Here is a 72,089-nt window from a genome sequence, read left to right on the forward strand (position 1 = left end):
ATCAATCCATTAATCTCATTATTTTTGGGATTTTCAAACCCTTGAAAAGAACCATTGCTAAACATTGTAAAAGATTTATGAGGAAAATTTGATAACAATAAATGTGTATTTTTTTTTCAAAGTAGAATATCATAAATTTTGTCATAATATTTTAAACTTTCAATACATATGTATACACCATCTTCTACTATAGGAGGTGTATTTTGAAGCCAAACCTTCTGTAATAGAGGACCCAAAACTCAAAAGTGGTAAAATTTGCAAAAGTTTCAGTTAAAAAGTTCACACTATTAATGCACCATGATCCAAAACTTGTTTCTCATTTACACGCTGCTACTACATTTCTCAATCCTCATTTCCAAATATTGCTGGGTATCTTTCTACCCCTTTTTTTTTTTTTTTTTTTTTTTTTTTTTTTTTTTTTTTTTTTTTTTTTTTTTTCATGTTGATGGTGCAAGCTAAAGAGCCATCTTTCAACAAACTCATCCGCTAACTATAAAACTAAAATCATCAAATTTGGTGAATACTAAATTACTAATACCGCATGAAACTAATAAAACAGTTAAAGAAGTGAAAAGAAAAAAGGTTAAAAAAATAAAAATACCAAAACTCATTAGGATTTTGGAGCCAAACATGGGAAAATCATCTTTATTTTAGTGGGCGCACCATTTTTTTTTTTATTTTTTATTTTTTATGCATGGTAGCACCTTTTGTTTTACTGCTACGTGCTTTTATTATTATTTTTTATAATGAATAGTACCGAAGAAAATGAGTAGAGAGTCACATTGATGTATTATGCATTTGTGGGTGAAATAATTTTTTTATCATACCCCTTGGTTTTTTTTTTTTGTACTTAAAAAATATACTAATATCAAAATTTAATGGATATGATTTTTAACTACCACATATTTTACATCTAAATAAAAGTTAAAAGAAATTGGATTATTCAATAGAAAGAGATCTAATCTCTTCTCATCTATCATGTGTTTAAACCATTAAAGTGGTATTTTTTTTAATTAAAAGAAAAAGGTAAATGAATCTATAAGCCTATAGGCACTTTTTGTAATGTAAAGTGGGAAACCTGGGTCTTTTTTTTTTATAGGTTTTTCACTATAATAAAAAACTCAAAATTTTATTTATTTATTTATTATTATTATTATTTTTTTGTAATTGAAAAAAGTAGTAATCCCAATTTATAATGGATGCAAAGAATTAGCCAGAATTAAGGAATATTTTTTAGAGCATATGACAGAACAAAACCGATGCATATTTGGGACTTTCAATAAATAAATGGATACAGCACCCCCCCCCCCCCCCCCAAAAAAAAAAAAAAAAAAAAAAAAGATCGATTGGATCAAAAGTTTTGCACCATTTTTTTTTTTTTGGTTCTGTTTGGTTGCAGAGAATCTAGCTATAATGAGATTCAAAAGAAAAAAAAAAATTAAAAAACAAAAAGAACTCACTTAAAGGTTATTTTCTACAATTTCCTCACCAATAACAAATTAGAACATTGTCACTGTGATGTGTAAATATAGAATTGTGCTAGGAACCAAAAAAAATGTGGGAAATTATAAGACTCACAAATGGAGGCTCGGCAAATTGGCATATATCGGTTTCTTTGGAGTTGCCAGTCGTTGGACCCAGAAGAAAATGGTGTTTCTGTTCTCCAGTGTGAAAATTTTTCTTTAGAATCGTAGCCTCTAAGGTTTAGAGTTTAGAGGATTATAATTTTATATGTTAGTAAATATCAGATCAAAACACGAAACATAATTCAACAACGTAAAATGAGAAGGAAAAAAAAAAGTACCAACCATTCATATGAGGATTCTCTCATTGAATTGTCTGGTTCTTAAATTCCTTTGCATTTATTTCAACTTCACCATCTCATTGCTATATAGAAAATAAAGAATCAATTGTTTTAGAATATAGTTGCAAAATACAAAATAAAATGTGAAGGAAAAAAAAAATGTCAACTGTTCATGAGGATTTTGTAAGGAATTATATGCCAATTTTGAAAAAAAAAAATGATACTTGGAGGAAGTTATCTTTAAAGATAAAATTATAAAGTTATAGAGAAAACTGCTTCGAAATAGTAGGCTAACTTTTAGGAGAAAAACCCAAACCGTGGGTTTTTCTTCTTCTTCTTTTTTAACAATAAAATTATAAAATCATGGAGATAATTGCTTCTAAATACTAATAGGTAGTTCCAAAATAATAATAATAATAATAATAATAATATTAATATTAATATTAATAGGCTAACTTTTAAGGGGGGGGGGAATCTAAAACATATATATATATATATATATATATATTTTTTTTTTAAAAAAAAAAATTGAAAAACGTGCTAGTTAGTAGTCTATCATAGCATAGGATTCTAAAATCCTAAAATTTAGGATTTTTTTTTTTTTTTTGTTTGAAATTGTAAAAAAGAAAAAAATTTTGAAGTTCAGTTTGAATTTGAAAACTAAGAGGGAGTTGTCCAATTTTATAGGCAATGTTTTTGTAAGAGTTAAAATACGTAGTTTGGCCAAATTACATGTTTTCTTATTAATATTAGGCCTTTAGAATTTATAAATGGATAAAGAAATTTGAAAATCAACAAGAGAGTGACCCTATTTTTTAGGCAATATTTTAGTGGTAGTTAGAATTGTATTTTTACTAGATTGTCCTTTAGTTTTGTCTCTACTTAAATATAGGGGTGTAGGGGTATTTTAGAACAAAAAAATGTGAATTCCAAACAAGGAAAGCCTCTTAAATGGTAATATATATATATATATATATATATATATATATATGTATATAACGGGTTGGGTTCAAGTTATACTTGGTGTAACTCTAAATAATGTTACATCACCTAATAACTTGTTATTGAATTAATATTTTGAAAATCAAACCATTGAATTAAATATTCTATATGTTCTTAACATATATGCCAATTTTCATATCAATCGGATGTTACTTACGATTTGATCCATAAACTCATATTTTATACATTATTTTAAATTACAAAAACTTAAATTTTAACAGTTGATTGATGACATAGCTATTAATTTTTTATTACCTTGAAATTTTGCAAGCATGAAGAATATATGAAGATAATGTAATCTAACGGTAGATTTATTAATATTCACATCCAATTAAAAAATATTGAATAATGTAACATTACTTAAAGTTATACCAGATGTAACTTGAACCCAGCCACACACAAACACACACACATATATATATATATACACACACTAACAATAAGAAGAATCAAACTGAAGGCGTCATTGTGATGATGTCATCTGTGACTATCTGACACCCTAGTTATGTTCTCATGTTAAGATCAAAGGAACATGGAGCCCTAAATATAATTGTTTCACCTTAAAAATGTAATTGTTAATGCCTTATGCCTGATAATTTAAATAAAAAAAAAGTAATTGTTTTTATTAAAAACAACCACTTGAAGGCATGCTGCTTTCTGACTTTGTCATTTCAAAATTTGATTGCTTATTTATTCTTTTTTAGTTTCTTTTATTTATTAAATATGTGCATTTAGAGCATGCACTGTACACATATGAGGTAGGGCTGGGGAGTTTCTTTTCAGCCCTCAATCCGACATTATCAAATTGAGAAATTCTTATGTTGGGCTTTGTGGAGCCTAGTTGTGTTTGATCCAGATTATGATCCGACCCGAAATAATATTGGCCCTTTTTTGTAGCCCATTGTGAATCCTGTGCGCAGGATATAAAAATTGTTATTTTGCAGATTAGGGTTTTGATGTCATTTTGATAGAGAAAAACTGTACTGCTGCACTCTGTATTTTTTTCCTGAGAATAGTAAAATTCTTGCAACTCCGTAGACGTAGGCAAATTGCCGAACCACGTAAATGTTGTCTTGTGTGTGATTATTTTTTCTTTGGCATATATTGTCTCTCTATTTTTGCATCTCACAGATCTAGGAATTTCATACATATTCCCATCACTTTAATCATTATCCAACCCTGCCCTTCACATATGTAGTCACATAGAAGCACATGCAAATGGGTCAAGTCAGTTAAATGGGTTGGTCTTAAATATTTCATGCCTGGTTTAAAAAAAAAAATGTTTTTACCAACTTTTTAAAATAAATCATTACAATCATAGCAGGTTTGCAACGGTGGACCCTAATAAAATAATGTCATTACAAATTTTCAATCACAACAGGATAGTAGTCAGGAAAAATACTACTTCCTCCATCCCATATTGTTATGCTTGGTTAAAAAAAAATCATGTTGACACCCTATTTTGCAACCCGCATTTAACCTCACATGGAGGGTAAAAGGGTAATTTCCCCTTGGAAATATGCATCTTGATTCTAGTGACTAGATCCTTAATCTCATTTCACCAAAATGATCTTGATATTATAACGATCAAATCGACTGGTCATAAGCCCTAATCAGACCATCAAATTGAAAGTTATCTTCAAATCAAGTTCTAATGGCCGAGATGCACTATCACAAATTGAGTCCAACTATATATGATTATGAACAATTGATTTCAATTGGTTATAAGTATAATCAATTTGAGAACGATGATGTGTCATAATTTGATTTGTTAGAACTACATTTTATGGTAGAGTTGCACACACCTAATTAACTAGATAGTTAAACATTAATCATTCAATGGGAGTGATTGGAGCCAATTAATTCTGAAATGGGAGTGATTGGAGCCATTTAATGTTCACTGGGAGCTAATTTGGGACCTATTAATGTTAATTGTGCTGAAATCATTTTTTAACAAATGACCTCTGCTCACTATTTCATCGATATCTCTTAGAATATTTTGAATCTGTTAATGAGGTTAATTTTCCCAAAAATTATACATTTGTGGCTTCAATTTGAGCACAAGAACGAGACAATTCCAATCAGAATTGAGTCAGATATGATTATTCGAAATTGGCTCTACAAGCTGTTACAGCAGCTATGGGAAAACTGAATTTTGGCTTGCTCCTCACTCCCACCAATCTTTCCATATAATGCACCAGATTTCCTCCAAGGCTAAAATGAGGTCTAGGTTCATGATTCTTTGTCAACTCTCATTAAATGACATTCCATTCATATTTCCTCTACCACTACTATATAAACCTCCCCCCTCCTACATTCCAAGACACAAAAAAAACCCCTCCCTTCCCATCTCTTGAGTTCTAATGAAGTTGAGTAGTCTTGTCATATTTTGGTCTTCCTGAGACTCAAGGTATTGAGTGAGACTTACTCTTTTTCTCCTAACTCTTCTTTTCCTTCACCCTAAGGACCTTTACCAAGAGTCTTCTCCTTCACCACATGGATCTTGCGTGAAGGTATAATCCATTTCCCTAACTTGTTTTTTGTGTTGCCATGATGAGAATTTAAGATTAAAGCAAGATAGTAATTATTTAATTTCCCTTGAATATGTTTGAATGTTTTTAAATGTTCTTATGTGTTATTCACATGTTTTTAGTTATTCATTACATGTTCATGCATAACACTAGTTTTAATCTTAAATCCACATTAAAAATATGAAAAACATGTTTGTTTCATAATTTTTTCAAATCCTTGAATCTAAGATATCACCATCCACACACATTCACTAGAATTTATTTTTCAATCCAAATGAAATGCTTAATAAATTGAATTAGGGTTTATCACATGCACACATTTTAAATTCAACATGCAAATTGATTGATAACATATTGGTTGATGTGATATGAATGTTGGCCACCATAGTCTAGAAGACCGGTTTTACTGGGTAAGGTAGGTGTCTAACACCTTCCCACCTTGTAATATAGCCTTCGAGCTTAGATCAAGGGTTAGTAGATCAAATGTTTATCCATGTAATTTTTGAGTTTTAGATTGTAACTAGGAAACAAAATCATGTACTTTATCTTAGATTGTATCTAGGACTTAAGCCATGTAATTTTCCTATGATCAATGTAAATTCAATTACAAATTAATAACATGAGGAATTTTTCAATTTTGGTTTTCTTATTTATCCCAATAATTAAATAAATGGCGACTCCATTGTAAAACCCTTAATCTTAAAGGGAAAATATAATCAGTCAAACCTTCATTTTGAGAGGCAATAACGTGACTCCACCCATTTGCATGGGTTTGGGCAACACTCTATAAAATGGGTTGGGGGCGTGGTCTCTCTCAAATCCAAATGTCGAATGTAACATCGTCTAACACTTTTATATATATATATATATATATATATATATATAAATGCACAAATTTTCAAAAATATTTTTCTTAATTTAGACTTATGTGAAAGAAAGGTATTGAATTCTTAAATAAAGTAAAAGGTATATTAGAAAATTCATTTATTGAATTTTCAAATGGTACCTCATTTTGGGGACATTACAAAATAAAATAGAGGATTAAAATTTAGGACGAATGAAGTATATTTATAACATTACTCAAACTAAATATTACTCTAGAATCGGGTTTTGATAAGTGACACATTAGTAATGTAAGGTCGTAATTTGGGGCCCAAGCCCAAATTGTATGAGGTCTTGGTCCAAGGGGCCCAATACAATGAATTTGTAGAGAGTAGGTTGAAGAACTAAGGCCTGATGAGTTGTACAACGGCAAGTGTTGAGTTAAACGTCAATCAAGCACAAATAAGAGGTATTGGTGTCAATGGACTTTCAGTCCGAGGAGGCAATCATTATATATGTTGATCACAGTTATATATTAAGATAGTTTAGATTGCTACAGTGTTCTTTCTCTCATTTTTCTGATCCCCCTCTCATGGAGGGTCTCTCACATTATATAGCTCCCTTTAGATCATCTTGATCCTACACTTGTTGATCATCTGAGCGGTGGCAGCAACTTTCCCTTAGATATTTTTGGGCTTCCTTCCTTCTCGTTTGTTCATGAGGCACGTCCTCATCATTGGAGCTTCCTGGAGGGTTATTCTAATTGCTGGAATACATACGTGAGCTACATATGTCATATCCGAGGAGGAATTCCTCCTCAAACCACCTTCCATTCGTCCTTTGCTCATGAGACTTTAAATGGGAACCCTCGATAACTATTTGCACCTCCTCAGACCATTTTGCGTTCTCGGACAAAACCAAGGCCCAATATATGATCTTGGGCCTTTGCCCCTACAATAGCCCCTCAAAATTTCGGTTTTTCTCTCTTATTTACGAAGAAAAGGTGGGATTTTGATATTTAAGGGATAAGACCCCCTAATCCTTGATTTACACGTATGGGAGCATGGTTTTACGTGCCTCATAAATGTTACTGATGCTTCATAGCCCACGAGGTGCCATTAATTACTCCAGGCGGCTTTACGTCCCTCGCATCCAACAGTGAGGCGTTGATCCAACAGTTAGCATTTTTTCCCTAGAATTCTGAGCGGGAGTTTTCCCACTCACTTTCCCCCTCTATATAAAGCCTTGAGGGAAGCCGTTTTTTCTCCTTTCTTCAAAAATCTTCAAGTGCTCCAAAGAATTCTTGTGTTCCGTCTCATAGAATACTCTACATTACTAAGTCCACATAACTGTTTCCTATAAGAAATCTTCACAAATTTTCCTAACAGTTTCAGAGATTAGCATACGTGTTCCTGTAAGTCTTTTATTTCTTCATATTCTTCCTTTTCTTCTCAGCCTTCTTCTTTGGCCTTTTTCTTTCCTCGTGTCATTTCTGTTCACTTAGATGGGTAGGTTCAAGCACCTGGTAGACTCGCCAGCCAGTATGGAGGGCTTTAGGGCCAGATACCATATCTTACAAGGAGTGGGTTTAGAATATTGTCCTTCGGACTGAATACTCACTGATAGAAGGATGGGTCAAGTCGTCATTCCTATGATTACTTTCATAGAGGGAGGAATAACGCTTCCCATGGGTAGGATAACCAGAGATTATTTGCTTAATCATAGGCTGGCCCCCTACTATTGTGCCCCCAATATGTTTCGGGTTTTAGGATATGTAGATGCCTTAAACGACCAGATGAACCTCGGCCTCACATGGCACGATGTTGCTCACTTGTATGAGTGACATTCCCTTTCCGGGGGATACTACCTCAAATCTCGGTTCGACGAGGTGAGGCTGATATCTTGCTTTCCAAAGTCCAACAAAGGCTTGAAGGACGATTATCTTATCGTTTCCGGGGAATGGCATAACGGTCTTCCTTGCCCAGTTAGGGTAAGAACACCAGGTGGGGTATTCTAGGATTAGGTCCCTCGGCCGAGATCTTAGTCTTCGTAGCTCTTCCTTCACTTGTTCTAGTTATTTGTCTTTTTGGACTAACCATAATTCTCCTTTTGTATGTTTCGCAGACAAAGATCACGTCACCTTCAAGCTCAGTCTGGTCCACGTTCAAGCTCTCAATTACCTCCTTATGTCGGAGATTTTAGTGAGTGAAGACAGACAGTTGCGGACTGCTCATCTTATTTTGGACTACGAGTCATTGTCCCGCATCTTCCAGGACGTAGGCCAGGCAATTAGAGCTGGAATTTCTAGATTGGCTTGGATCGGCATTTCCAAGTCAGGATTCTTAACTTGGAGAGACCTTCCACTTGTTCAGCCGCCAGTTCAGCCGCCCGTTCAACGTGTTCTTCAAAGGGCAGCCAGTCCAAGGGAGGAGATTGACTCTACGCACTCATCCCTTGAAGCGGAGATTGACCAATTCCGCTTTAATGATAGTAGAGCTCTCAGACTTTGACGCTGACCTTGACTGATTCTTTGCAAAACATTCTCCGAGGTTGATAGTTGTCTGGATTGATACTAGCCAAGAAATTGAAGAAGAAGGAATGGATCTGAAGCAAAGGTCCAACCTAAAGGGCCTAATGGCCAATAGGAACAAGGGACAATCTTCCAGAGATGTCCCTAAGGTACAAGTTCCTCCCAACCTCCTCCCTCTTCCTCCTCCTCCTTCCACTGACCTCAGGCCACAGGCCAACCCAAATCTGAGGAGGAAAAGGCCAGTTGATGATATGGAGGAGGGAAAGGTCGGAACCAAACAACAAAAGAAGGCCAAAGAGCCCAAAGATAAGAGGACCAAGTCTGTGGACAGTCGAGATGAGGCTACCATACGTAAGGGGCAGCGTACTTGGTCCCCTCAGCTTGAGCTAGATGGCACTCCCATTTCCTGGGATGCCACAATTTGGGAGTCCTAGAGGGGACAAGCGACAAACGTCGTTGAGACTTTGCAGCAGCCCCTGCTCCTGCCTCGGGACATGAATGGGCTTAGGAATACAAGGTAGTCGAACCTCTTCATATTGTTGAAGAGGGACCTCGCAATGGTAAACCAAAAACCCTTCATTGTTCAAATTTTGGATTCTATGTTTATTTACTTGTTGCCCATGTTTTATGATCCTTCCACTACCTTTACACAGGTAACCCAGCAAATCTACATGGCCGAGGAATGGGTTAAGAACTCCCAAGAGAAGGTGAATGTTGAGATTCAGTCCCGCCTCATGGCTGAAAAAATTGCCGGAGTCTTTAGGCAGGAGAAGGAGAGTCTGGCTGAGAAGGTCAAAGAGGCTATCTAGGCCTGAGACAGCGCCAAGGCAGGCCTTAAGACCACGGAGAGGCAGGTCGAGGACATGCACCAGAAGCTGCACGTAATAGAAGTAAACCTGGCCACCGAGAAGCAAGTAGTCCTAGACCTCAAGACGCAGTTGTAGCAAACTAAGGAGGCAGCTCGGGTGGCCAAGGAAGCAACTGAGGCCGCATTGAAGGCCTCTTATAAGCATAGGGTGCGGGATACAGAGACTAGGTTGACTGAGGAGGTGGCCATGGTTTGCAGGGACTACTGCACCGGGTCCTGAGGAGTGGCAATGGATCGGGCGAGAGTCTCTACAGACTTTGAGCTTAGGAGGGCCGAGAATATCTTCTTCCCAGAAAATATTCGAGAGATTCGTGATTCGGATCCTCTTGCAGAGAAGCTCCTTCCTGCCTAGGCTGCTTTTCCTGACACTGACGTTCCTGGGGGGCAGGAGTGGACAAGGAGGCTCAGCCACCGACCAAGGATAAGCCATCCATGGACTCCCTCACAATCAAGGATGTCGTCTCATAGGCCAAGGATGCTGAATCTAAATCCAAAGCTAAAGGTGCTCATTCCGAGGCTGCTGATCCCAAGAAAGATCCCTTTAAGGACAAGGCCTAGAATCGTAGATGTAGGAATTTTCTTTTATTACTCTGTTTTAATTTTCCATTCCTGTGGCTTTTGCCACTACTTATAATGTAAATTTTCCTTGCTCTGTTTAATGAATGAACTTCTTTTCTATTTTTGGGTCTTTATTTTCATTGCTCTCAATTTTATTGTTATTATAAGTGAGCCTGGACAATTGTTGCTCCATTTCTAATAGTAATTCATTACTCGTATTACAAGAAATCTAACTAAGTGTGAATCAAGATAGAGATGTTTTACATTCGTGATACGAGTTAACTCTTACATAGTGAGTGTTGGATTCGAGGGGCGCAAGAAATATGCTTGGATAAATCTCTAAAGTAATTAATTTTCCCTAAGCCTGTGGTCCGAGGAGACATGCAGGACTTAGAATCTGTTTAACACTTGAACAAATGAGAGAAGTAATTAATTTTCCCTAAGCCTGTGGTCCGAGGAGCCATGCACGACTTAGATTCTGTTTAACACTTGAATAAATGAGAGAAGTAATTAATTTCCTCTAAGCCTGTGATCCAAGGAGTCATGCAGGATTTAGGTTCTGTTTAACACTTGAATAAATGAGAGAAGTAATTAATTTCCCCTAAACCTATGGTCCGAGGAGCCATGCAGGACTTAGGTTCTATTTAGCACTTGAATAAACGAGAGAAGTAATTAATTTCCCCTAAGTCTGTGGTCCGAGGAGCCATGCTGGACTTAGGTTCTGTTTAACACTTGAATAAATGAGAGAATAAATGTTTGACAAGAAGCATGAGGGCTTTATGAACTAAAAGAACTTATCGAGAAAGGAAACTTCCATTAATAATAGTACATTTTCAGGTTGTTTACATTCCAAGGGCGTGGTATTACATGCTCATCTAGATCTTCTAGAAAATATACCCTAATGCCAGCTACTGAGGTGATACGATACGGTCCTTCCCAATTTGGCCCCAGCTTCCCCCATGCTGGATTTTTTGCAGTGCCCAAAACTTTTCTCAACACTAAGTCCCCAGGCATTAGTGGTCTTAGCTTTACTTTGGCATCATAACCTTGCTTAAGCTTGTTTTGGTAGTAGGCCAGTTGGACCATTGCCCTTTCCCTTCTTTCTTCGATAAGGTCCAAGCGCTTTTCTAGCAGCTCATTATTGCTGCTCGGGCAGAATGAGCTAGTTTTTAGTGTTGGGAAGCTTGTTTCTAGAGGAATAACTGCCTCGGCTCCGTAAGTCATTGAAAAGGGGGTTTCTCCTGTTGACCTGCGGGGTGTGGTTCAATATGTCTATAGGACACGCGGCAGTTCTTCCACCCACCTTCCCTTTGCGTCATCTAACCTCTTCTTAAGTCCATTCACTATGACCTTGTTAATAGCCTTGGCTTGCCCATTCCCCTAGGGGTAGGCTAGGGTAGAGTATCTATTTGTAATTCCCAATTCGCAACAGTATCTCCTGAAGGCCTTACTATCGAACTGAAGACCATTGTCCGAGATGAGGGTGTGAGGGACCCCGAACCGACTAACAATGTTTTTCTAGATGAACTTTTTGATGTCCACATCTCTGATATTTGCTAGAGGTTCAGCTTCAACCCATTTGGTGAAGTAATCCGTGCCGACGAGCAGATACCTTTTATTCTCTGTTGCCTTAGGAAAGGGCCCAACAATATCCAAGTCCCATTGAGCGAATGGCCAAGGGCTGGAAAATGGATTGAGGATCCCTCCTGGTTGATGTATGTTTGGCACAAATCTTTGACACTGGTCACATTTCTTCATGTATTCATGTGCTTCTTTCTGCATGTTTGGCCACCAGTAGCCTTGGGTGATGGCCCTATGAGATAAGGACCTGCCTCTCGTGTCGCTTCCACAAATCCCTTCGTGTAACTCCTCCAGGATTAGTTCTGAGGCCTCAGGGTGTACATAGAGTAAATATGGTCCAGAAAAGGAGCATTTATACAGCTTTTGGTCCTCGGATAGCCAGAACTGAGGAGCGTTTCTCTGTATTTTGTCAGCTTCGGTCTTCTCTTCGGGCATGACGTCTTCCTTTAGAAACAGTACTAGAGGGTCCATCCAACTAGGTCCCACTCTAACATGGTGGACATGGATCACTTCTCTTTTCGTCACTGAAGGTTTGTATAAATCTTCCACAAGGATGACTCGAGGCAAACTTTGAGTCGAGGAGGAGGCAAGCACGGCTAAGGAGTCGGCATGTGTGTTTCCACTTCTAGAGATGTGCAGTAAACTAAAAGAATCAAAGCGTGACTGTAGGCATTTAGCTTAGTCTAAGTAGTCTTGCATTCTTTCGTCTCTTACTTCTAACTCCCCATTTACTTGGCCAATGACCAGTCTTGAGTCTGAGAATATTTTTATTGCTTTTCTGCCCAGTTTCAGAACCATGGACATTCCCTCTAGGAGGGCTTCATATTCAGCCTCATTATTAGTGGCTGAGAAGCCCAGTCTCAGTGATTTTTCAATAGTAATCCTTTTCAGGGGAAATCAGAACTAACCCCACTCCAAAACCCCTTTGGTTTGCTGCACCATCAACATATATTTTCCAGCATGCGGGCCCTTGTAGGGAGATTGCGCCAACTGATTTTTCATCTGTGCCTTGCGCCCCTGCTTCTTCCTCTAGTGAGGGTTCAGCAAATTCAGTTACCAGATTTGTGAGGACTTGGCCTTTGATGGAGGTACGAGGCATGTACTTGATGTCAAAAGTGTCTAAAAGCGTGCCCTACTTAGCAATTCTCCCTGTGTAATCAGCACTACGAAGTATGGACCTGAAGTTTCCCTGTGTAACTCTCCCTGTGTAAACAGCTAGGTTAGAACGATAACTGTGTGTGCCTGGAAGTAATGGGGAGGCTTTCGTGTAGCTTGAACCACTGCTAAGATGGCTTTTTCTAGTGGTAGGTAGCGGATCTCGGCTTCATGCAATGATTTGCTCACATAATAAACTGGTCGTTGTACGCCATTGTCCATTCGAATTAACACTAGGCTTATTGCATGAGGGGCCACAACGATGTAGGCAAACAAGACTTTATCGACCTTGGAACTGGACATGATTGGTGGTCGAGATAGATATTCTTTAAGTTGTTGGAAGGCCAAAGCACATTCTTCGGCCCATTCAAATCCCTTCCATTTATTCAACAAAAGGAAGAAAGGTCTACACCTGTTTGCCAACTGAGAAATAAAACGGTTTAAGGCGGCGATCATGTCGGTAAGCTTTTAGACCTCCTTGGGATTTCAAGGTGGTTACAAGCTATTTACAGCCCTGATTTGATCAAGACTGACCTCGATCCCCCTGTGGGTCACCATATAGCCCAAGAATTTTCCTAATCCTACCCCAAATGAACATTTGGACATGTTGAGACACAGTTTGTGTCTCTTCAGAACTTCAAAGATGTCCCCAAGGTCTCTCACGTGCTCGGACACTACCTTACTTTTTACCAACATTCATTTATATAGACTTCAATTCTCTTACCCAGCTGTGGCTCGAACATTCTAGTCATCATCTTTTGGTAGATGGACCCTGCGTTTTTCAAACCAAAAGGTATCACCTTGTAATGGTAGTTTCCAATGGGAGTGACAGAAGCTGTCTTTTCTTGGTCGTTTGTGGCTAGCGGTATTTGATGATATCCTTGAAAGGTATCTAGGAAGCTCATCCGAGGATGGCCCCCAGTTGCATCCATCAACTGATCCATCAGAAGCATAGGGAACGGATCTTTTGGGCAGGCTTTATTCAGATCCGTGAAGTCTACGCAAACTCACCATTTTCCGCTCTTTTTCTTTACCACTACAGTATTGGCCAATCACTCAGGATAAAAAACTTCCTTGATAACCCCTGCTTTTTTGAGCTTCATCACCTCGTCCCTAACAGCGTTGGCATGCTCCTTCGGTGGGCGCCGGAGTGGTTGCTTCTTAGGAGTAACGGACGGGTTAACGTTTAGGTAGTGTCAAATGAAGTTCGGGTCAACCCTTGGGGCCTCGTAGGAGTCCCACGCAAACACATCCACGTTTTCTCTAAGAAACCCAATTAGTTCTTCTTTCTCTTGGGGAGGTAGTTCCGAGCCGACTTGAAAGAACTTTTCTAGATCAACACCAACGGCTACCTTTTCTAGATCTTCGCATTTTGCCTCCTCAGTTGACTCATTATCAAGCAATGCTAGGGTGGCTAATTGCTATAAGCCCCTTTCAGTGGAGGTCGAGGATTCAGCATTGGGTCGGCGTGAGATGGCAGCCACCATGCACTGTCTGGCTATAGTCTGATTGCCCACAATTTCTTTAACCTGGCCCTCTGACGGATACTTCACTTTCTAGTGTAGGGTAGAAGAGACAGCTCCTAAGGCATGAAGCCAAAGGATGGCCATAATAGCTGTGTAGGGTGAATAAGCGTCAACTACAATGAAGTCCACCTCCACCACATTCGAATTGGTTTGTATGGGCAGTCTAATCTGGCCCCTTGGAGTAACAGTCTTCCCCTTGAAACTTATTAGAGGGGAATCGTACGACGTTAGGTCCTCGGGTTTTAGGTTCAGCCCCTTGTACAGGTCAAGGTACATTACTTCCACAACACTACCCTGATCTACCAGCACCCTCTTCACATCATATCCCCTTATTCTGAGTGTGACTACCAGGGCATCATCATGGGATTGAATGGTTCCAGTCTTATCTTCGTCCGAGAAGCCCAACACTGGTGAGGCTTCCTTCTTGGCCTTTTTGGTCTCCCAATCGTCATCCTCGGTGGAAAGCCGAGCCACAGACATTACTCTGGAAGGACAAGAACCAGTCCTTCCCAGAGCAGCAAGGATGACATTTATTGTGCCTATAGGAGGTCTCAAGGAGTTGTCTCTCCTAGACTCCAGATTTGCCTGTCCTTGTTGACTACTAGAATGATGCAAGAGGTGCCTTAATTTTCCCTCTCGGACTAGCTGGTCTAAGTGATTCCTTAAGTTCCTATAGTTTTCGGTGGTGTGCCCCAGTTCCTGGTGGTACTAGCAATATAGGTTCTGGTTGCGCTTCATGGGGTCCCCTGCCATCTTATTTGGCCATTTGAAGAATGACTCATTCTTGACCTTCTTCAGAACCTGATGTATTGGATCTCGGAACATAGCATTAACTACCTACGCGTTGGAAGACCCAGATTACCCTGCAAAGTCTCTCCTTGGTCGGTTGTTGTCAAATCGGTCCGACCTGAAGTCCCTCCTCTCCTAAGGAGCGACCTTCACTTTACCTTTTCCTAACTGCTAGTCTTCTTCAACCCTTTTATACTTGTCGATCCGGTCTATGAGTTGGCGCAAGCTAGTGACAGGCTTTCCCATTAGGGACTTTCTTAAACCATGCTCGGTTGGGAGACCACTCTTGAAGGTGCTGATGGTGACGTCATTAAAGTTACCCTCTATCTCATTGTACATCTCCCAATATCTGTCTGAGTATGCTTTCAAAATCTCCCCTTCTCACATGGACAAAGACAGTAGAGAATCCAAGGGTCGAGGAGCTCTGCTACACGTAATGAAGTGAGAGCCAAAAGCCTGTGTGAGCTGCTTAAAGGAATCTATTGAATTTGGCCTCAGGCCATCAAACCACCTCATCGCCACTGTCCCAAAGCTGGACGGAAATACCTTGCACATCAAAGTCTCATCTTTGGAATGGACAGTCATTCTCTGGTTAAACTGGCTTACATGCTCTACGGGGTCCGTTCAACCATTGTACATGGTGAAAGTAGGTTGATGGAATCGTTGAGGGAGCTTAGCCCCTTCTATCTTGCGTGTGAAGGGTGACCTAAAGATCCGGTCTAAGGCCTTGCTCATGGCGTCGTTTACTACACCTTTATGAGATAGACTTTTGTGTCTACGCCTATAGGGGTGCTCTTCCTCATAAGAAAAGGTCTTGCTTGGTGGAGTTCTTGACCTTTGCCTATAATTGTCGTCCCCTTCATCACTAGTATCTAAACTGGAAGGGGAACGCTTCCATTGTGTACGGCGTAGTTTCCTTTTTAAGCCGTTAATCTCCTACTGTAGGGCTTTATTATCGTCCTACTTTTGGGATATGTGACTTCTCACCCTAGAATGGCTTCTGCTTGTATGGGTAGTACGTACGCTACCCTCTCGATGCTTGGCTCGATCTCTTTCCCGTTCAAGGTTAAAAAAGTTGTCCTGTCATTGAGAACCTACAAGCCCTGTTTGGTGTGGACCTGATCCTGCCATGTTTAACCGTTGCACTCGTTAAGGCACAAGTTCTTTCCACAGATGACACAAATTGTAGGGTCGCAATTTGGGGCTCAAGCCCAAATTGTATGGGGTCTTGGTCCAAGGGGCCCAATACAATGAATTTGTAGAGAGTGGGTCGAAGAACTAAGGCCTAATGAGTTGTACAATGGCAAGTGTTGAGCTAAACGTCAATCAAGCACAAATAAGAGGTATTGGTGTCAATGGAATTTCAGTCCGAGGAGGCAATCATTTTATATGTTGATCACAGTTAGATATTAAGACAGTTTAGATTGCTACAGTGTTCTCTCTCTCCTTTTTCCGATCCCCCTCTCATGGAGGGTCTTTCACATTATATAGCTCCCTTTGGATCATCTTGATTCTACACTTGTTGATCATCTAAGCCCTCACTTAAGTATCTGTTCCATCAGACACCCTCTTTGACTTTTTGTGAGTTGCAGTAGCTAAGGTAGCACTGTTCAGAGGTTTTCTCCACATAAATGCGGCCAGAAAAGTAGCTACAATGCATTTAATGCGGTGGCAGCAGCTTTTCCTTAGATATTTTTGGGCTTCCTTCCTTCTCGTTTGTTCATGAGGCACGTCCCCATCATTGGAGCTTCCTGGAGGGTCATTCTAATTGCTGGAATAGATACTTGAGCTGCATATGTCATATCAAGGAGGAATTCCTCCTCGGACCACCTTCCATTCATCCTTTGCTCATGAGACTTTAAATGGGAACCCTCGATGACTATTTGCCCCTCCTTGGACCATTCTGCGTCCTCAGACAAAACCAAGGCCCAATATATGATCTTGGGCCTTTGCCCCTACAATTAACATAATATATTAATTAATAAGATCAATTATTATTGAGTTTGATAAGTGACACATTAATAACAAAATAAATAAATTTCATAATTATTTTCTGTTGTGTTTTAAACATTAAAAAATAATTTTATAAGATTTATATAGTAAAATTTGTAGTAATTATAGTATCATTTTTGTAACTATTGCTTTATTGTAATTGGTGTATAATAGAAAGTTATTATTTATGGACTATTATGAAAATGATGTTATTCCAATTATAACCTACCAACTTATATAACAAGTTATGAAAAATTGGTATTCTTAGCATTGATATGTGCTTAATCAAGCTAGGTCAGGTGTCATGTGATGAGGTTGACATAGCTGCATACAACATCTCCCTCCCATCTAAGCTAAAGCACGAGGGCACCACCTGTTCCAACTTTAGCCATAGGCCCCAAAATGGCAAAATGACTAAAATAAAAAAATCGGTAAGATGTGAGAAATGAGAATCCCCTTATTAAGCTAAAGTGTAGGGAAAAAACCTTATCATTCTGGGGTAGTTAGGTAGACATCTATGTCTAGAATTAAGACTGGAGGAACCTTCGGTAACATAGGGCAGTTAACTATAGACATCTAGGGTAGCAAAATCTTAAGAACATATGTAGGTTGAGTTGGTGTATGATTATCTAACATTTAACCAATCCACTTGGATTTTCACCCTGGTAACTTAGCAGCAAAGAGTAGAATACCTCAGCGGTCGATTATTGACTCCTTCCCCAGGTACGTAGAAGCATTCACTAGAGTCTGGACTCGGGAGAGTATTCAATCACTATAGAACTTAGACAATGGACAATCATTGAAGAGTTTAAAAGGAATCTCAGAAAAAATAAAATAAAATAAAAAGAATACTAATGTTTAATATTAAAAATCTAAAAAGTTAATTCATTTCAAATGGATTGTTAATAAAGTCATTTGAGGCACTAGAGTCAGGGTTGGAGCTTGGCACATTCTATTCTTATTTTTTAAAATTTTCATTAATGTCCTTTTATGATTGAAACAACATTATTTTTACAGTTTTACCTTTATTCATCACTGACATTATTATTATATTTTTAAATGCATCAATCATTAACAGAGTATGTCATCAAGTGTTTTAAAAAATAAAGATTTGTGAAAAATATTTTGTTGATAGACGTACTGGGATTGAAATCAACTTAGAGAGAAAAAGTCCAAGTAGTCAAGCAGGTAGCCCGTTTATCACTGGCCCAAATCATGCCTTGTTATATGTAGCAAAGGCTGAAGCTGGGCTGGCCTTAACTTAACACAATTAACACTAATGATTGTGTAGGGAATTTAACTAAATTCCCAACCTGTGAGAAACAAAAAATTGAGAAAGCACATGCCAAAGAAAACAATCACACGCACAAGACAATATTTACGTGGTTCGGCAATTTGCCTATGTTCACGGAGTTGCAGGGATTTCACTATTATCTATTATCAGGAAAAAGTACAAAGTGCGGCTACAATTTTTCTCTCTCAAAAACACGGCAATAATATCCACAATAAAACCCTAATCACCAAAGTTGGTTTCTATATACAAAACGGGCCCAAAAAATTTTCCTGAGGGCGTTGCCCCTGGACCCCCAAAAGACTTGTCCATGGAGCAGAGGCTTGGGCCGAAGCCTCAGTAAATCTCCCATTAAAAACCACATAATATTATTCGAGTTAGGTCGTCGAACTAGATCAAACAAAACTAGGCTCTACAAAGCCCAACAAATCTCCCACTTGGAGACTAGCTCAATCACCAACATCAACCGCAATCCTCCAAACACACAATCCCCTCATCCCTGCAACTCATCCTCCTATCCTCAAGTTAGAAGGCTAACTGAAGCTGCACACAGCTTCAGCTTCTCAATGGTGACACCCTTAGTCAACATGTCTGCCGGGATCTTAGATCCATAAATCTTCTCAAGTATTACCAGCTTATCTTCAACAAGGTAATGGATAAAGTGGTATTTTTTCTGTATATGCTTCAACTTTGAATGAAAAGTCGAATTTTTGGCAAGAAAGATTGCACTCTGACTGTCACTGTGTAGAATGCCCATCCCCCGCTTCTTACCCAATTCATCTAAGAAACCATGTAGCCAAATTATCTCCTTTCCAGCTTCAGTTGTTGCAACATACTCAGCTTTTGTAGTAGACAAAGTAACAATCTTCTGTAGATTTGAAACCCAAAATATAGCTGTACCACCCAGAGTAAAAACAAACCCAATAGTACTCTTTCTACTATCAATATCACCAACAAAATCAGCATCTACATAACCTTGCAGTTTCAAACTTGCACCTGAGAAGCAAAGACATGTATTTGATGAACCCTTCAGATATCTCAGAATCCACTTGATTGCCCCCCAAAGCTGCTTTCCAGGCCTACTCATGAATCTACTCACAACTCTCACTGCATGTGCGATGTCTAGCCTTGTACACACCATAGCATACATCAAGCTGCCAATAGTTGAGGCATAGGGCACCTTACTCATATGGTCCCTTTCTTCTTCTGTCTTCAATGATTGTTCTTTGCTTAGTTTGAAATGACTACCCAAGGGTGTACTAATTGGTTTAGCTTCATTCATATTTAACCTGCTAAGAACTTTCTTCACATACTCTGACTGTGAAAGCTTTAATGTACCATTAGCCTTGTCTCTAATGATTCTCATACCAAGGATTTGCTTTACAGCTCCCAAATCCTTCATTACAAACTGTTTGGACAATTACTTCTTCAAATTATTAATCTCCTTAATGCTAGACCCTACAATAAGCATATCATCCACATACAACAGTAATATGATATAAGAATTGTCAAAAGATTTAACATAGCAACAGTGATCAGTTTCACATTTCTTGAACCCAATTCTATGCATAAAACTATCAAATTTCTTGTACCACTATCTAAGAGCTTGTTTTAAGCCATACAAGCTCTTTCTCAGTTTGCAGGCTAGATTCTCTTGTCCCTGAACAATGAACCCTTCTGGCTAAATCATGTAAAGGTCTTCCTCCAAGTCACCATGAAGAATGCTGTCTTCACATCTAACTGCTCAAGATGTAAGTTTTCTGCAACCATTATTCCCAGTACTAGTCTGATTGTTGACATCTTCACAACTGGAGAAAATATCTCTGTGTAGTCAATGTTTTCCTTCTGCTGAAACCCTTTAACAACTAATCTGGCCTTGTAACGTTTGCTACCATCATGCTCATTCTTTATTCTGTATACCCACTTGTTGTGCAAAACTTTCTTTCCTACTGGCAATTCAGTCAGTTCCCATGTCTGATTCCCCAACAAGGAATCCATCTCATCCTTCATGGCTAACTTCCACTTGCTTGAATTCTCATGTTGCAAGGCTTCATCATAACACTCTGGCTCACCACCATTAGTCAATAGGAGATAATTTAAAACAAGTGAATAACGCAGTGGAGGTCTAATGTTCTTGGAAGATCTGCGAACTTCAGCTACAGGTGTACTCAGATCTACCTGTGAATTTACATTCTCCTTATCTTCTTCACCCCTTTTCTGGACAGTACTTTCAGTCAATTCATCTATGTTGACAAACTCAGATTTCTTTTGATCTATCTCTGTAACATTTGACACTACAGTTGACCTGTCCTTGTACATAACCTGTTCCTTAAATATCACATTTCTACTTCTGATGATTTTCCTGTTTTGTTCATCCCAAAACCTATAGCCAAATTTCTCATTACCATAGCCAATGAAAAAACATATTTTAGACTTTGCATCAAGTTTACTACAAGCATCAAAATTAATATGAACATAAGAAACACAACCCAAAAACTTTTAAGTATGAAAACTTTACCTCTTTACCGCTCCAAACCTCCTCAGGAAGTTTGAACTCCATGGGAACTGATGGTCCTCGATTTATCAGATAAGCTGCAGTGCTAACAGCATCAGCCCAGAAAGTTTTTAGTAGTCCAGCATGCAACCTTATACTCCTAACACGCTCATTGAGAGTTCTGTTCATGCGCTCAGCCACACCATTTTGCTATGGTGTCCCAGGAATGGTCTTCTCCATCCTAATTCCCTGTGCAGCACAATACTCACTGAACCCTCCATCTATGTACTCTCCTCCATTATTTGACCTCAAACATTTTACTTTCAAACTTATTTCTGTCTCAACCATGGTCTTCCACTTCTTAAAAGTTTCAAATACATCAGATTTATTTTTCAGAAAGTAAACCCATACCTTTCTGCTTGAGTCATCAATAAAAGTGATGTAGTACCTTGAACCTCCAAGGAATGCAACCAGAGAAGGCCCCCACAAATTAGTGTGTACTAATTTCAATTTTTCAACCTTCGGTGTCTTGCCAGTTTTCAAGAAGCTCACATTTTTCTGCTTTTCTAAGATGCAACTTTCAAACATGTCAAAATCAATGGACTTCAATTCTGGTAGTTTTCCTTTTGACAACAGTATCTTCATCCCTTTCTCACTTATGTGACCAAGTCTGTGGTGCCATAGGTTTGTATTAGTACTTGCATCAGCAACTGCAATTATGTCTCTTGGACATGAGGTCATATACAGAGTACTAGTCTTCTTTCCATGAGCCAATACCCTAGCTCCCTTTGTAACCTTCCAAGTACCACCAACAAATAGTATTGCATGTCCTTCATCATCAAGTTGTCCAATAGAAATCAGATTCCTCCTCAGGTTAGGAATATGTCGAACCTTCTCCAGTAACCAAACAGACCCATTAGGCAATAATATCCGGACATGTCCCATACCCATAACATCTAAGGATGAACCATCAGCCAAATACACCTTACCAAAATCACCTGCAACATAATTCTGTATGATTTCTCGGTATGGAGTGGTATGAAATAAAGCTCCTAAATCCAAAACCCAATCATCAAGTGGACTATCTACTGTAAGAAGTAATGCATCCTGTACCTCTTCTGTTACAGCATTAGCAGAATCATCTTCATTTTTCTTCTTAGAACTTTTGCATTGCCTCCTAAAGTGACATGTTTTCCCACAGTTCCAGCATTGTACTTGTTGGCTTAATCTAGATTTGCTTCTGTTCCGATTAGAATTTCTGGATTTTGATCTACCCCGATTTAAATTTCTGTCATTACCTCTGCCTCTTGTCTCAAGGTTTAAGGCAGAACCAGATCCTAAGGTTTCGCTTGCATCTCTTCTGCGAATCTCCTCAGCCAAAATTAAATCTCAGATGTTATTGTACTTCAGCTTTTCCTTTCCTATATAATTGCTTACTACCATCCTTGTTGCCTCCCAACTGTTTGGCAAAGAAGCCAAAATGATCAGTGTATGGATCTCATCATCAAAATCAATTTCTACAGAAGAAAATTGATTTGTGATAGTGTTAAATTCGTTCAGATGTTGTGCTACTGATGCATTCTCTGCTATCTTCAAATTGAACAGTTTCTTCATCAGATGTACCTTGTTGTTCGCTGACGGCTTTTCATACATATTGGACAAAGCCTTCATCAGATCTGCTGTGTTCTTCTCCTTTACAACATTATGTGCAATAGACCTAGACAGAGTTAACCTAATAACTCCCAGTACCTGTCTGTCAAGAAGAGCCCATTTCTCAACCTTCATAGCCTCAGGTTTTGTCCCCAAAAGAGGCAGATGCAATTTCCTCCCATAGAGATAATCTTCAATCTGCATCCTCTAATATGCAAAGTTTGTGCCATCAAATTTTTCTATTCCAGACGCCTTTCCTGCTTCCTCTGCCATTACTCCCACTCAAACCTAACCCTAGGCTCTGATACCAATTGTAGGGAATTTAATCGAATTCCCAACTTGTGAGAAACAAAAAATTGAGAAAACACACACCAAAAAAAACAATCACATGCACAAGACAATATTTACGTGGTTCGGCAATTTGCCTACGTCCACAGAGTTGCAGGGATTTCACTATTATCAGGGAAAAGTACAAAGTGCGGCTACAATTTTTCTCTCTCTTAAAAACATGGCAACAACACCCACAATAAAACCCTAATCACCAAAGTCAGTTTCTATATACAAAACAGGCCCAAAAAATTTTCCCGGGGGCATTACCCCTGGACCCCCAAAAGACTTGTCCATGGAGCGAAGGCTTGGACCAAAACCTCAATAAATCTCCCATTAAAAACCACACAATATTATTCAAGTCGGGTTGGATCATCAAACTGGATCAAATAGAACTAGGCTCCACAAAGCCCAACAGATTATGGACAGTTGGTAATGAGTCTCTGTCTCACTCTTATCCATTTAAAAGTATAGAACTGCTATAGATTGAGCCAAGTGAGTGGTTTGAGTCTCACAATTGATCTAATCTCTTTTCAAAGTAGCTATAATATAAAGGTTAAAAATATCAATTTTGAGAGTTACACGTTAAGTCTCGGGTTTTATAGCTTATATGTCAATTTTAGTCTAATTCTAAAATTAAGCTTAATAGTTAATGTAATTAACCAACTGACATTTACATGGATAGATAAATAAAAACACAACTCCAATCAACAATCAAGGACCCACAACAACACTAAAGTGTTTAAAAAATGAAGAAAAAAAAAAAAAACCAAGAACCCAGTTGAAAAACTTTGGGACTAATAGCGCCAAATGATCCACTAGTCAAGAATAGTTGTAGTACATATTACTTACAAAATCCTCTAAGCTTAGTTAAGTCTAAGTGCTTGAACCTCCAACTCCTACTAATAATCGATTCCTCGAATCCTTTCTTCTTGATTATCATTGGATCTACAAGTTGAGCTGCTAACTGCACAATCAAATCTCTTTGATCATTCCATGGCCTTTAGGAAATCTGAGATTATTCGCTCAAGCCAATGTCGTAAAAGTAAGAGGCAAAATTGCTACCTCAACTATTTTTCAAAAAGTGAATTCGCTTGAAACCAAGGAAATCAATTCCATACCGTACCGGCCGGTATGGCTGGTATATACCATACCGACAAGTAAACCAGTACAAATTACCCCCTTATTTCGTACCGGAAAAAATACCGGCCGTACAGGCGAAGTTCAGCTATTTCGGCCGGTAAATGCATAGCAGATTGAAACAAGAAGAAGAAGAAGAAGAAGAAGAAAAAAAAAAAAAAAAAAAATTCTCACTCTCTCATCTCTCCACTCACCGGCGTCACTCGCAGTTTCTCAAATTCATAGTGCATGGTCTTTCCTCCCTCAAATTCCAGATCTTCTTGACCGACGTTCTCTTTCTCTCTTTCAGATTTACTTTCTCTTTCCTCTTTCTTGGTTGCGTCCAACTTAAGCCTTAGCATGAATTTCAGCTTCTTTAAACACCCAATAAAGTTGACAACTTGCAAAAGTTATGTATAAATTCAAAAGCAACTTTCATGTGTCAGATTTTTTTTCATTTTTTTAATTATTTCCTAGCCCCTAAAACGGACAAAAGTCCTATCACATATCAGTTGTTCTATTTTTTTTTTTTTTTTTTTTAAGCCCTCAGTTAGTTCACGTGTGAAAGCACTGAAAGGTAAGCTTAGTATTTTAAATTTAACTTGATTTTTAATTCTTTTTATAGATATAGATGTATAGACTTGGGCTTGGGCTTGGGCTTGTGTGGGGTTTAAGATTACAAATTAGTCTAATCTATGAATATATATATATATATATGGGCTTTCAACACTATATATATATATATATATAGCGGTAAACTCGAAATGGTACACCGGTATTGACCAGTATTCGAAATATATAGTACCGCTAGCCAAATCGGTACAGCCTCCGGTATGGTATTGACTCCCTTGCTTGAAACCCGACCTTCCAAGTTTGCTCGTGAGAATTCCTTTAGCTTGCCATACTAAATTTCAACCTATAACCTCTTCAACCATTTACAAATTTAAACCCACAACATTACATTAATTACAATGCAAAATTATAATTTAAATCATATAACTAAACTTGTCATGGAATTTGCCAACTGACTAAAGATCTTAACACACTTAGATTATTTTTCCTTTTTTTTTTTTAGTCAAGGAGGAATCCTTTAACTAGCATAGTTTGTTAAAACTTAAATTTGCTTTTTTGGATTTGAATGTAAAGAAGAAATATTATTATAAATCAATTAATATAAAACCTATTTAGGAAGATCCGTTTTTTACCCGAATCCAATTAACTTGACCTAAACGCCCATGACCTCTCCATTACTGTTGCGTATTAAAAGTCCCACTCCACAAGTTGTTGCCGACTTCACGTGATGGATTACTAAATTAAGCTTTATAGGGATCATCCCACTAGGAGGAAGGAATCCATCTAGCTGTTACAGAACTTGTTGGATTTGGATTGGCTTTGCATACTTAAAGAAATTCCAGAGTATACCAAATCCTATTAGCTGGTTGCATTTTCTGCTCAAACAGCCATAAGTTTCGGGAACCCCTTATCATCCAACCCGCCAAAAATACCATTTCAACTTCCGGAGAATCGAGAACCTTCATAGCAGCGCGATAAATTCTTTGAAATCCACTTAAAAAGCCAAAGTAATGGAGTGCCTGAATGGGGCACAAGACCAAACGGTTTGTGCATGGGACATCCCCAAAGGAGACGTGATATATATGATTTCAGCCTCATCTTGACAGAGAAGATAAGAATATATTGGAGAAATTTTTCGCTCAAATAACTTCATTCGAGTTGGTATACTGTTGGAACAAGCTGTCCAAATAAATGTCTTGATTTTTGCTTGGGCTTTGGAAGCCCACACCATCTTCCAAAACAAGCGAATATGCTTAGTAAGACTCTTAGCTAGTTTAACTCAATTCTGATAGCAAAGTAAAAGAACCAAGTTTGAATGTTTGAATATCTTATTACTTAACTTGACTCGACTTGACTCATTTCAACTCAAATAGAGAGAAAGGTCAAAGAGACTACACAACATGTAGGATCTACTAAAAAGCGAGTTTAAAACTATAAAAATCGGGTTTTAACTTAGGTAATTAGCAAGAAATTTAATTATGACCCTAAGATACATAGTTACCGTATTAACCGTAAAACCATAATTACTTGCAGGACAATTTGAGAGTGTGCGCGTCCTTGGTAACGCCTAAAAATGGTGTTACTTATCCCCCAAAAAGGGAAAATAATAATAATAATAATTGTGTTGTATTACTTCTTTTTTTTTTTTTTTTTTAAATAAGAAGATCCCAACTTTATTAAGAAAAAGATAAAAACGTTACATCTTGAGCCAATGAAAACTCAATGATATTAAGATTTTTCTCTATCCAAGTTAAATAAGAATCAACATGCTTGGCATACCAAGCCAAGATATGAGCCGGGCGATTGCCCTGTCTTCTAACATTAGATATCGAAACCTGCCTAAAATCTTTGAAGTAATGCTAAGTGTTTGAAGGCTCAAATGGGCTAGCAATGGATAATGATCATTCTAGGTATTAAGGTATAATCTTGTTAACCAAAGATAGCCTCCTACCCCTAGCAATGCTTGCTTGTAGGCACAATGACTTAAGCTCTTTTAATAAATTCCTCTTAAAAGAAAAGGTATGAATGCTCTATTGGAGACACAAAAGTTTTCAGAAATTTGGAATGAATGCATGAACTATTTGAATATTTTGATGAATAGATTTTCTTTGATTGCCTTTTAAGACCATTTCTTCTTTTATTCAAAGTAATTCAGCAAAAGTGTTTACACAGATCAAATAAAATCAATCCTTTCTCAATACAAGTTGATTGTTCAAGTCTTTAAACATCACAATTTAGAAAAAGTTTTGTCCAAGGGATCCTCATTTACCATTTTGAAAAGAAGACTTTAAAGAATCTTGAAATCTTTGAAAGAAAAAAATGGGCATTTTTGAAAAAGTCACTAGGAAGTCCAATGCCCCTAGTTCAAAGAAATTTCTTTTTAAATGACTCAAGGGCCCAATGCCCCTAGTCCAAAGACTTTTTTCATTTGAAAATTTTCTCTTTTTTAGGGAAAGATTTGGAAATCTTGAATTTTTTAAAAAAAAATTTTGGTTTTTTTTTTTTAATATATATGCACGAACAAAGCACATTAAATGCTACATGAAATTTTTGAATTCAAAGAAACAAAGAAACATGGAATAAACAAACAAACTTTAAGCTTAACCATGATATTGCAAACTTAATGTGGAGTGAGGCAAAGTTGGGCCACTTGCTTCTTCTTGGTCCATTTAGGATGCTTGAGACTTGGTATGCTTGAACCTTGATTATGATAAAATGGCTTGGGCTTGCTCTTGGAAGGCTTGAACCTTGATTATGATCTTTTGGTATTTGCTGGAAATGGCTCGACCTTACACTTGGAAGGCATTAATCTTGTGTGCTTTTGGCCTTTGATGTTGGTCATGCATATACACCTTCGATGGACTCAATTGTTGGGCTTTGACTAATTCAAGAAACAAATTTGGGCTTCCATGCCAAGTAGAGTTCAATGATAGGCTTTTAGGCTTGAGTTCATTCATAGCATACAAGGTTCAAACAATTATGATGGGCTCAAGCATTGGACTTGGGCTCATCATGGTTTAAACAACAACCAAACACATGCATAATGCAATGCAATTTACATGGACCGACATAAAGGTAGGTTCTATGGGTCATTACAACATGGGTAGAAGGTAGGTTAAAGATCCCCACAAGCTAGGATGTTGTACCTCCCAACTTGTGACACCAGGAGCGCCATGTTGGTCCAAACGGTACAGTTTGTCCCTATGAACCACCATGGCATAACCATGATGATCCTTGTTGCGATGGGTGGTAGGTTCACTGCTAGATATGTGAGTCTCAGGAAGACCATAATCCACGGCTAATACTACCGGGCTTCCGGGACTGCACACAAATAAAATAAATTTTATTCAAGCAAATGATGCATGACATGCAATATAATGACATATTAGATATATTATATACAAAAAATCAATAAACAAACAATGACATGGTTGCCCACCATAACCTAATTGAAGCCTAGCCCTTAATATCCCCAGCAGAGTCTCCACTGTGAGAGACCACGCCCCCGGCCCGTTTTTTAGGTATTGGGCCAAACCTATGTGAATGGATGGAGTCGTGTTATTGTCTTTCAAAATGAAGATTCGATTGATTATATTTTTCCCTTTAAATTTAGGGTTTTACAATGGAGTCGACACTTATTTAATTATTAGAATAAATAAGAAAACCAAAATTGAAAAATTCCTCATTTTATTGATTTGCAAATGAATTTACATTGATCATAAGAAATTACATGGCTTTATTCCTAGATACAATCTAAGATAAAGTACATGGCTTTGTTTCCTAGTTACAATCTAAAAATTGAAAATTACATAGATAAGCATTGATCTATCAACCCTTAATCTAAGTTCAGAGGCTATGTTACAAGATGGGAAGGTGTTAGGTACCCATCTTGCTTGGTGAAACCGATCTTCTAGGCTATGGTGGCCAACATTCATATCATATCATCCAATATGTCAATCAATTTGCATGTTGAATTTAATTTGTGTGCATGTGATAAACCTTAATTCAATTTATTAAGCATTGTATTTGGATTGAAAAATAAATTCTAGTGAATGTGTGTGAATGGTAATATCCTAGATTCAAGGTTTTGAAAGAATTATGAAACAAACATCTTTTTTATATTTTTGATGTGGATTTAAGATTAAATCTAGTGTTATGCATAAACATGTGATGAATAATTAAGAACATGTGAAGAACACATAAGAACATTTAAGAATATTCAAACATATTCAAGGAATTTAAATAAACACTAACATGCTCTAATCTTAAATTAACATTATAACAATATGAAAAGCAAGTTAAGGATAGAGATTATACTTGCATGCAAGATCCACACGGTGGAGGTGGAGGAGGAGGAGGCTCTTAGTGGAAGTCCTAAGTGTCACGCCCCAAACCCGAAAGGGTCTAAAGCATGAGAAAAACATCTCAAAGATACCTGTAGATTTTGTTCCTTTTGACAAATCCATCAAAATAAAATCATATCAAGTACCAACATCAAGAATTATCATAATAATTCCATTAAATATACTCCCAAAGTAAGTCAGAGCTCTATGTAATAAATACAATGACTATTGGTCATAAAAAAAAAAAAAAAATGGAGGTCTGAATAAATAATTACATAATATCAACTTGTCCCATTAGTGGAAATAAAGACATAACCACTATTAGATACAAAAGAATTGGGTCAAGCCTACTCTAAGTTATATATCATCAATTATCTCCATCACAAAAGTCAGCCTCCATCAGCAATTAGTCTAACTACTGCTAGCCACCAAAAAAGCTGTCTCAAAAAGATAGTCGCCTACCCTGAAAAAGTTTGTAAAATAATGGAATGAGATAGAGCCTAGTAAGTAGCACAATTAATGGGGGTGGGGGAAATACAAGTTTCATGATAATGAGCATTTTACAAAACATATTATAATTTGGGAATTTCCATGAAAATCCAGCAAATCCATTTTTCTTAATAAAATGACAAAAATGATTAAAAGAATGTAGCACCAAGCTTTTTCAAAGTATTCTAACATGTAACTACGTACTTTTTAATGTGATCTATCAAAACACCCTTTTAAAACCTGAAATCCAATCCAAGGCCACGTGATAAGCTGCCATAAAGATGTTAGGTATGCCAAAAATACATCAAGTTATGCCACGAAGACATCAATTATGCCACAAAGACATCAGTTATGCCACGAAGACATCAATTATGCCACAAAGACATCAATCCTCCACAAAGACGGGGTGCCAAGATACCAATGTCACAAAGACTACGACATTTGGCTAGGTAATCACTGGGTAGTCACATGTCACAGCCCAAGAGTAAAAGCATAAAGAGCTCACAGTTTACATGAAATCAAAACACTGTTCAATTTCAAGTAGTTTCACAAAAACCCTTGAAATACCCAATATATTCACAAGGTTCTCAAATTTTCCAAAATCATATCTTGTCAATAACATTCTCTATCAATTTCCCAAATATCACAAGTCAAGATAAAACATCTTTAGAATTTGCAAATAATGCAACAAATTCATAAAAGCCATTCCCAAGAATTATATCAAAGATGTTTATCTCTTCCATACTAACAAATCATGCATTTCCCCATATGCAATATTAAACATGATGCGCGTTTCATATGTATAATCATATATAATAGGGTCACAATACAATACTTTTTAAGAAAAACATAGTTCCACAAATAATTTTCCAAAATGTGTTTGGCCCAAACAAAGTTTATGCAATATGGTTATTTTCCAAAAATCCCATTATAAAGCTACTTACCTTGCAACCCGCAAAAAGCCTAACTCTCCAAGCTCCAAAGGAGATTAGCTAGAACCTAAACAATACCAAGCAAACCCACCACAATAAGCATAAAACTCGACATTGCATTTAGCTATGAATTAGAGATTGCTAACCAAGCAATTAATTAGGCAAGTCTAGTAATTAACCTCACAAATAATATATTCCACTCCTAAAGTTTCTCAACAAATTAACTCACAAGACATAAGCTCCAATTTATAAAATTTACCCATTCAATATCATCTCCCTAATACTAAAATCTTAACAATTTATGAGTCGCTTCCATAAGATTTACACAACATCATCAAAGACCCATGAAACCAAAATCACAATATCCTCCAACACAACCATTTAAATCTTTTACTAGCTCCAAATAAACACAATAAAATTATATTCACAATCTATTTCACATTAAAAAGCCAAAACCCTCAAATCCTCACCATTTAGATAACCATCATTGCAAAAATCATAAATCCACTCATCAAATACATCCACCAAGACCAAAACCCATACATAAAAACACATAAATATCACTTCTAATACTCATAAATCACATGGGTATTATTATTAAAGCTTAGATAGACATAACCTCAAGCAAAAGCATATAAACCCACCAAAAGATTAGGAATTTTTTTACCACAAATAAATAGAGATGAGTGAGCCTTACCTTATTCTTATGGAGTTTTCCGGTATACTTCGTAGGAAAAAGATGGTGGAGGTGATGAGAAGTGAAGGTGCCGGTGGGAGAGTGAGGGACTGTGAGAGAGAGGTGTTTGTATTGTGTGAAAAAGAAAAGAAAAGAGAATAAGGTGTAAAGGAGTGATGGCCGGTCAAAGAGGTAGGGAGATATTTGTGAATGTGTGGTGGGGAAATAAGGGGTAGGTGGGTGGTCACGTGGGCTCCAAAAATCCGACCACCCTTTTATTTTTTATTTTTTTACTTGGGCTAGGGCGTTACACTAAGGGTGGAGTAAAAAAGAAGAACTAGGAGAGGAAGAGTAAGTCTCACTCAATACCTTGAGTTCAGGAAGATCAAGATATAACAAAACTACTCATTTTCACTAAAACTCAAGAGAGGAAAAGAGAGGGTGTTTATGTGTACTTTGGAATGGAGGAGAGAGGGGATTTATATAGTAGCGGTAGAGAAAATATGAATGGAAGGTCATTTAATGAGGGTTGACAAAGGATAAAAAAGAATCATGAACCTAGACCTTATTTTAGACTTTGGGGAAATCTGGTGCATTAGATGTAAAGATTGGTGGGAGTAATGAGCAAGCAAAATTCAGTTTTTCCGTAACTACTATAACAGCCTGCAAAGCCAAATTCAAAAAAATTATATCTTACTTAATTCTGATTGGAATAGTCTCATTCTTGTGCTTAGATTGAAGGTCCGGATGTCTAGTTTCTGGGAAAATTAACCTCACTCATAGATTCAAAATATTTTGAGAGATATCAATGAAATGGTTAATAGAGGTCATTTGTTAGAAAATAATTTTAGCACAATTAACATTAATAGATCCCAAATTAGTTTCCAATTAATATTAATAAACTCCAATCACTCCCATTTCAGACTTAATTAGTTCCAAATTTACCCTAATTAAAAAGATAATTGCACAAATTACTCATTGAATAATTAATATTTGACTATCTAATTAATTAAGTGTGTGCAATCTTACCATAAAGTGTAGTCCTAACCAATCAAATTATGACACGTCATTAATCTCAAATTGATTATAATTATAACCAATTGGAATCAATTGTTCATAATCACATATAGTCGGACTTAATTTGTGATAGTGCATTTCAGCCATTAAAACTTGATTTGATGATAACTTTCAATCTGATGGTTTGATTAAAGCTTATGACCAGTCAATTTGATCGTTACAACATCAAGATCATTTTGATGAAATGAAATGAAGGATATAATGGCCACAATTAAGATTCCTATTTTTAAGGTAAAATTGCCCTTTTACCCTCCATGTGAGGTTAAATGCGGGTTGTAAAATGGGGTGTCAATACTAGTTTGGTGAGATTCTAGCACTCGTAGTTTTTTTTATGCAGGCCAGCTATTTTCCTCCCAACCAGGGCTGACCCAAGGCCAAGGCAACTTAGGCCTAGGCCAAAGGCCCCATAATAATAATAATAATAATAATAAAATTCCCTACTAAGAAAAGGCCCCATCCCCCTCTAGAAGGACCCAAAATTTTATAAAAATATAACATTCTTTAAATAATTGGTACTTTTTTTTTTTTAAGAGAGATGTTAAAGATACCACAAATTTTAATATAGGTTTGAGTTTAAGTTTAACTGACATGTCACCAATCACATAAAAATGTAATTTAAATACAAATAAATCAAGTTATTGAAATTCATCAATTACAGTCATTATCACATTATATTGTGAATATTTTATAGTAACTTTAGTATTTTTCTTTTTCATTTCTAACAAGGCTTCCAAAATAAGAGACCAATAGAAATTTAAACCAATTGAAACCCTAAAATGTTTCCCAAAAAAAAATACTGCAAATGTGATAGATCATTAATAATGACTAATCTCCTCTAATAGTTTGAGATCTTAATTTTTGTAAAATAATCTCCTACAAAGCCACACACCAAATAATATCTATCAATCTCTTTCTCTTAAAAAGAAAATATAAAATTAAAATTTAGATTACAACTGTACTTAACTATGCATGACTATATATCCAAGTTAACGTAAGTTTCTTTTTTTAAAAAATAATATTTTTTTTTAGTTCATTTTGTTTAAATTTATGGTTCAACTATGATATTCAATCCTCTGTGTTAGGGACATATTTGATGTAAATTGACTAATCCTTTGACAAAATGCAATTTACTTGTAATTTGGTAGATCTAGGATGGTTTAAAACTTCAAGAAACATGTTGTTTAAGTTAAGTATTAAAGTCATGCAAATCTGACCAAGAAATAGGTGAAGAAGTGTTATTCATTAAAGTTCGACAGAAGTCTTGACAGAATCCTTTCTATCAAGATTTAATGTTGAAGCTTAACATAAGTTGTATTTGTCAAGAATTACGAAATCAGACTTTTCAGATCTGATTGCATACATATTCCTATGTATTTGTGTGGGGTTTCTTTTCTCATAACCCTAGACATATATAAGAATTATTTTAAAGGCCATCGCACAGGAAATCAAGTATCCCTACATGCATTTTGTGACCAGAGACAAAAATTTCTCTAGTTCATCATTCTCTCTATAGAAGCTACTGCATATTTGCGCCAAGGGTTTTGTGACCAAGGAGCTTATTGATCTTTATTGTTGATGAACTGAAGAACTTTGCAGCCAACATCTTCTTCAAGTTGGTGGGTTAGTCACGTATTGGGATTCGTGCATTAAACAAAGAGATTGCCGCTACAATACAAGTCCAATTGGGTATTGGAGTGAGGGTTCAACTGTAAGTTGGTATTTCGGGATAGGGCAAAGGGTTTGGTAAGATTCCTTATACTTGTAACCGCTTGTGATTGATAATAGTAGATTCTCAAGATGGTGACCTTAAATTCCCTAATGGGGTTTTGTCTCGATGGTTTTCCCCATTCATAAATAAATTACCCATGTCAAATTTATTTTCCGCTACATTTAGTTATTTGGTGATTTGTTTGTGCTACCACGCTATTGCATGTAATTTGACTAATTAATTTACTTGGGTAATTAATTAATTTGCAAAAGGGTCAATTCATTTTAACCTAACAAGTGGTATCAGAGTAGGCATACTCTGATTAGGTTTTAATCTTTTTTGTGTGATCCATTGACCCCTATTGTCATTGCTACAAGCGGCATGAAAAGATCTTTTGTTTCAAATACATCTTGCTTTTCCAATCATCATTTGATTGAGTGTTTTAGGAAATGTAAGTCCAAAAGTTATTTGAAAGCCATCTTGATGATTGTTGAAAAAGGTCTTAGTGTGACAAAGAAGAAACTAGACTGTCTGAAAATGAAAAGGTGCAAAGGAGTTCATCTGAGAAGGGTAAAGATTAAAGGTGTTGTTCATAAATGGCAGCTGAGAGAGAAAACCATTCCTACTGATTTGTCAAGCAAGCATAAGGTGTGCTTTATGATGAAGTCTGCATTTAAAGTAATGGGCACATGCTTGTGGTACCTTGACAGTGGATGCTTAAGACACATGACTAGAAACCGTTCTCTCTTTAAAGTTTTCGAATCTAAGGTGGAAATGTCACTTTCGGTGATGAGAGCAAATCACAAATAAAAGGGAAGGGAACCATCTCTCTACCAAGATTGCCAGACATTACAAATTTATTGTATGTAGAAGGTCTGAGAGTGAACTTGTTAAGCATAAGTCAGATCTGTGATCAAGACTTCATGGTGCTATTCTCAAAAGGGAAATGTATTGTTTTGAATGAGTTTGGAAAGAAACTCATAAGCGGAGTCCGCACTCCAGATAACTGCTATGGATTAGTACCTGATGCTGACATTGTGTGCAATAGTATTCGTTTGCCAAATGAAGAATTATGGCACCAAAGGATGGGACATGCTAGTTACAAACATCTGCCAATTGTATCTCAGCATGAATCAGTGTTGGGGATACCAAAGCTCAGCAAGGTTAGCAATATTGTGTGTGGACCATGTTAGCTTGGGAAACAGACGAAAGCAAAACATCCAGGCACTCAGACATCAGCAACATCCAGACCTTTGGAGCTACTACATCTGAATCTCATGGGTCCAACTAGAACCAAATCTCTTGGAGGAAAGAGGTACATCATGGTTGTAGTAGATGATTTCACTAGATACACTTGGGTCATTCTTCTTAAAACCAAGTCAAATGCTCTTGAGCACATTAAAGCATTGTGTACAAGACTATAAAATGAAAAGAACATGAAGATTGATTGAAATCATAGTGATCATGGTAAAGAACTCGAGAACTCATACATGGAATCTTTTTGCACTAAATCTGGTATATCTCAAGAATTCTCTGTTCCTATTACTCCTTAGCAAAATGGTGTAGTAGAAAGAAAGAACAGAGTCATTCAGGAGATGGCTAGAGCTATGTTACATAATAAAGATGTGGCAAGAAATTTGTGGGAAGAAGCAATCAACACCGCATGTCATATGATTAACAGGGAATATTTCAGACCCAGTACAAAGAAGACTCCCTATGAATTGTGGAAGGGTAGAAAGCCGAATGTAAAGTATTTTTAGGATACTCCTCCACAAGAAAAGCTTATCGGGTATACAACAAAAGAACCAAGAAAGTGATGGAAACTGTAAATGTTGTTACTGATGAAGCTTCAGGTTCTGAGAAAAAGTAATGAGGAAATACCTAAGACAATTCTTCCTTCAAAGCCTAAGGGTGTTCAAGAAGAGGTTGATTAAGAGCCCGTCTCTCCAAGTACTCCAAGTGTTGTAGAAGCCTTAGCAGATATTCCTACATCACCTGAGCCTGAATCTCATAATGAGAAAGGACCTTCCTCAAGGATCAAGCTAAATCACCCTTCTGAAGTGATTATGGGAAATATGAATGAGCTTACACTAAGAAAGCGTACAGTTGATAAATGTGTTACTAACTTTATGTCTTATTCTTGCTATTTGTCGCAGGTTAAACCCACCAAGGTTAAGGATGCCCTCCAAGATGAAAACTAGGTTAAGGCAATGCATGATAAACTGCTCCAGTTTTAAAGGAATGATATTTGGACCTTGGTACCTAGACTAGAAGGAGAGCACATCATTGGCACAAAGTGGATATTCCGAAATAAGACTGATGAGGAGGGAAATGTGATCTGTGACAAGGCCCGTCTGGTGGCTCAAGGATACTCTCAAAATGGAAGGAGTGGATTTTGATGAATCATTTGCTCTTGTAGCTTGCGTGGAATCCATTAGAATTCTACTAGCCCTGGCTTGTCACCTGAAGTTCAAGCTCTACCAAATGGATGTGAAGACTGTATTCTTGAATGGGTTTCTTAAAGAAAGTGTCTACATTGCTCAGCCCGAAGGATTCATTCATCCACACTTTCCAGATCATGTGTTGTACCTTAAGAAGGCTCTATATGGACTCAAGCAAGCACCTAGAGCTTGGTATGACCGGCTTACAAAATACCTGGTCTCACATGGCTTCACAAAAGGACAAGCAAATCAAACCCTTTTTATCAAAAAGGGGATTGGCGAATTGATAGTAGCTCAAGTCTACATGGATGATATCATCTTTGAGTCTACAAAGGATGAAAACGCTTATGACTTTTCAAAGCTTATGTAGGTCGAGTTCGAGATGAGCATAATTGGAGAGTTGAATCACTTTCTTGGATTGCAGATTCGTTAGCAAGAGTTAGGTATATTCATATCTCAATCTAATTATGCCAAAAATCTTGTGAAAAAATTTGGTTTGGAGTCTGCTAGTCCTGTTAGAACCCCTATGAGCCCTAATATTAAACTCACTGTTCACTTGTTAAGCAAAAATGTTGATTCTTCCTTATATAGAAGCATGATAGGTAGTCTCCTTTACCTTACTGCTAGTAGACTTGACATTACTTACAATGTAGGAGTGTGTGCTAGATATTAGGCAAATCCCAAAGAGTCTCATATGATTGCTTTAAAAAGAATCATAAAATATGTCAAATCTACTGCCAATTTCGGAATGTGGTACAGCAAGGACTCAAATGATATCTTAGTTGGGTATTCTAATGCGGACTGGGCTAGGAATGCTAATGATAGAAAAAGTACATCAGGGGGTTGCTTTTATGTGGGCAATAATCTTGTCTCCTAGAAGAGTAAAAAACAGAATTCCATATCCTTATCCACTGCTAAGGCTGAATACATCGTTGCTAGTAGCTGTTCCACCCAACTTCTATGGATGCAAAAACTCCTTCTTGATTATGGTATTCGTCAAGAACATCTTACCATCTATTGCAACAATACCAGTGCCATTAACATCTCTAAAAATCCTGTTCAACACTCTTGGACAAAACATATAGAGATTCGACACCACTTCATTCGGGAACTTGTCGAAGATGGCACACTCACTCTTGAGTTCATTCACACTGATGATTAGAAGACCGACTTGTTCACTAAGCCTCTTGATAGCAAGCGTTTTGAATTCTTACGCCAAAACATTGGTGTAATCTCCATGGAGTGATCTCTCCTCTTTCTCCTTCTTTATCATCCATTTGCATCTAGTTTTATGCTTTGTGTGTTTCTTTATGTTTTTGTTTGGTTGTTTTCAGTTTTTGTTTTATTTGGTCTTCCATAAAAATTAAAAAAAAAATTGAAAAATACAAAAACAATGTGTGTATGTGTATATTGGTACTTTTGTACCCTGGATGGCCATTGAAACAAAGTTTTCTAAACTTTGTATCTCTTGTAACTTAGATGAGCATCTCAATGCACAACTAAGCAAGTGAGCTTTGTGGATCGTGTTTGTGATGAGTAAAAAATTAAGTCTATCTCTTACATCTCATACTTATATCACTTTTTTTGACGGGAATGACTAGAAAATCCTAAGAGAAAAGCATAAATGACCATCTCACCACTAAAGCCCGCCAATCATGTATGACATCTTTATGATTTGGTATAGCAAAATTGGGATGTTAAAGCGTACATAATTGGGTATTTATTTCCTCTCTTATATGCCCATGCATGCTATGCTCAAAAAGAAAAATATGCAAAGAGAATAAAAGCAGAAAGAATCAAAATGCTTTTAAAATGGTTGCAAACATGTTTTTAGGAGATGTAAGAGTTATAGAATGTACCTCGAAGGTGATAGTCTCCATCAAGAAGTTATGATTGTGCGTGAGTTGATTTGATTTTCTCTAGTCTCAAATCTTCATAATATGAGACACTTATGCACTCTTGCTATATTTTCACGCACAACATGCAAATTCTTTGCTACTTTTGATACATGTGTAGGTACAATGTGATTTGGCCATCACAGGAGATACATGTGTTAATATATGCTCACTAAACTGTCTTAACTTATTTTTGAAATATAAAATTGGTTAGACTTGTTTAGTGTGTATGTGTGTTTTTGGATCTATGCTATGCATTTATGTTAAGAGATGTTTTGAGAGCTTAATATGTTGCTTGGAAATTTGTTTGAGTAGCTTGTTTGTTGCATTCATCTTTATGTGTTTTTTCTCCTTGAAAAACCTTCTTTCTTCAAGCTCAACAGCTTCTCAACAAATCCTCGACAGATTCATTTCCATTGAGCCCTTCTTACTCTTTTCTCAATAGCATCTCGACAGATTCTCTATCCATCAAGCTTTCTGGGTTTCTACTTGACACATTCTCAGCAGCTTCTTGATCCATCAAGCCAAATTTCTTTGCTCTCTGTTTGCTCAATAGATTCTCGACAGATTTTTCGATCCATCGAAGTGAGTTTTGCGGGTCGACAGATCCTTGACAGCACCTCGACAGATTCATTTCTGTCGAGATTTAGTGCTTAATAGATCCTCGATAGAATCTTTGATCCATCGAGCTGCGTTTTATATTTAAAGGATAGGCGTAATTTAGACTTCACTTTTCACCTACTCTCTCTACAAAAAAAGTTTTCTCTCGCCCTAAACACTTTCTCCCTCGCTCTAATCACTTTACCCACTCCTTTTTCGACCTAGATCAAGCTTCAATCACTTGGTAAGTGTTCTTAATCCCATCTTTTTCACGCATTCATACATTTTTAGACCTAGGTTTTGGGTTTTTGAAAATTTTTGGGGTTTTTGAGATTTTTTTTGAAAATTTTGGGTTGGGTTGTGTTGATTTGATGTTATATGATCCTGCATTGCATTCTCATTGCATTATAACAATGTTTCATGCATTTTAGATGTGTGCTTGATTATTGTGGATTGTGTGTAGGTAGGTTTGGATTGGGTTTTGCCCATGATGTCCTTAATTTTTTGCATGTCACATGTTCATGCATTTTTCATGCATACGTTATCTCTTTTCTTTCCTGTTTTCTGGTTTTGATGCGTTCTTTTCTCCCTCTCTCTCTCTCTCTCTCTCTCTCGGATAGACTGCGCTATGGCACCCAAAGCGCATAAATCCACTCCGACTCGGAATCCTCTTCAAGGTTCTGGGTCTTCTTAATCTGATTCTTTCGTTCCTCTTCATGTTTGGTTCTGTGATGAGAAGGCCCGGAAGGACTTCTCGAAGAACTTCTAGAAACATGGCATTCAACGGGAATGCCAAGTTATTCTGTTGAACTTTTCCTTTCCCTGCTGTCATTTGGACCCGGGCTTGGGAATCTCTTCTTAAGAGTCCCTTGAGATGTCCAGTCATATTTATACAGGAGTTTTACTCTAATATACACGGCATCGATACCGCTGTATCTCAGTTTGTTACTACATTCAGAGGTACACGTATCGTAGTTACTCCAAATCTTATATCCGAGGTACTACATGTTCCCAGGGTAGCACATCTTGACTACCCTGGCTGTGAGTGTCCTCGAACCGTGTCCCGAGACGAGCTTCTCTTTCACTTTTGCGAGAGACCTTCCATATGGGGTTGTAAGCTAAACATCCCGTGCACGGGCTTTGCAAAAGGCCCGCGCTTCCTTAACATGGTGATGACATTTACCCTTACTCCTTTGTCTCACTATAACTCTATCACTAAGCCTCGTTTTCTTTTGATGGAGGACCTCTCTATAGACTTTCCCTCTCACTTCATCACTTCTATTCTAGATGTGTATCTGGATACTACCACCGGTGATAAGCTTCTCTTTCCTTTAGCTATCACGCGGATTCTTCGGCACTTCTCCATCTAGATTCTTGACTCTCCCTTATTCTCCACCATGGGTGCCATTGATGCTGGTTCTATTCGGTGGAGCAAGGCGTAGCTTCGACCAAAGCAGCCACGAGTTGAGACCGATCTTGCAACTTTTGCGGTTCCACATACTTCTTTGGTTCCTTCTACCTCTATTGTCAGTAGCGTGACCCTAGAGGCCATCATGGCACAGCTTCAGTGGATGGAGGCTGACTTTGGTGGTTGTCTTGGCTATCTCATAGATGAGATGTGTCAGATGAACACCCGAGTCGGTCGCATTGCCCGCCGACAGGCTCGCCTTGGCAGTTTTGCTCCATCTCCATCTCCAAATGCCTCGGCTGATAAGGGTGATGATGCTAGTGATGATAAGGAGGATGCTAGCTCTTCCAATGATGACGAGATGACGACCTCCCAATGACTTGCTCTTTGTCATTCATGACAAAAAGGAGAAGTAGTTTTGGGTTGAGAGTAGTCTTGTACTTAGGGGGAGAGTTAGTATAAGACATTTTTTTGATAGGGGGAGTGTTTATATATTTTGAGGGATGTAGTGAGGTTTTTATGTACTTTTCTTTTCTTCTCTTGTACACTAGTCTTTTGACCATTTATTTACATACATTGTACTTCTATTGATATATATATATATATATATATATATATGATGTATGTTTTTTCTTCACCTATCTCTACATGTGTTGTTTCTTTTCTCTCTTTATACACATGTTTCTTTATGTATGCAATCTTTATTTCTGTTTCACATATGATGCCTTGATGAGTTTTGTTTAAGTGTTTCAGAAAGACAGGTTGTGAAAATCTATCTTGCCATGAACTCTCTTCTTGAAAAGTTTTTCAAGAGTTTATGTTAGGGTTAGATTTAATTTGTAATTCAACAAGTGGTTATGAGTTTAATGATTTAAGACTTCTCTCATGATTCATTTGTTTGTTGTGGTTTTGTAATGGATTGCCAAATGGGGAGATTGTTAAGGACATATTTGATGTAAATTGACTAATCCTTTAAAAAATACACTTTACTTGTAATTGGGTAGATCTAGGATGGTTTAAGACTTCAAGAAACATGTTATTCAAGTTAAGTATTGAAGTCATGCAAATCTAACCAAGAAACAAGTGAAGAAGTGCTGTCCATTAAAACTCAACAGAAGTCTCGACAGAATTCTTTCTATCGAGATTTAATGTTGAAGCTCAACAAAAACTCGACATAAGCTGTATCTGTAGAATTACAAAATCAGACTTTTTAGATCTGATTACATGCATATTCCTATGCATTTGTATAGGGTTTTTTTTTTTTTTTTTTTTTTTTTTTTTTTTTTTTTTTTTTTTCTCACAACTCTAGACATATATAAAGATTATTTTAAAGGTCATTGCACAGGAAATCAAGTATTCCTACATGCATTGTGTGAATGAAGACAGAAATTGCTCCAGTTCATCATTCTCTTTGTAAAAGCTACTGCGTCTTTGCACCAAGAGTTTTGTGACCAAGGAGCTTTTTAATCTTTATTGTTGATGAACTGAAGAACTTTGCAGCCAACATCTTCTTCAAATTAGTGGGTTAGTCACATACTGGGATCTGTGCATCATTGGTTAGTCACGCAATGGGATTTGCGCATTGAACGAAGAGATTAGCGCTACAATACAAGTCCAATTGGGTATTGGGGTGAGGGTTCAACTGTAAGTTGGTATTTCGGGATAGGCCAAAGGGTTTGGTGAGATTCTTTATTCTTGTAACTGCTTGTGATTGATAATAATGGATTCTCGAGAGTGGTGACCTTAAATTCACTCAATGGGGTTTTGCCTCAGTGGTTTTCGCCATTCGTAAACAAATCCCCAGTGCCAAATTTATTTTCTGCTGCATTTAGTTATTTGATGATTTGTTTGTGCTACCACGCTATTGCATGTAATTTGACTAATTAATTAACTTGGATAATTAATTGATTTGCAAAAGGGTCAATTCATTTTAACCCAACACTCTGTATGAAATTAACCTTAGTTTAATTATTATTATTCGTCAACTTCTGTATTTACATCAAATTAGTCTTAATTTAATTAGTATTATATAAATTTATTTAATTAATATTTACATATAAAAATGCACCATATAAAATTTTCGCCGTAGACCCTAAATTTTGTTGGGCCGACCCTGCTCCCAACATGTCCAAATTCCATTTTATTCCAATGCCGCAACCTCTCTGTACACTGATCCATGAAATTAGTAAATTGAGCCCGGCCAACCTTGTTCAACCCAATCTGCCAAGATTCAGTTACAACATCATCACATCTAGGGTCCTTTAGCCACATTGCTTCAAACTTGAATAGCTTGTTTCGTATCTGCTTGGGTGCTCGCCCATCTATCTTAAGTGCAATCATTGAATGGTCAGAAGCAGAGGTCGAGATATGTTGTATTCGTGCAGTCAAAAATTTTCGGAGCGATCAAGTTGTGGCCAAGGCTCTATCCAGATGAATCTTGATATGCCCCTCCTCCCCATTATTCTTGAACCATGTAAACGGCTCACCACAGAAGCCTAGATCGACAAAGCCACAATGGTTAATCACAGTTTGGAATCGAAGCAATTGTCTAAGTGGTCTCAAATTACCTCCCTCTTTCTCAGATGCCTTCGTGATCTCGTTGAAATCCCCAATAATTGTGTTGTTTTACTTGTTTTTGAATGCAAGATAGTGAATACTGTTTTACTTGTTATATGTGTATTGTATCATATTCTAATTTTATTTTCTTCTAAAAAACATATGCTGAGTCTATTTTTTATTTCTCATGCGGTATTTTCATATTATATAGAAATGAGAACTTATCATTTTATGTTCGATCATTGAAAATCTATTATACTTTCCTTACCAGGATATATATATATATACAGGGCCGGCTCTATGGTGAAGCAAAAAATGCAACCGCCTAAGGCCCCAAGTAAAAAAAAGGCCCCTAAATTTTAACCAATAGGATTATTTATAATCAATAAATAAAATAATTTTTTTTATTAGATGAAAAACAAATAAAAAAATAGAGAAAAATGCAACGTCGTCCACAATATTTTTCACAACACTTTTACAACTAATGCTAAGTAACAAGTTATTACAGCCTATTGTTGATGGCAAAAAAATAATTATAGTGATATTTTCAAATAAAAAACAAAAAGCAGTTTAAAATCTAGGATTTGTTGTAAAAAATATTGTGAATGTTGCACTTCTAAAAAAAAAAGAATAATAATAAGAATTTAATTAGCAAACTTTTACTAGTTTTCATCTAAATCTACCACTAACACCACTGTTTTACTTACCACTATCAATCTACCACATCAACAAGTATGAAAAATTTTGTCAAATTTTTTTTGTCTTAAAAATTCAAAAAAAGAAAAAAAAAAAAATTCTATGTAGTTCATGTTAATTAATAGTAATTTTGCATCTAAATAAGATGATCAATTTTCGCCTTAGGCCCCCAAATGCATCAAGCCGCCCCTGTATATATATATATATATATATAGGGTACACCAAATGTAACCTATATTTTTATTACTTTATTTTATGAAGAAAGCACAATTGTGGACTTTGTGTGATTAGAAGTTAAAAAGATCATTATTCCATTTATCATATATGAAAAATATGGCTTTTCATTAGTTTATATTGTAGTTATATTTTATTTTATTTTATATTATATATATATATATATACACACACACACAAGATAGAATTTTTACTCTAACCTAATCTAAGTGTATATGTGTGTGAAATTCTCTCGTGGAGACTTGAACCACGACTCTTGCTCCCCTACACCCCACAAGCATTTATATGTTATTATATTGATGGTATAGAAATATATATACACATTAATATTATAAGTTATTGTTATCTTGCAATTCCAACCTAAGAGCATCCACAGCCGGATTTGCTATCTTATCTTATTTTACCATCCCAAAAAGCTATTTTATTAATTATACCATACCATTTTACAATACACCCAATATCCCAAAACTCTATTTTCCTCTTCTACTCATTAAAATAATATATCTTCGTAATAAAATATATTTTTTCTTTTTTTGTTTTTTCTCAATTTTCTCCCCCGCGTCCCTTCCAGAATCCTCCATTACTTTACTTTTCACCTTCTTCCAGCCTCCTCCTCCAATCCATCATCCATATCAACCCACCTCCTCCACACAACTCCTCCATCATCCATATCAACCCAGATCGGCGAAACAGAAAAGAAAAAAAAAAAAACCATCACGCCTATCACAACGCCACAGCCACCACAACGCCGATCACATATACTAGCAAACCCAGAAAAAAAACCAAAACAAAAAACCATTAACACCCATGCCGATCACAATGCCACAACCACCACAACGCTGATCACGTATACCAGCAAACCCAAAAAAAAAAAAAAAAAAAAAAAAAAACACCATTAACACCCACGCCCACCAAACCACCATCATCAAAACCCACGATCTCCACCGTTGTCAAAACCCACACCTCCAAAGAAACCCACCAGCCTAGCCTCGTCAAAATCATTATTGGAGCCATAGGAGCTCCGATTCAAACCCATCGGAGCCACGCCGTCCCATCCGATTTCACCGTTGAGGAAGCCACGGGATCTTGGGTTTGAAGAGAGCAGAGAGTAGATGAGAAAGAGAGAAGGAAGAGACAAAAAAAGAATAGAAATAATGAGAGAGGAGAGAGAAATTCCCAATTAAAAATGAGGATAGAGGATTAAAAAATTAATTTTTTTTATACCATTCAGCTACAGTACCATCTTACATTTAAGATGGTACTGTAGCTGTATGCCAAAAAAAATTTAACATTTCCCATATGGTCTTCCAATTGCTGAGCACATTTTGGGCTTAAATACCAAATGTACCTTACATTTGGCATTTGGCCCTCCAGCTGTGGATGCTCTAAGCTCCCTGAATTCCAAACGCTTCATACATGACAAACAAGCGGTAACTAACTAACTAACTAACTATATATATATATATATATATATATATATAATAGTAAATGAAAATGGGGATTGGCTAAGCTATGCTAGCCTCTGGACAAGGTGCTCAGGTTAAGACCAGTGGGCCAATCTTTGTAGCTGCCCAACAATGAAAGACTGCTAGCAGCAGAACTCGAATCTAAATGGATTAGACGAAGTATCCGAACCTTACCAACTGAATCGTCCAGTTGGCATCTAACTAATTATATTTCATACTATTAACACTTTCAATCCCTAATGCATCCAAAATTTGATGTTGAACGTACAGCTAGCAAGCAGCACATCGTACAATATGAAAATTAAGGTTGACGATCTCGATGCAAGGCTCCAAATCCAATTACCACAAACCAGCGTACAGAAACAATTTAGCCTGCAAATGCATGTGGCTCCCTATTTCTTTTATTTTCACCGTCCAGAATCTCCAGATCATATGGACAACGACTATGGTTAACTTGGTCAACTTCCTAGTACGTCTTGTAGCTATCTGAATCATAATATATAGCTGAAACAATTAGACATAAATATTTATTCAAAGTTGCATTATTGGCCGAACTGCAAATTCATTTATTTTTAATATTCAATTAAATTAAACATTGGTATTTTAGTCTGATGATAAAAAATCATCATCAGAAGTGAACGTCATAAATTGAAATTATCTTTCAAAAAATAAATTTAAACATTAAAATACTGTGATACTCATTGAAATTAAATTACTTTTTGTTTCTTTCATTCTTGTTTTTTAATCAAGGAAATCACTTTTTATTTTGCATTCTACACAAAATTCATTAGTCAACATGTAAATAAGTAATTGTGTAATTTCAATTAGTTATAAGAAAAACATTAGGTAGTTTAAACTCCACCTTTAATGGAAGCGCCAAAAAGTTGGGTGACATGGGGCTGGTATAGCCTGTGAGTACCATAAAATGACGTTGTGGAAAAAATTGTGAAATTAGATATAACAATAAGATTATATTTCAATTTATGGTTTGTAAAGTCATGATCAAGATCAAGAGAATAAGATAAAAGAGTGAAAGAAGCCTAGAAAAACTATTGATAAAAACCAAAATGATTCATTATAATAATCAAAGAGATGATACATTTTGATAAATACAATAGAATTTTAATTTATGGAGTCCACTCAATAATAATTGTCTTTTATCATCAGACTAAAACACTAAAGAACATTATATATTAGCATCTTAATATTATGTTCTTAATTTTTCCACAGATTAACATCATCTCCTTGATCCTCGCGAGACCCCAATTTGTCAGATTGTTGCCCAAGACGTCATAAAAATTTTCTTAGATAAGATCAAGAAAACGTGATAGTAATCGTTCTAATTGCCAATCCATTAATTAACACAAAGAGAACTTATAAGTTATAGGTTAAACACCTTCTATGGCAGCCACTTGAAAGCTAACTCCAATATAACCGTTCAGGTTAAAATCATTATTCCATATGTAGTCGGATCTTGTGAGGATTTGATCAATTCCGAAGAAATCAATGGAACCAAACTCTTAAGTAAGCAAACACCCTCCAAGACTAAACTAGTTATTGGGTGTCGATTGCTGACGTTGTGGATTGTAATGCTCGCTTTGTATCATGGCTTTACGTTTATCTCTTACAATTCGTTCATCCGTGAGCCATTCATAATCCTCATCAAGGTATTTGTTGAAAGTTGGTTGAGCATTATATCGTCAATATCAAAAATATTAAAAAAAATTCACTCGAGGCTTCAAAAGTGGTATCAGTCACTTCTTCTAATTTAGCCACATTAGTAACAAATGAAAACTGATTGTCTTTGGCTACTTTATCATCTTTTATATATATATAAAAGAAATTCCTAACTTTCATTTAGTAGAAGAGAAATTGAATACATCCTGAGCAAGAGAGAACTTGATCATGTTAGTTTTTTTTTCCTCTATTCAAGTTACAAAATTAGCAAGACTCTTAACATACTGAGCCAATACATGCATGCCCTGTTTTGTTCCCTTGTCGCATCACATGGTACACTTGTACTATCCTTAATTCTTGTAGCTTCTGTTGAATCCCTTTGATTACTTTATCATCTTTTAGTTTCTCTTACAGTGATTATTAAATCATGTATCATCTATATCATCTTCTATTGTATTTACGATTTGGACAATCACAGGTGATCGACGTGACCATGTCGTAAACACTTGTTATATATCTCAATAATATCTGGCTCCTTACATCTTAAAATTCACTATTGATGATATAAATGATAATCAATCTAACACAATATCACAAATAAAATTAAACTGCGCAATTCCCAATTCACCCCTAGATTCTTTCATACCAACACACACTAACACACCAGAGAAACCCGTCTCCAAACTCCAACATAGAGACAAAGCCACTATAGTTATAGAGACTATCATATATTCTTAGCTACTTATATTTTCTTCTTAATTAATTTTTTTTTAATTTTTCATTTAACCGATACGAATTGCAAAATAAATAATAAAATAATTAATTAGCTGTTTAGGGAGTGGACATAATCCAGGTCTTTGGTTCGATTTCATTAAAAAATTGTTGTTAAGTATGCAATTAACTGATGGAATATTTTTATTTTTTTTTAAGTTCACACTTAAAAAATCTATTAAATATTTTTATTAATTTTATAGATTTTTTTTTTTATGTAAGAAAAATATTTTTTTATGAAATTTTTTTACTTAAATTCAATAAATTTGAAATTTAGAGAACTCGATTGAATGAAAATAATGTTTAAGGACTGAAATTAAATCCTCTCGAATTTAAGAGGGTACAATTTATATTATAGCATAAATTTTTATTCCCTTCCTAGTTTTTTTTTTTTTTTTCCTCATTGAATTTTTTTTTAAATGAAATAAAATATATACAATATTTGAAAGAGAGAAGTAAAAGAAAAATGGGTAAAACACTATTTTGTTCTCAAAACTTTAACAAAAGTTTTTTTTTCATTCTTATACTTTAAAAAGATCTTTTTTCATCCCTAAACTTTGTAAAAAAAAAACTTTTAATAGTTTAGAGACAAAAATAGGCAGGAAAAATATCTTTTTTCAATAGTTTAGGAGTGAAAAATAAACTTTTAGTAAAGTTTAAGAATATAAATAAAACATTTTCAATAATTTAGGGACGAAAGATGAGCTTTTAAATAATTTAGGGATGAAAATGAACTTCTTAAAGTTTAGGGATTAAAAACAAACTTTTCATAAAGTTTAGGAATCAAAATAGTATTTTATCCATAAAAAATTGTAGTGTCACATTATTATCTATATAGTTATTAAGAATTTCAACTACTAAGAGATATATATTTTTGATAATTTAAACTTCCAAGCACTATAATTTCCAAGAGTTGGCATTTATGCTTTTCGAATATATGAACAATTTGTATATATCGCATTTTAAGAAACATTATTCTTTATAAAATATCTAAAATTTTAAAAAATTAAGCTAATTGTACATCAAATTATTTACTAATTAAAGAACTATTAATTTTTAATCGTGATATATTTTTAAATGATCGAAATACTCTAGAATCTTGATAAATTTTCACTTAAATGAAATATAAAATTAGAAAGAAAAAAATCTGCTCCATGTTGTTATTTAATTTAAAGGGAAAAATAGTAAAAATTGAATTTAAGCTTAACATTAATAATTCTTAGAAACATAAAAAATATGAGAATTATCATTTCTTGCTTAAAAAGATATTGATTCTCACACACTCATTACACATAATCCATCCACAACTATACATTATCCATCTCATGTTTTAAATGTGAATATAAATAATATATATATGGACATCGCGCATGAAATTATAAATATTATGTATATAGAATGGACATTAACAATTGCGAGAGAACAATTACTTATCATACTTAAAAAGGATTTGTATGTTAAATTACTGATTGTCTAAAAAATTTAAGTCATTGGGATAGATATGATAAATTTAATCATTTAATCAAATATTTCTAACACTCGCCCTCACAAGTGGGCTCAGTTTTAAAGAGTGAGACCCAACACATATGATTTTAAATGAGAGGTAGAATGGAGAGAGGGAACGAACTCAGTATCTACTGTTCTGATACCATGTTAAATTACTAATTATCTCCAAAACTTAAATTATTAAGATATTATAAATTTAATTAGTTAACTACATAATTCTAATAGTGTGGGAGTCAATTAACTGCTTTATTATAAGTATATGTCAATGTGATTTCTATCTTCAAGCCAAGGAAAAGTTTAATGGGGTCTAAAAAAGTGGGTCAAGTTTCTGAACCACAAAAGGAGGAGATTGCTGATAATCCTGAAGATGTATCCGCTCCTACAAACGGCAAGAAAGAGCTAGAGCTCCTCCGTGGTAGTGGACATTCAGTATCCTCCCGTCCTGAACAACCTAAAAAAGTCAAGTTAGGGAAACCTGCGGAGGTCAGTAGTGGAAATTCAGTATCCTCCCGTCCTGAACAACCTAAAAAAGTCAAGTTAGGGAAACCTGCGGAGGTCAATAGTGGAAATTCAGTATCCTCCCGTCCTGAACAACCTAAAAAGGTCAAGTTAGGGAAACCTGCGGAGATCAGTAGTGGAAATTCAGTATCCTCCCGTCCTGAACAACCTAAAAAAGTCAAGTTAGGGAAACCTGCGGAGCTCCGTAGTATAGATCAAGTAATCCCCCGTTCAGAACAACAAGGAATAGGCCGGACGACTGCGGTGAAAACTCCGAATGTCTGTACTAAAGATTCAGTACCCGAACGTCAAAACACTGAACAACACAGGAAAAGCCAGAAAAGGGCCAGCTCCGGTGCTCCCTAGTAGAAAAGATGTTGCTGAACTGGAATAAAAGAACGTAACCGGGCCAAATAAATACACGTGATGACTCACATGCATGAGACATGCATGCAGTTGTTTTGTGGTTCCTTGATCGACTCACATTGGTTTGTATCTTTCTATCGTTTGTTATAGCAGCTGTGGTTGCTACTTTGCCTTCTTTTATCTTTTCGTAGTTTTCTGGGTCAATAACCCTAGTTTTACGATTGTCTATGACATCGGGGATAATGAGTAGGTGGAATGCTAGTTTTTTTTTTTTTTTGAAAAAATTTCCAATTACTGCTTGCTCCAGATCTGCGTTTTTGTTGCTTTTTCTCATGTAAAAAGATGAGACAACTCAGTTGCTCATTATCTAGCAAGAAAGCCTAAGTTTGAAGAGTTGCAAGTTTGGATTGAGTCTATGTAGTCTCTTTTCATTTGCTAATAAAATGATATTGTGGGTCTGGTATCTCAAAATAAAAGAACCTGCAATATCATGATTCTTGGCATTATGAGGTAACGCATTTTCTTTCAGAGTCAAATATCCTTTTATGAATCAAATGTTTTTTAATGGCTATAAAAATTTATAGTCTTATCTAATTATCTACAAATTCTATTACTTATATATATCGCATTCGAAAGATAACACTAATGTTTTTTCTCTTTTGTTGAAATTTGAAAAGTTTGACTTTGTTATTTTTATTTTTTTTCCCCTAGCTACCTTCAGTTTCCTCTTATAGTTTTAAATTTTAATAGATATTGATGAAATAGGATATCTTTATTGTTTGAATGAATTTTGACATAAAAAGAGTTAATAGTGTATTAATTATAATTATAATATAAAATAAGCATAGTTATTAAGCCCAACCCAAACATTAACCGAGTCTCTTAATTTTTAAAACAGTAAGTATTTATACAAATAAGTTTGAAAAATCATAACATAAATATGTTTAAATTAAATTGGTCATTATAATTCTAAGTAAAGTTTTCACAAAAACATAATAGTATTTTGGTATAATGGGAGTCTTGAAGGTAGATAGACCGACAAAGAAGTACCTTTTTTTTAAATTTCTTTAAGTTTTCTCATCTCTAAATTTCCATATTATACCACATTAAACAGTAAAATATTAATAAAGTGGACTTATAGATGTAATTTTTCAAATTTCACAAATCCAATTATGTGAAAAAAACTCATTCGGGTTACATAGGTTGTCACAAACCCCCTAGATTTGACCGGATCTTGTGCAGAAGCAGTCCATTTAAACACCCAAACTGGTCTAGGTGCTAGATCACTAGGTTTAATAATTATGAAATTAAGTTTAACAACAAGAAATTAAAAAGAAAACAAAAAAGGATTCACAAAAAAAAATAAAATAAAATAAAATAAAATAAAACCAAAAAAAAAAAAAATCGGTGTAAGAGTTGGGGGATGGGAGTTGCAAGTCAACTATTGCTTTGTGAACTTTTTTTTTTTTTGTGATTTTGATAATTTGATAATTATGACGGAGAGTAATTTAAATCTTGGATGTCATAGTTAGGGGATCCCTTTTCTCCTCCTTATTTGGATGAGCCTTGGATCCTGAATCATAATCCATGCCATCAAGGCCTCATTGCTGCACGCTAGAGGATGTATTTTCTAACATTTGAGTCATATGTATTCCTCATCCATTCGTGTAAACTCTTATTGCATTTGCTATACTATCATCAAAATAAAGAATATAAACCTTTTCCATTTAAAGTCGCAACACTCTATTGCAATTCCATATTCTTCATACCTATCAGCCTTTTGGTTAATCAACATTCAACATTAAAGAATGGATCATATTTTTTTTGTTAAGATGAACATTGTTGTCCAATAGACTTGTATTCCACTAAGCAGATATTGAATGAGTTGAACACTCCTTGCAATGAAGAGGTATTTTTGGCCCCAGTATTTTATTGCAGTATCTTAAAATATCTGTTATAAATCATTAATAAAAGCAAACGGATTTCATTATTTAACTGTATTGTACGCCTTTGTTAGGCAAAACACATGAAGGAAAATATGTTTTCAGAAAATCGAGAAAGAAAATGAGAATGAACACATCAAAAGTAATGATGTTGCAAGCATAATTTGATGAGTAAATACATCGTTGTAGTTTGTAGGTACAAGCACTTAGTCAGGTATATATATGGGCTAACTTAATTAGCTTTGGAGAGGCTAAACTGTCAAGAGTTGAAAAGGCCGAGAGACCATTATTAATAATTTTGCTACCCTTGCTAATCCTCTTGAGCCTGAATAAAATTTTCCTCGTAGCCCTGCAAAAATTATCTCCCCTATACTGGGGTAGATTTTGTTTGGAAAGGGCAGCTCCTACACTAGAGGCAAATTTTGTAAACGACAAACAAAGGGTATTAGCTAGAAAGGATTAAACTGTATTGTATTTTTTATCACATGTAGATAACCAACCACCATATAAGCTCAAAAATAGCAGCCCCTCTTCTACTGGCAAATTTTGTAAACGACAAACAAAGGGTTATTAGCTTGCAGTAGCTAGCCAAATAATGCGTATAATGCGCTGACCATGTGAGACCAACGTGGAAACTTTGAGTAATTAATCGGCACATAAAATATACAGTGCCTCACAACACACTGGCACCGTAGGTGATAAATGAAGCTTGATCCCTACTAATGGTTAATGTATGATAAATGAAGCTTGGTTTTAGTAGTTAAAATCGGCGAGTGTAGCTCGCTGTATACACAGGATACCATCTCTTCTCAGAGAGAATAAATTAGTTCATTGAATACAGTGTTTGCCTTCCCTCTGCATTCTCTTTTCTCTTTGCTCTTTCTCTTCCTCTCTTTTCTTTCTATCTTGGTCTAATACAGCTTTCTTAACAGATTGGTCACAAACTTAACACGTGCAAACAAACAAATATATATATATATATAAAGATATTTTTTGTCTTGGAAGAGTGTTTCAATATTTATACGCCATTGGGAATTTAATAATCCAATAGGGGGAATAAATAAATAAAAAAGTCCAAGTGGGAACTTAAAAAATAAGTCCTCAGATTTCCGCCTACATTCACTCCATGCAAATAATTCGGTATAATTAATTGCATGCCACTTCACCCTGTATGAAAGACCGATATTCAAATTCAATTTTTTGGGCAGGGTTGGTTTTAAATGTTTTATACCTAGTAAAAAAAAGAAAAGAAAAAGAAGTTCTATCAACTTTTTAAACTATCTTATCAAAAAATTATAACAATTCATATAAATGTCTAATTATATTCCAAATTCATTATAAATAATTCTCACAATACCCATAAATATAATACTAAAAAAATTAAAATAAATGTTTATATATATATATATACTAGTATTATGCCCATGCGATGCACGGTTTAATCAAAATTTATATGTAAACTATTTTTAATATTAATTTAATTAAAATTAAATAATAAAAATAAATAAATATTTTATTTTTAAGTTATATAATGAATGCATATTGTGTGAGACTAATGGATAGATATCTATGTAACTAATATAAAAGGAGATACATAAAAATATATATATATATATAAAATGATTTTACATAATATATTGAAATTTAAGGCTCAAGTAATATTTAAATGGAAAAACCTTGAATTTAAGAATTTGAAGTAGAGAGACTTACATGAAAATTTAATTTTTGTCAAAAGCATGGGAGAAGACACCAAAACTTGAGTGATTTTCACCCTAAAAAAAAAAAAAAAAAAAAAAAAAAAAAAAAAAAAAAAAAAAAAAAAAAAAAAAAAAAAAAAAAAAAAAAAAAAAAAAAAAAAAACATATATAACACACAACTTCAAAAAAAAAAAAAATAAAAAAAAAAAAAAATGAAATGAAAAAAAAAAAAAAAAAAAAAATCTCTATTATTTGATCTCAACCTCTCTATGTAATTATTAACAAAAAAAAAAAAAAAAAAAAAAAACTGCTTAGTATGATATTTGCTATCTAGTTCACCTAAATAAGTTTTTTCAAAGAGATGATAAAGCTCTAACCACGTAGAGACACAATATGCCAACAGAAAATAAAACTTAAACTACAAAGATAAGTAGACAGTTAAAACAAATACAGTAGCTTCCCAGTTAACAATATGGGCAATACAATATACTATATCTTCTAATTAAGCTCTAAAACTATCCAAGTGTTGTGAATACAATGAAAGAATGTGTGTAGTTGTATATGCTTTTCCATTTTACATACTGAAGTGAAAACTTCAATCTGTCAAACTTGTTACAACCTACAACCATCTTTGCAGCTTCACTGGTGATATGTTTTCTAGGACCTCACGGTGCACATATAATTAAAAAAGTTGATGATAACAATTAAAATTTGTGTCTATCTAAAGCATTAGGGTAAAGTTTTAGAACTGATTTAACGGCTGGGATTTAAAAAAAATTGAAAAAAAAGTTGATATTAACATTTAGGTTTGTTGTTTCTATTTAAGGTTGATACACCAATTCTTCTTTGAATGCTTTTACCAAAGATTACCGTAAGTATGACATTTTTATTTTTGTTTTTATTTTTTAATACACCATCTTCTTTGTACCTTAGAAGTTAGAACTAAGAGTCCTTAAATAAATAAATAAAAAGTTGGTGTTTTTGTTTTATAATACACCACTTCTTCTTTGAATCCTTAGAACTAAGAACCCTTAAAAATATGAGAATGATTGGGTTTGGAAAAAGAGCAAGAGCAGTAGTTTTTTTTTTTTTTTTTTTTTTTTTTTTTTTTTTTTTTTTTACCTTAAGCATATCCAAACGAAAAGAAATTTATTATGATATGATTTTTTTTGATTATTTATCCTTGTAAGGACACGATTCGTAACAACCCGTAACAGTGTTGGGTTCGCACGTAAAAAGGCCCAAACAATATCATTTGTAGAGCGTGGGTTTGAAAGGCTAGGCCTTGGTCACAAAACAGTGGGATTTTTGTGGTGTTCATACATGGTTTAAATTGTGTTCGCCTTGGGAGTCTCTCTCTCCTGGAGGCGGGCTGGGAGGCTCTGGTTTTTGGCCATTTTTCCCAGCCCCCTTCTCTGGATTGCTTACTTTTCCTTTTATACTAGCCTGTGTTCCTTATCCTTCGTCCACGTGTAGGATCGGCATTCCAGGATTGATACTTGTCCCATCAGCCCATACCCAGAGTGGTTAGGGGTGGTTGTAAAGGCTGGAGAGTATGGCTCTGTCAGGTGCAGAGTATTGAATGGCAGTAAGGGCAGCTTTCCCTGGTCGTTATACTTTCCAGCGCACCCTTTTCTATGGACACAGATATTTTTAGATTTTTTTCCCAAACTGTTTTCGATACCATTTTTGCCCTTCCTTCCTGTGAGATCTCGGACATGCCGAGAACTGAATCATCCTCGGCTGTGTTCCAAGGCTATTTTGTACTTGTATTACCAATCTTAGGCTATTGCCCTTCTCGGCTCGGGCCTTTAGACCCCAATGAATAAATGGGCCAGGGCCACAAACTATTGGGCCCCACAATAACCCCTAAAAATCCTGCTGTCCGACCTCTTGGTTGGGAGAGTAGGATTTTGGTAACGCCAAGCCTTTATTATGGCTCGTTTAACTCTATTTTTTATTAATGCTGGTGTCTCTTCATTTACCCAGGGGACATACCGGTCTACGAGACATTCCTGTGAATTTATTCACAATGTGTCCCCGCCGTTTGATTATCCGAAGCCCGACTTTAATGACTTCTATTTACAAGACTATTTAAATTCGACGGTTTGTTGACGAGGTGGGGAAGTGGAACGGGTACACTTTCGTTTATAGATTTTCTTGGAAATCTAGACGGATTAAATACCTTCCGTTCTACCCTACATATAAGAAGGAAGGCAAGAGGTTATTTCTCTTATACAGAGACCCTTTTAATCTTTCTGAAATCTGAAATACTTAGCTTCCTCCAGAGTTTACTTTACTCGCTAGTTACACCTTAGATTGCGATACGTTTCAAGATAGGAGTAAGTAATGAAGGAACCCCCCCCCCCCCCCCCCAGAAACACCATAGTCTTATGAAGCTCAAAATGGCTCGTTCAAGGTAGGGATGGCAGAGACTCAAGATCCTTCCTACCCTTCTTTCAGCCAAAATCCGAAGCAGGGGCTCATCGCGTCAAACTTTTGGCGCGACTGAGCTGGCGTCACCCATTATCAGTACCAACCGCTCTCTTACGAGCATAGCTAACATGGCACCAGCGTGTTAGGAGTCAGGACTGATGCAGGGACAAAGTATCCCTACTTCTTCCTCTCTTCCTTCACTGATGCCTCCTTTTGCCTCTCTTTCTTCTTCTTTCCACCGCCAGATCCATCCTGGCGCTTTTCCTTCTTCCTCTTCTTCTCCTCCTTCTTTCTCTTCATCTCCTCCATCTTCTTCTGAAGAAGGTCCTCCTCTCAATATGAGCGCTACTGGGGCAGAGTTTGGAAGGATTTCAGAGACAAGTTTAAAAAGACATCTGACTGTTTATTGTTATATTGTTGTTGTTTTCCTTTTATTATTTTTGTAATCCACCTTCTGTATAGGCTTGTTTAAGCCCTTCTTTGTACGTTGTAATACCTCTTTATATCAATAAAAGTCGTTATTATTTTATTTCACACATTATATCTCTTTATTTCTGAAATGGTTACGCCGTGAATAGACATACTATCTTGTGAATTCTTTTTATTTTTACACTTTGACCGATGTCTAAGACCGAAATCCTAGTTAATAAAAAGATCTTGCTCTGTGTTTATAGACACTATCCGACTTAATACTACTGAATCAAATAAGTAATACTTAGGGTTGAAACCCATATTAAGAAGAAAAAGAAAGGAACATTATGATGAGCTTATTGAGGCGGCCTGGCACAATACTGTTGACCTTAGAGCACAATACTTAGGGCCGAAATCCCTTATCAAAGAAAAAGGCGCTATTATGAACTTACGAGTGCTGTTCGGCACAATAATACAGACTTCAACCAATGACACTTAGGGTCAAAACTCTTGCTAAGGAAAAGATATTATCACGACTTTAATAGAGTTGTCTGGCACAACAATGCCGACCTGCGAAAACAACACTTACCCCAAAATAGCCAAGATGACAACTGACTGCTTGGTGCGGTGCAGGAACTAATCATTCGAAGACATATAACCCAAAAAATGAACAGCCCTTCCAGGTTGCTGAGTAATAGGGCGTTTCACCTTCCTAACAACTTTAATAGCTTTAACCTTTTATGGTATTTAAGCCGAGGATTAAGTAACTTAGAATTTTTTTTAAGTAGCCGACCTTACGAAACTCAGTTTTTCTTATATAAGTAGTTGGTTTCCGAATAGGTTTAAGTCCGAGGACCATACAATACCTTGGTTCTGTCCAAAACTCAGTTTTCTCATCTAAGTAGTTGGTTTCCCCATAGGTTTGAGTCCGAGAACCATACAACACCTTGGTTCTGTCCAAAACTCAGTTTTCTCATCTAAGTAGTTGGTTTCCCCATAGGTTTGAGTCCGAGGACCATACAACACCTTGGTTCTGTCCAAAACTCAGTTTTCTCATCTAAGTAGTTGGTTTCCCCATAGGTTTGAGTCCGAGGACCATACAACACCTTGGTTCTGTCCAAAACTCAGTTTTCTCATCTAAGTAGTTGGTTTCCCCATAGGTTTGAGTCCGAGGACCATACAACACCTTGGTTCTGTCCAAAACTCAGTTTTCTCATCTAAGTAGTTGGTTTTCCCGTAGGTTTGAGTCCGAGGACCATACAACACCTTGGTTCTGTCCAAAACTCAGTTTTCTCATCTAAGTAGTTGGTTTCCCCATAGGTTTGAGTCCGAGGACCATACAACACCTTGGTTCTGTCCAAAACTCAGAGTTGGTTTCCCCATAGGTTTGAGTCCGAGGACCATACAACACCTTGGTTCTGTCCAAAACTCAGTTTTCTCATCTAAGTAGTTGGTTTCCCCATAGGTTTGAGTCCGAGGACCATACAACACCTTGGTTCTGTCCAAAACTCAGTTTTCTCATCTAAGTAGTTGGTTTTCCCATAGGTTTGAGTCCGAGGACCATACAACACCTTGGTTCTGTCCAAAACTCAGTTTTCTCATCTAAATAATTGGTTTCCCCATAGGTTTGAGTCCAAGGACCATACAACACCTTAGTTCAGTCCAAAACTCAGTTTTCTCATCTAAGTAGTTGGTTTCCCCATAGGTTTGAGCCCGAGGACCATACAATACCTTGGTTCTGTCCAAAACTCAGTTTTCTCCTCTAAGTAGTTGGTTTTCCCATAGGTTTGAGTCCGAAGACCATACAATACCTTGGTTTTTTCCAAAACTCAGTTTTCTCATCTAAGTAGTTGGTTTCCCCATAGGTTTGAGTCCGAGGACCATACAATACCTTGATTCTGTCCAAAATTCAGTTTTCTCGTCTAAGTAGTTGGTTTCCCCATAGGTTTGAGTCCAAGGACCATACAACACCTTGGTTCTGTCCAAAACTCAGTTTTCTCGTCTAAGTAGTTGGTTTCCCCATAGGTTTGAGTCCGAAGACCATACAACACCTTGGTTCTGTCCAAAACTCAGTTTTCTCGTCTAATTTTTCGATAAGTGGTCGGGGAAAATAACCCCTCAGCTATGGCATGGGACCTTGGTTTTAGGGGGATTGGCTCCTCAGCCAAGCCCCTAGAACCATCCATGCAATTGACGCTACAAAGCGTAGCCCCTAGTCAAGAGTCATAGCCCCTAATGGAATCCTACGCTAGAACACTATAACCGGCCATTAGAAATGACAAGGGAACTGTCTCGACCTACCGTCTGTGCCAACACACAAGCCTCCCCACAGACGGCACCAATTGTAAGGACACGATTCGTAACAACCTGTAACAGTGTTGGGTTCGCACGTAAAAAGATCCAAACAATATCATTTGTAGAGCATGGGTTTGAAATGCTAGGCCTTGGTCACCAAACGGTGGGTTTTTCGTAGTGTTCATACATGATTTAAATTGTGTTCGCCTTGGGAGTTTCTCTCTCCTGGAGGCGGGCTAGGAAGCTCTGATTTTTGGCCATTTTTCCCAACCCGCTTCTCTGGATTGCTTACTTTTCCTTTTATATTAGCCTGTGTTCCTTATCTTTCGTCCACGTGTAGGATCGGCATTCCATGATTGATACTTGTCCCATCAGCCCATACCCAGAGTGGTTGGGGGTAGTTGTAAAGGCTGGAGAGTATGGCTCTGTCAGGTGCAGAGTATTGAATGGCAGTAAGGGCAGCTTTCCCTAGTCGTTATACTTTCCAGTGCACCCTTTTCTATGGACACAGATATTTTTAGATTTTTATCCCAAACTGTTTTCGATACCATTTTTGCCCTTCCTTCTTGTGAGATCTCGGACATGCCGAAGACTGAATCGTCCTCGGCTGTGTTCCAAGGCTATTTTGTACTTGTATTACCAATCCTGGGCTATTGTCCTTCTCAGCTCGGGCCTTTAGACCCCAATGAATAAATGGGCCAGGGCCACAAACTATTGGGCCCCACAATCCTTTATTAACTTATAAATTTATAATTACCCCTTATATTTTCTCTCTCAAAAAAAAAAAAAAAAAAAAAAAAAAAACCCATCTATTTTTTAAGGGAACCTCTCTAATTTTAAAAAACACGCATTTTTCACTGAAATTAAATGTTGATATTAGACTATTAGTAGTTGTATATGTGTTCAATGATTGTTTTTTATTGTTTTATTTTTTTAATTAATGTTGATATGAACAATTAATGTTAAACCAAAATTCAAAATAAATTAATAATAAAAGGATTAAATGAAGCATTTAGATTGTAATATTAAGATTTTTAGTAACTTAAAAATTATAGACAAATTAATAATAAAATGATTAGATAAAGAATTTGGATTTTAATCAAATTAAAAATTTTATCAACTTAGAAATTATAGGAGAAGAAGATAAGAAAAAAAATATCTATTTATTTTTATAAAAATCTATAAAAAAAAAAAAAATTCTACAATTTAGCGAAGCCACTTGGGGCAACTATGGCGTTCAAACCCAAATTTTATTATTATTATTATTATTATTATTATTATTATATGATAGATTGGGTTGAGTTGGTGTCAGTCTCAGATGGTTTAAAAAATAATAATCAACTCGAAATTGACCCAACTTGAGGTTAAAAATTAAATTGTTTCCAACCCAACGCACAAAAAAACTAACTTGAAGAATCGGGTTGATTTGTCTGGTTAATGGGTTGAATGCATAGTCCTAGCTATGAGAATAATTTGAAGAGGAAATGTAAAATTGGTATGTACATGGAGGGTTAGCCTATGAGAAATTAAAATTTAAGAGTTATAATTTATTGATAATTTAAACTTACATGTATTAATTTTTCTAGAGTTGGAATTTATATTTTTTAAATATATTTAAACTTTTAATATATATATATACACACCATATTTTAAACAAAATTATACTTAAAAAATGTTTAAATTTTAATGGTTTAATATAATTTTATATAAAATCATTTAGTAACTAAATAATTACATTGATACTCGTTTTTATAAGAATGAGCAATTTCATAATCTATCAAATAATATCTTTATAAGGTTTTTTTAAGAGATGCAAAAAATACATAAAAGATTCTTAAAAGATATATATAAAAGATAGATAATAAGAAGTGGAGATGGAGTTCAAACTATAAATATAGAGTACCACAAAATATGTTATTACTACTGAACTATCACTTAAACCATCAACCCTAAGTAGTATTCAAACTTGGGTAAGAATATTAATATGCATCTAATTATACTTATTTTTTGAATCCATCAATGTGATGCACAAGATTTTAGGCTCGTATCAATAAAATTTAAACTCCTCAATGGATTTATCAATAGTTTTTTTTTTTAAAAATATATTTTCTTTATCATTTTCATACTATCTAGTTGAACCTTTTTTTTATAGAAGTTCTGGTTGAACTTAATTAAATTAAAATTAACAATTTTCCCTTTAAATACTTCCATCCAAATAAATTAATTGTTAGAGATTCGATGTGTGAATATCGAGTATTAAAACTTCCCTAGACCAGCAAAGAAAGTGAACAGTATTTACTAGGCTTCATCAATACATAAATAATAATATGCCGACCTTATCCTTATAAAAAAACTTAAGATTCAAATTGACATATAGAGGAACGTTAGCTGCTGACCTTATCCATGCATCATGCATTTGTGACATGTGACAATTCCTAGTTATGTACGAGATTCATGAATATAAAACCCTTAATATAACTATTTTGCACCTTAAGTAAGAGCCAGGCTGGGCAAGGTTGTAGAATTATTTATTCATTTATTTATTTTGATAATGGCCAAGTTGCAGAAAGAGAACTACCTATCTAACATAAAAAAATAAATAATAAAAAATTATTGCTTTGAGTAAAATTTAAACATTGACATAGAACACAATTTACTATTTAATTATTGTAATTTATTAATTTTAGTATTCAATTTGTAATTTTCATTATTTTAGGTTTAGGGTTATTATTGCTTTGTTTTTAGGTGCTTTTAATACTTTTTAGATTAAATTTGGTTCCTATTATAGTTATGTATTAATTATGAGTTATTTTAGAACATATTTTCTTATCTGCCAAGTTTTACAAAACCTTTAAATAGGTCCTTAAGTCTGTAAACGTTTTTCTTTTAAAAAAAAATTATTCAATAAATAAATTTTAGATTTTTGTCTTTCTATTTTCTGGTGGATTCCAAACCCTTTCTCCTTGCAGATTCAAGAAACCCTCATAGATTCGAGGTTATTTTCAGAAGCAAACGTGTTTTGTTTCTTGTTTTCTAGAAGTAGGTGTGTTCTGATTTTGGACGCTTCCCGCATTAGTTGGTATCAGAACCTTAACTTATCCTGCTCTAGTGGCTAATTTCTGAGATGATAGCAATTCCAATGATAGAAAACTTAGCCAGTATTACGTGACGTACAGTTAGCACTTACAAATATCTTTGCTAGGATGTCGTTGTTGGAGCATGGAAACAATAAGGATAACTGTTGCAGAGACATAACTCACTAACAACTTATTGTTAAGCAAATTTCATATAGGTCTTATAGAAAAATTGCAAGTTTTAATGGTTATTTTTATAAATAATATTTTCTTGATTGGTTACTTGACCTAGAGGATTTATTTGACTATAGGAATATTTGTGATGAGAGAAAAGTTGAACTTGCTCTTTATAAACTTAGAGAGTTTGCCTTACATTGGTGGGAATGAATGTAGTTTGATAGACTCATATGAGGTAAAAACAAAATTCATTCATGGCCAAAGATGAAAAAGATATTTGCTATCAAATTTTATCCTTTGGATTATGATGAACTTTTGTCATATACAAAACAAGATTATTATTGGCCAAGAAGTTCAAACTTGAATTATTTTAAAGAGTCATATATTCCACCATTAAGAGAAGAATTACATGTTGAAGAAAATATTTTTCTTGAAGAATATGTAGAAGTCAAAGAGGAAAATATAGAGTTTTTTGAGGAAATTAATGAAGGCCTTGTTATAGAAGAAGAACCAGAAATCAAGATTGTGGAGGAGATTAATAAAGGCCCCATTATAGAGAAAGATCTTGAGGTTGAGATAGTAAAAACCATTAAAGTAGAAATTATAGAGGAAGTTGTCAACGATCTCGATGAATTCAAGTTAGATGATTGCAACATTCAAACTCTTATTATTTTGGTGGGAGACACCGAAATAAAGTTTATTGATTTTATTAGGATTGATAGATTTGATTCAATTGGCAGTTCTTATTTGGTAAATCTCTAGAATTACATGAAGACAAAGGAAAAAGAAATTCAAGTTGATTTGTTTATTCCATTAATGAGTTGCAAGTATGGAAAAAAGATCTAGGAGTTCAAGCATTTGAAGTATTTGTTTATTTGGAGCTGAAAATTTTAGATTTCAAAGATGAACTTGAGGACAAGTTTGTTTCAAGTGGAGGGGTCTTATGTAGGATACAATTTACTATTTAATTATTATAATTTATAATTTTGGTATTTAATTTGTAATTTTCATTATTTTAGGTTTAGGGTTATTATTTCCTTATTTTTAAATGTTTTTGTTAGGTTCTAAAGTTTAAGATTTTATGTATTTAGAACTCTAATTTGTATTGTTGGCAAACCATGATCAAAACAATGTGTTTAGAAGTGTTTAAAACTAGCTCAAAGCTGTATGTCAATGTAAAGTTGGAATCGAGTTTAAAGCAGGAAGCACTGTGGCTTTCGGCCTAGCTCGATCGATCGAAGCTTAGGCTCGACCGATCGAAGCTCGGGCAGATCGCTTTTCTGCAGAATTTTCCAACTCAGCCCTAGTTGTTTTAAAACGTTTTTAGGGTTTCTTATTTGTCCTAAGTATAAAAGGCAAACCCTAGCCACGTTTTAGTGTTGCTCATATTGCGGTTTGTGTAAATCTCTTGTGAGATCTAGAGGAGTTTTCCTTTACACAAACTTAGGGTTTTCAAGGAGGAGATATTTTCTACACCTTGATGATCAATTTAGTTGCTGCCATTAAAGTTTAAAGAATACACAAGCGAGGGTGCTTGTAGCTGGTGGGAATCCAAGAAAGAAGGAGTCCGTGGATTTGGAGCTTGCACGTGGTTGTGTCAGTAAGTTCTACTAGTTGATATCATTAGGAAGTCAAGCGGGGGTGCTTGTAAGTCCTTTTGTATGAACTTCGATTCTTTCAAGATAGTGGATTCAAGTTTACCTTGAAGATAGCTAGGTCAAATCCTCCCCAGGTTTTTACCGGTTTGGTTTCTTGGGTGATCATATCATTGTCTTATTTATTTTCCGCTGCTATGCATGATATGATATATTTGTGTTAACCTAGACTTGTTAATTTGACTAAGTATTCACTTGGCTAATTACCTAGATTAATTTGTTTGTGGTTTTAAGGAGTCTAAAAACTGTCAGTTTTTAATGCTTTTTAGGTCAAATTTGGTTCCTATTATAGTTAGGTATTAATTAGGAGTTATTTTAGAATTTATTTTCTTATCTATCAAGTTTTACGGAGCCCTTAAATAAGCCCCTAAGTCTATAAACGTTTTTTTAATAATTATTTAATCAATAAAATTCAGAATTTTGTCTTTCTATTTTCTAGTGAACTCTAGACCCTTTCTCCTTATGGATTCAAGGAACTTTCATGAATTTGAGGTTATTTTTAGAAGCAAACGTATTTTGTTTCTTGTTTTCTAGAAGTAGATGTACTCTGTTTCTTGGCACTTCTGCATCTCGCATCAGATATAGAATCTAAAGTGCTTCGCTTTGGGTAAAATTTAGATATAGTATCTAAAGTGCAGTATATTAATTAAGTTTCTCAATTAAATTAAAAAACTTCACTGCATTGACCAATAAGATAAAAATAATGTTATATTTTTAAAGAAAAATGGAATTTAAAATAACCAAATGTTTGAATTCAATTAGGGGATCTAATGTACTTTACATATGGTACATAACAAAATTTAATTTTACCCCTAAATTTGAAGAGAGAGGTATTATGTGGGAAAAATTATAGTTCCAAATCGATTTGATACTATCTTCTTCCAACCCAATTTATGGGAGAGATTAGATATCATATCCGTATTGAATTTATTACCTCCCATGATAATCCTTTTGACTGTGATCAAGACCCCGAAACAACAAAGGGAAGGAGAAGACTTCATCTAGCTCTACCACACCCCTTACCAAACTGATAAACCACTCCGAGGTCTTGATGAAGCACGTCTTCCAAACTTAAGCACTACCTAACAAAGCCCAGTGATGCTCAATGATTGAGATGCTCCAGCATGATCCTGAAAAACCTATTACACCAAAGATCCAAATACATAGCTGGTGCCCTTCGTTTCAGTAGTCCAGCAATGATAGCATGATCCCATCCTTATTTTACAGCTTAGAATTACGGTGGTATATATTCAAAACCCGGATTTGGAAACCAAGCTGCATAAACCCAGGCTTTTATTCTCTTAAATCCACTTTTTCCTCACATGTACACTTTCATGCATGTTTTGAACGTGTACATTACCTTTTCCCCCATTTAAAATATATACGACAACACATCAATTGTGAATAATGTGTAAAACAGTGGACGTAAAAAATGAGTGAAAGAGAATTTCTCATATATCTCATCATGCAGGAAACAAAACAGCCATACTCCTGACCTCACGAACGAAAACTGAAAACAAAATAGAAACAAAAACTTAAAATGAATACAAAAGGAATTTGTTGGGTTAAGATAGCTTCACCTCAATTAATTAATTCAATTACCCAAATTGATTAATTAGGTTCAATTGCATGCAAATTGTGGAGGCACCAACAAATCACCAAAAATACTAAATGCAGTGGAAAATAAATTTGACACAGTGATTTGTTAACAAATAGAGAAAACCTCGCAAGGCAAAAACCCCACCGGGTGATTTTAAGATCACCACTCCTAAAAATCCACTAATCAATAATCAAGCGGTTACAAGTATAAGAAATCTTACCAACTACCCTTGGCCTATCCCGAAATACCAACCTACAGTTGAACCTTTGTTCCAATACTGAATTAGACTTGATCTTGTTGTAGCATTCTTTCCCTTGGCCTATCCCGAAACACAAACCTCCAATTTGTGACTAACCCTTTTGCACAGATCCCAAGTACGTGACTAACTCCAGCAATTTGAAGAAATGTTGTTGATTGCAAAGTTCTTCACTTCATCAATAATGAAGTTCTTGAAGCACTCGGTTACAAAATCCTATGGCGTACAAACGCAGTAACTTCATACAGAAAAAATAAGTCTCTTGGTCTTTGTATCCATGTGTGACGACCTTTAAAATAATCCTTATATATGTCTAGGATTGTAAGAAAAGAAACCCCAAACAAATATACAAGACTATGCCGAATTTCAGATTTGAAAATTTTGAAATCTTAGTTCTTGATAGATCGAACTACTGTCGAGCTATCTATCGAACTTCACATTAAATCTAGCAGGCATCTGTCGAGTTATTTGTCGAGACTTAATGAATAGTTTTTCTTCACTTGTTTCTTGGACTAATCTTCATGTCTTTAGTTCTTGACTTGAACAACATGTTTCTTGAAGTATTAAACTCATCTTAGATCTACCTAATTACAAGTAAAGTACATTTTGTCAAAGAATTAGTCAATTACAAAAGAATATGACCCTACCAGAATTCTCCATTTTCTATGAATTTTCTTAGCTTAGCATCTTTTCAGTGGCTCGCTAGAACATCTCATGTCTTACATCTTTCTTGATAATTTGAAAAGGCACTCATACTCTCTTTTTAAGAGTCCCAGCTTGATTTCTTGAACCTTTCCAACCAAACATGGAAAAAATATGTATGGACAGATCACAATATAATCAAAATAAAGCATATAAACACTTTCTTTCTAAAGTTGGAACAGTGGACTGCAATTCCATATGGCATTCTCCCTTACGAGGATAATTAAGGGTTGAAAGCCCTCGTTTGTAATAATAATAATAATAATAATAATAATAATAATAATAATAATAATAATAATAAAATCTAAAAACCTGATTTCCTCCTATTTAAATCCTCATTTTTCATTTTTTTTTTTCTAATTTAAATCAAGATATAAGACACGGGGCATTTGACAGATTTGATATCTTAAAAAACAAACTCACGTAAACCACAGAAACTCAAACAAATATCACCATCACACTAAAAATTGGAGGAAATTAATGGATTTACGTAAAGAATAAATTTAAAAAAAAAAAAAAAAAAAAAAAAAAAAGGTTTCCCCTTTAAGATAAACATTGTATAAACCATTCATAAACCAAACGAATGTCATTATTAATCAACATGATGTACTTCTTTGTGTTAAAAAAGTCCGATATTGTTTTGTCTTATATTAGTCTTACCTTAATGGATTTAAGTAAAGAATGAATTATCTTTTATTTTCTTTTCTTTTTTCTTTTTTCCCTTTAAGAATAAGATGGTAGTCCGATACAGATGGATTCAACTAAGCACATATTCAACTAGTTGAACCTTCCTCGCAAAAAGAGGTTTTCTGGCACCGGTATACCTGTCTTTTCTTGTAGCATCTTAAAATTGTATTTTTCAAATCATTCATAAAAGCAACAAAAATGTCATTATCAACGGTAATTAAGTAAGACTTTGTGTAAATAAATAAATAAGCCATAATATGTTGTCTTATATTAGCTTGCAGTAGCTAGCAAAAAAATATTATTGTTTTGTCTTAAACCGTTGTGACCCGTGAAAACAAGATCACAGCATATAAGTTAAGGACCAAGGGATTGTGAGCTGTGAAAACGCGTATGATTTTTTTATTTAAACAAACAAACTTGAGGACTAAGGTAATTTTAATGATCGACCACAGATTTACATGTGCAAAAGTTCATTGTAGCAAAATTTTATGAATTACCAATGTGTTTGGTGACCTAGTGGAAGGGCCTTTGGCTAAATGGTCTCTTAAGTATAATGTATTAGGTTCTTTTGATATAGGCTGTTGCCCCCACTCTTTTGAGTTTATTATCAGGGTCAAGAGAAGTAGTCCTACTTCTCTGTAGTTTATTTATTTTGTTTTAATAAATTCTTCTTGTCCATCAAATTAAAAAAATAAGAAAAAGGTGGAAGGGCTCTTGGGAGTTGGGCCAAGTCCAACAAGACTTCGTTTTGTGGAGAGTATTCGAGTCGCACCTCTCCCACTTGTGAGTGATGTGTTGGTATTTCTTATATTTCATCTTAAATAAATTTTTAGCACGAGAGCAGTTAGAGTCTACTATGGTAACCTTAAGGTAGGAAAGCCACACTACCATTTTTTTTATACCAAAAAAGAATTATGAATAATTGTTTACTTATTTATATATGATCTCATTTATGAATATTATGTTATTGTTAAGCAATTTATATTTAAGAAAATATCATCTTTTTACCTTGAATAGCAATTTATTTTGGTCATGGACTTTTATAAAATGGTTCATAATTTTCATGTTTTTCATTTTAGTAATTGACATTTTGTCATTGTTGTCAAATAGTTGATGATAGAAAATTTGATGTGGCAAATAGAGAAATTAAAATAATCTACTTACTTATGATGATGGAAGGTCAGATTGGATGCCACTTGGCATTGATTAAAAATGGAGAAAAGAAAAAAAGCAAAACCTCTACAAGTTAATGTGTCGAAGTCAATTGCTTGTGATCCATATAAATATAGTTCCTTTTTTGATAGAGAGAGGCTTAAGTCTAATGGATCTTGTGTACTAAATCCAATATGATATTATAGGATAATTTTTTAATATATATGACTGCATCCTCTCGAAACTGGTGCACAAGACACTAAACTCGATCCAAACCAAATCCCTCCTTATAAGACTCCAACAGCTACCTCTATTGGGTAGTGTGGGCCCTAGGGATGGTAAAAGCCACCTATACCTACCCAATGAAATCAAAACCAAACTTGCCCAACTATTAATTGGGCCAAATACATATTGACCCAATTGACAGTTGGGTTTTTAACCGTGTTCCTAATTAAACCTAATTAACCAGCCCAGCCCAGCCCATATATTTTCTGAAGAAAAGAAAATTAAAAAACACTCAGCTCTTCGTTTCTCTCTCTTCCATCTCAAATTGGGGATTAGGTTTTTCTTCGATTCCCATTTCTCACAGATTTTGTTGTTAATTCTTCACATTATTACTATCTATCGCGCCGATTCGTTGATTTCTATCTTCGATGGTTTAGGGTTTCTTATTTTGAGCCTTGGTTTTGTCAAAGCATGGCTTTATCTTCGATTCTTTCTATCATTTTTATCCACCTGAATTTTCCTCCATTGGTGAGGTATGTGAAGAATACTTGGCTTTGTAAATTTCAAAATTTTTATTTTTATTTTCTGGATTTTTTTGGTCACTGGGAAATCATAGGGAAGTTAGAGAAAGATGGAATCTTGAATTCTTGGATCCTTGGTTGCAGGTTTTGTAACTAGTTTGCTTAGAATTCCACTTTGGGTTTGTGACAATTTTCACAGAGGTCTTTTTCTAATGTTCCCTCTTGGATATTTGTTTTTCATAGTCTGCATAATAATGGCATTGATGCATTAGACCAGAAAATGTATTTAGACATCATTTTTAAACTTCCAAAATTTGCATATTGGCAAAATCAGCTCTGAGTATGAGTCGGTGCAGTCCATTGGTTCTGACATTTTTGGTATAGTCTTTTCTGATTGTAAAGAGTCAAGAAGTCTATTTTTAACAAAACTCTCTGCTGCTTAGGGAGGATCCTTTTGTCTGTGTTTAATGATTGAGAATTTGTTTTGGTAGGATCCTTTTGTCTGTGTTTAATGATTGAGAATTTGTTTTGGTTGTGTGTTTGATCTGTGGTTTGTTCTATGCTTGTTTTTGCTGTAGCTCTGTTTTCTATGTTCTGTTCTTCTGCACCTGTATTTTCTCTGTAGTTCACGCTACTATTTGTACTAGTTATCGTGTTCGTTGAATAAAAGTTATTTCATTGGTGAAATTGTAAAAAGATAAAACATATCTCACTGCCATTAGTTTTAGGATTTATTCCAAAGTATGTGGCTAAATTCAATGCTTTTATCTTGGAGACATAATAGGAGGTAGTAATAAGATCCAATTCCAGTTGGGTAATGGAATGTTAAGTGCTACCATTAAGTTCAAAAAGGTCTCAGTTTGCTGGACAAATACTCTTTCTATGGTTTCCATGGTAACAAAAGAAATAGGCTATAAGCTTTGTTGAGTAGTGTATATTCAAGCTTAGCTTGTCAGCAAAAATCAAAAGCTTAGGCTTGGCTTGAGCTTGAGCTTGTGACAAGCCTAAAATAATATTTGAGTTTGAGCTCGTGGTAAAGCTAAAAGGCTTGGGTTTTGCTTGACTTGATTAGTTAGTTAAGTCAAGCTCGAACTTAAGCTTAGATTAAGCTTTCAAGCTTGAAATCTAAGAAAATTACATTCTTAAAATGCTTAAATCTCCAAAATCAAGTAAAAAAATAATATACTTAATTTATCATGCTTCTAATCCACTTATGATTAGCCATTATTTAAATTTAAATTTTACATAATTAAACCCGTTCATTCATCCTTTATTGTCTACAATTTCAACCATTGTTCAAAATAGAATTTTTACATTCACGTTAGATGGTGATAAACTAGAAAATTACTTATTTGTAATTATTATGATTGGGAAAAGACTAACATGTTTCATAATATTACATTAGATGGTTGATGGGGAAGAATCATACTTGACACAATTTTTTTTGTTTTTTAGAGGGAAGTAAAAAAAATTAAGGTAATAGGTTGTGGTCTCATGTTGGCCATATCATTATCAAGATATATGTAATAAGTTTATTTAGCAAACACATATAAACTTATAAATAAGTCTGTATGCTTGAATTATTTTGTATTAAGCCTTATAGCTCACAAGCTTGTACATGAACAATTTTTTTTACTTGGGCTCAGCTTGTTTATTAAACAAGTCTAAAACTAAATCTCAAACTTGGCTTATTTAAGAACAAACAAACATGAACGAGCTCGAGTTGTTCATGAACGGCTTAGTTCATTTATAGCCCTTAAAGGAAGCACACCAACCCCTAGTTATGTCAAGGCATGTATGGATAGTTAGATACCACAAGTCCCACTTAAAGTTCCGTTTTTCTTTTAGCTAGCTTAGGCCTTGTTTCCTATTTCGTTTTGATAATAACCACATGAATCACTATTATACTCACCGTGGCTAATTATGATATTTTGATCCTTTTTTTTTTTAAATTATTCTAGCGGAGAAATCACTTTCGCATGAGCAGGAATGTTTTCTCTTGTTTGAATGATGGATGAAGCTACGCTCTCTCTTGATAATAACCAATGATACTTCTTTGAGTGCTTCACATCAATTCTACGGTAGTTAGAGCAGGCTGTATTATTAGACCAAAAACATGTACCCATACTTAAGTTGCCAAAAGTTGGTAATGCGAGTCCTAAAGGTTCACAGCATAAGTATTCAGGTTTGCAAAAAATGTTCTATTTTACCATTTAAAAAGTTATTGTATTTATTATAATATACAATTTTACAATACACTTAATATCTCAGTTTTTATTCTTAGAATATAAAACATTAAAATAACATAAAATAACTTAAACCAAAGAAAAAAAAAATCCCACCACCAATCTTTGCCGTACCGGAAAAACCACCGCCATCATCACCATTGCAAATCCAAAAAAATTCAACCCATCTTAGCCATATCAAACCGAAAAAAGCCACAGGAAATCTAGCCAATCACCGCTAATCTCAACACTGACAAACACCACCCACAACCACTGATCGCAACCATAGGAAAAAAACAAACCACCTGATCGCAATGCAGACAACCACCATACTATCATTCATCGACCATATCAAAACCCACCAATTACCATACTGTCATTCACCAACCACTGCCAAAAAACCCAAAAACCACCAAATCCAAAACTCAGTCATCACCACTTGAATCCATATCAAACCAAATCGCAACCCACTCACCACCCAAAATCCATTGCCACACTACTCACAACACATCAATCCACAACCCAATTGCTAAAACTGAGCCCCATTGTCGATCCATAGTCACCCAAACAACCACCCAAAACCAATCCATAGTCACAACCACCCAAAATCAATCTACAGCCACAACCACGGACACCCAAAATATATATATATATATATATATATATATATAGAGAGAGAGAGAGAGAGAGAGAGAGAGAGAGAGAGAGAGAGAGAGAGAGAGAGAGAGAATAAAATAAGCAATTTTAATTTTAGAACCAAGCTACTCTAATTTCTATACAATTTTGCTAGCAAGTTACTAAATTCACTAAAAAACACTTGTCTTACACCAACGTTTTTTCCTAACGATTTTGAAAACTACAACTATAGGAGACTTACAGCAACACTTTTAGAAACTGCCACAATAGGTTGACCTATTACGGCAATTTAAAATCGGGGTTTTTTAAACTATTGCTATAGATACCCTACTATGACACTTTAAGAAACTGTCACAATAGGTAGAGCTATTAGTGCATTTCAAAATTGCCGCTATAGGGTTCAAATTAGATTTTTTTTTTTATTTTTGTTGTTGTTGTTGTTGTTG

General features: G+C 35.4%; 1 protein-coding gene and 1 long non-coding RNA gene across 2 annotated transcripts; both read right to left on the reverse strand.

Moving 5' to 3' along the window:
• Positions 1 to 14,407: 14,407 nt before the first annotated feature.
• LOC115966562 lies at positions 14,408 to 14,857 on the reverse strand. The gene has a single exon (XM_031085774.1). The coding sequence runs from the start codon at positions 14,855 to 14,857 to the stop codon at positions 14,408 to 14,410; it is 450 nt and encodes a 149-aa protein (XP_030941634.1).
• Positions 14,858 to 29,234: 14,377 nt separating this feature from the next.
• LOC115967861 lies at positions 29,235 to 31,139 on the reverse strand. Its single transcript, XR_004086574.1, has 3 exons — positions 31,074 to 31,139; positions 30,389 to 30,443; positions 29,235 to 29,418 (listed from the first exon to the last, which is right to left on the reverse strand). It is a non-coding gene; the product is annotated as an uncharacterized LOC115967861 (long non-coding RNA).
• Positions 31,140 to 72,089: the final 40,950 nt, after the last annotated feature.

This window comes from Quercus lobata, chromosome 11 (assembly GCF_001633185.2).
Source record: "Quercus lobata isolate SW786 chromosome 11, ValleyOak3.0 Primary Assembly, whole genome shotgun sequence".
Taxonomy (NCBI): Eukaryota; Viridiplantae; Streptophyta; class Magnoliopsida; order Fagales; family Fagaceae; genus Quercus; species Quercus lobata.

Excerpts from the sequence above, each read along its gene's own strand:
- LOC115966562 (XM_031085774.1), bottom strand. The coding sequence starts at position 14,857 with ATGTCTGTGGCTCGGCTTTCCACCGAGGATGACGATTGGGAGACCAAA.